General features: G+C 38.1%; 1 protein-coding gene and 2 long non-coding RNA genes across 3 annotated transcripts; 2 read left to right on the top strand and 1 right to left on the bottom strand.

Moving 5' to 3' along the window:
- Positions 1 to 31193: 31193 nt before the first annotated feature.
- Positions 31194 to 33033, top strand: LOC140229836 (uncharacterized). Its single transcript, XR_011901313.1, has 3 exons — positions 31194 to 31370; positions 32451 to 32533; positions 32967 to 33033. It is a non-coding gene; the product is annotated as an uncharacterized lncRNA (long non-coding RNA).
- Positions 33034 to 38073: 5040 nt separating this feature from the next.
- LOC140229837 (uncharacterized) lies at positions 38074 to 39853 on the bottom strand. Its single transcript, XR_011901314.1, has 2 exons — positions 39819 to 39853; positions 38074 to 38596 (listed from the first exon to the last, which is right to left on the bottom strand). It is a non-coding gene; the product is annotated as an uncharacterized lncRNA (long non-coding RNA).
- An 8176-nt stretch (positions 39854 to 48029) lies between these two features.
- On the top strand, positions 48030 to 71488 carry LOC140229835 (kielin/chordin-like protein). The gene is made up of 17 exons (XM_072310062.1): positions 48030 to 48120; positions 48883 to 48974; positions 50161 to 50340; positions 51063 to 51242; positions 51987 to 52080; positions 52851 to 53033; positions 54207 to 54304; positions 55063 to 55251; positions 57069 to 57183; positions 57719 to 57855; positions 58994 to 59045; positions 60206 to 60327; positions 64196 to 64370; positions 64830 to 64977; positions 66268 to 66436; positions 67390 to 67570; positions 68571 to 71488. Exons 1-17 carry the CDS (start codon positions 48063 to 48065, stop codon positions 68759 to 68761), a joined length of 2364 nt encoding a protein of 787 aa, XP_072166163.1. The 5' UTR covers positions 48030 to 48062; the 3' UTR covers positions 68762 to 71488.
- Positions 71489 to 72089: the final 601 nt, after the last annotated feature.

Raw genomic sequence — 72089 nt, 5'->3', positions numbered from 1 at the left:
TGTGACCGCAAACTTCCCGCGGCACTCAGTAGAAACTGAAAATTGTGATCTTAAACTTCTCAATCTTTTGCCAGTCTGACCATGCCTTATATGTCAGTTTTCACTTTCACAAGTTCATGATACATACATACTCTCACATTGCACTTGCTGTGTAAACAAAATAATATTCAGGTGATGACAAAAACCTCAACATTGCATAAATATCTCAACTGTGAATGTGCCTCTCTTTTTTATGTTTATTCAGTATGAATGGGTACTAGAAACCTGAGAATGAAAAAGAATTTGACCTCAAGGATGCATGCTGATATGAATGTTTGGAAAGTAAAGGGGCACTATCTTTATAGATTGTTGTATTATGTTAAGCATCTTTCTGGCATTGAGCTGACCAAATTAGTTCTCTGGGTGTGATTGAGCTCATTTATGCCGTGAAGGATCAAGGTTGGATGGTAATTAGATAACTGAGACCTCCTGCGAGAAGAGATATGTTTCATACCGAAGCCAGTCTGGATGAGGGCAACCAGTTCCCTAGGGTGATTTTCCAATTTTCATTTTGATTAAAGCTGCCGAAATCCTGTCATCGTTCGCATTACAAAATTGGCAACAGTTGATGCTCAAGTGACCTCGCTTAAGGTTATTATCATTTGCAAAAGAAAAGGTAAGATAGATTTTGACATCACTGAGAGAATAGTGTAGACTGCGTCACTCCAATTCACTTTGTTTATTTGTCAGTTTACATGTCATTGTTGCCAATTTGATCATCTTGTAAATTTCTCATGAAAATGAAACCTGAATACAAGGAAGCATCAATAAATATAAAGGTTCTTATGTGTTCACACATGCTCAAAAACACACTAAGCCAAACTGTCTTCTTCCATGTTTACCAAACAGTCATTGCTGTGTAGCACATTCCACAAGAGAAAAAGAGCAACAGGGACAGTGGTTTTCAGTCAAGTATATGATTTACAATAGGAGATTTAGGCTTCTACCAACCTTCAGTGTAGTATGATTTATGATATATTTTTTAAAGATGATGATGAAGTGCTTTGCAATTTGTAGAGTCTGTAAGTAAATTTGGAGAGTGTGTGTCATTGTCCCCATTGACCCCATGCACGCACTTAAACCTGGCATAAACCCGACGGATAATTCAACTTGGGGATAAATGCGAGGGATCACCGAAGTGATGCAGCTTTTTGAGTAATGTAACAAACGTTAGTGCGTGCGTGTGTGTCATACACAAAGCGTACTGCTATAGCTTCTGACCATCCGAGCATTGAGAATTTAGGGTTTCTGGGATGAACACTGAACTAGGGCTTTCTATAGCTCAGTCGGTAGAGCACCGGTCTAGCAATCCGGAGGTCTCAGGTTCGAATCCCGATGGCATCCCATTTTCTTTGATCAATTTTCCAAGAATAAATTATACGTTTGTTACATACTATTAAAATATTTTACAAAAAAAGCTATTATACCATGCATTCACTGTTAAGTGGCAAGTAGCAATTTATCAAAGACATTGTGGACCCACATATAGTCATGTAAATGCCAAATTTAATTGCAAATTATTCAAACATATATGCAATTTAGACGACAATGATTTAACCTGAGCTTTGTAATCAATGATGTCTTTATTCTAAAGTGAATTCAGAGCATTGCCTATATGAAACAAATTTTGATATTCCAAGGCTCTGCTTAAGGTCCTGTTTACTTTTGGGAGCAGTGATTTTAAAAATGTTCGAGATATCACGTTTGATGCATATGTGTAGGTCAGTTGTATCGCAAAACATCCTACCATATAAAATTTGGGCAATATAAGGTCTAAGATATAAGGAGATATCACTATTTTTCTCATTAAACCATAAATGTAGACGGTTTAGTCTAGAAACATTTGTATTATAAGTATTGTTCACGTTTTGGTATATTTAACAATGCTTATCGATTATACTCGTTCAAATTTTCACATTGGTTGTTTCTATCCCTAAGTCACATTTTAGGACTATTTTGAAGCACTAATGTTGATTTCTTTTTTATTCATCTGCAAATGGTAAATTATGCCTTTAATCTATAGAACAATGCAAGAAAACATTCAAAGTATTCTAGTGTATTTTCTCTATAAACATTTTCACTTCACACTGAGTGTGGATCATTGTAGGGGGTCAAGCAAACTCCAGGCAAAGAAGGGGGAGAGTGAGGGATGGAGAAGGGACATCCACTTTTGAAATCTAATCTGAGTGACCTCTATGACTGCTATGAAGCCTCCAGCTGACCATTAAACTCCATCCTTCCTGTATTTGGATAGGGAGGTTCTCTTTTACCATTCTGCCCTTGGAGAGAATTTTGGAAAGTAGAAGTCAGTGACCCTAAAAAAATGCTGCACATTTGGCAGTGATTCACGAAGTGTCTCTGCACTTTCTTTAGTTTTTTTACCCCCTTGTGAGGAAAATTTGCACAGTATCTAAGTTGCTTTTTCAATTATTTTTAATGTTACTCTTCATTCTTACGATCTTGACAGAACAGTTTGTATATTCTACATTATTGGTTCTAGTTTGTGTCATACTTTGCACATAAATGTGATTTCCATGATATTTCATTCACGTAAGTAGTTTGTATAGTAGTTTGGCCAGTGAGGTCTCTATGCAGATTCTCAATAAACAGATCTTTTGTTTCATTTGTCAAAAGCATTATGTGATATTTTCTACACAAGATTCAGAGGGATGGTACAGTATTGGTGGAGATGAGAATTGAACTTTTAACTTTTTTGCAAGATACCAAGAAAACACTGATGATATAGTACAGAGCATACCATTTTAAGAGGAATTCAAAGTTTATTTGATAAAAATGGGGCTTGGAATGACTGACACATCCAAAAACAAAGTAAAACAAAGCAATCGTAATAAAGTGTGGGTCCCACACTTTATTAGAATCGCTCTTTTTTGGGAATATCTCAGCCATTTCAAAACCAATTTCATCAAAATAAACATTGCATTCCTCATAGAATTACATGCTCTTTCATTATTTCATAAGAGGTTTCTCATTGTCTCACCAAAAAATGTTAGAAACCTGAAATTATGTCTCAACCAAAACTATACGATCCCTTTAAGTTTTTCTCTTACATCTGAAAACCATGAGATATTATGAAATGACTGAAAGAGATTTCAGTCTGAATCATTATATGAATAGTATGAGATGATGAAACAGAAATCAGAACAAATCAATTACCAAAAAGAGCAATCCATGGTTTGCGTTGTTGCCTTATAACTGTACATAACAGCAAATCATTCTTTGAAACTGAGGCTGCCTGTTATCTATGAAAAGCAGTATAATGGCTGCTTAACCCATTGAGGACGAGTCCCAAGGGGTCTATAAGAAGTGTATGTTGTAGCAAAATCAGTCTGTCCTCAACGTGTTAATCACTGATTACAAGAAATGACTAACAGACATCCAAAATTTCAAATGGAAAACTATTATGTAATCACACAGGAAGGCAGTAAAATTTTGAGCGCTGAATAATGATTCCTGTAAATCACCAGAAACACAAAATGCAGAATTGGGGTGGGGAGGCAGCATAAATAGCACAGGTGCATGTACAACCTTTTTCTTTTTGTATACCGTGCCAATATCCGCAAAATTTTGCCCGGAAATATCCATTTATACAAAGCTTGGTGTCCAGTTATAGATCAGACTGCCTTCTTTTTGTGATTTAAGGTACTGTTCACCATTGGGAGCAGTGATTCAAAAAGTGTTTGAAATATCACATTCAGTGCATATATGTGTAGGTCAGTTGTATCAGAAAACATCCTACCATGTAAAAATTTTGCAATGAAGCCTAAAAGATAGGGAGATATCACTATTTTTCTCAACCATAACCATAACTGTAGATGGTTTAGTCTAAAAACATTTCTATCATAACTAGTGTTCATATTTTGTGTATTCAACAGTACTTTACATTAATTATGCAATTCAGATTTTTACATTGGTTGTTTCTATCCCAAAGTCAGGTTTAACCCGTTGAGGACGAGTCCCGAGTATACTCGGGCAAGTGTCTATGGGAAATGCGTGTTATGGCAAAATAAGTCCGTCCTAAATGGGTTAAGAATGATTTTGAAGCACTAAAGCTGGGTTTTTGTTTCATCTGGAAATGGTAAGTTATTCCTTTAAAGTTGATAACATCTGGGAGACTGCAGTTGGATTTATGAAATATTCCTAGAGCTATGTTTTTAAATGAATAGTTTAAGTATGAGTATAAAGACCGAATTGTAAGTGGTGTGTCATGAACATGTGCTTTTGTTTGACAAGTTCTCTTTTTTTTTCCATTTATTCCACCCATTTTTTTGAAAGAAGCAATGACTTGCTCATAGACAGTGCAGGTTAAACAAGAGAGTTGTTTGTTCAGGATGTATTGTGTATCATTATCAGTAGTAGTAGAATCATTGGCATGATCATTACGTTCATAGTTATGATCAGTATCACCATTTATCAATATCATTATCATTAACTCTCTGACTGCTAAATATGAGTACTAAGATAATGTCTCAGAGATGCAGTAGGAAGTAAAGGAATTCAGGGGTTTATTTATAAGTCCTTTTACTATTATTCAAACATCAACATGAGAATATGTTTCTCATGCACCAACAGATTGAACCAGCTGCTTGAGTGACTCACATCTAGACACAAAAAGCTATAACTGACCTCCGGTGGGCCCCCTTCGTAATTACCCATCCTCGTTAGTACCTGGTTATTGGCAGGCTTGTTCAATTTTTGTCTATTCAATACACATTCAGCTGGAGGGAAGAAACACAATTCATTCACTTCTCTCTTTTTTCTTTTTTCTTTTTTTTTTGGGGGGGGGGGATGGGTTTGGAGAAAGACAGGATGTGATTTTATTAGTAGACTCTAGCAGCAGGAAGAATGTGTGAAATGATGGACACAAATGTGTTATGGTAGTCCCATGCTTAAAGGTATTGTGTGTGTGTGGGGGGGGGGGGGGGTCATTTCATTCTTAACTTGTACTGTGGTTTTAAAAGTGAAACAAATAACACAGTCATATATGTCTCCCAACTAATTGGTAATGAGTTGAGATTTCCTAATCCCTCTAATCCTTATTGTGTCACATTGGCCTTCCTGTTAGATTGATGCATTGATAAACATAATTTGGCTGCCTAACTTCAAATAAAGTCATAAAGTCAAATTTGGATACCTCAGTTGAAGTTTGGCAAGATATAGTCAAGTGCCCAGGCATACCGATGATTCACACTTTATGTGCTTATAGGTGGTCGTACATGAAAAGCTGAAATTGATATTATATGAATATATATAGTTAACTCAGGAAGAAACAATTCTACATGCTTTTTGTTAATCTCTGATGAGTACAAAAGTATTCTCATATATCAAAGCTTTATCATGTCCATTCATTTTTCTGAATATTAAGGATTCTTTGTTTGTGACTGACATAATGATAGTTAACACTTGATACAACACAGACCTTCCATTCCAGTGAAGATGAAAATGTGTACTTACCAGACAAGGAGACTCCTCAGGTGGTGTTCTTCATGTTCTTCAGCTGATTATTAGTTGATCCTCACTCTGTTAACCCCTGTGTGCTTTGAGTGTTGATTTGCAAAGAAAACCCCATAGCATTGTACACACTGTACAAAGTCCTGGTACTGAAAGGGTTAAACTCTTTTTGTTGGGGTTTTTTTTCGGTACCACTTGCGTTCAAAATCATGGTCAGTATCATCTTCAAGTGTAGAATATCAGGATGCACTTGCGAGAGTTTGTAGCGTAGCATCAGGCTTTAATAGTCTGCTGTTAACTGTTATGGCCATGCCTGGATGTAGATCCCGCTTCAGTCCGTCTGCTGCCACCACCAAAATCACTTTCTCCAGCTAGGATCATGTTAAGAAGATGAGGTTTGGGATTGACTCATCAAACTCACGCCATTTTCCATCATCATGATGAGGGTGATATTTCTCCATCAACATGTCATCTCGTCCAGAACAGAATCCGTGCCAATTGTCACATTTTGTTTTTAATACACTGTATCATCGAACTGAAGCACAAAATGAAGACTGTCCAATGAAGTTGAAACTATTGAAGAATGACCAGCATTTTGTCCTTCTTTCTTGGCACAATAACAACCAGCTAAGACTTGGAAGAGACATTCGCAAGTAAAATCTAGATGAGTTGAGAGAATTGCACACTTGCTGATTCAAAAGATGCAAGCAAAGAAAAGTCCTTTGATGACGAACGAACAACTTCGTCTGCAGTTACCAAAAGTCAGTCGAGGTATTGCAATCCTTTTTGGATGATGTCATACTATATATGAACCACACATAGCATTAAATTGGGTCAATCATTCTAATTATTTGTAATTCTATCTGTCCACTGCTACTCTTCCCCAAGAGAGTTATGACTAGTATGAGATTTTTAGGACTGACCACAAGTCCGATGTGGCGCAGCCGCTAATAACCATCGTCTGCTCCTTTTCCTTTTTCCTGGTTGATGTGAAGCTCCCTCAGATCAGCTTACTCAAAGTGGTTAAGACACAGGATATGGCCACGGCAATTTTTTCATGGCTAACGCATCAAAACGTGCTAATATGATCACTTCGCCTAACCATTTCTTCCTCTACCATGAGGCAAGATCTTAGACACCGCTTTTTGCAGAAGAACCATGTTAATGGGTCCGTATGGACAGCGAGCTGGTTAAGTGATTAGCAGCAGTTGGATTTTGCTATTTCCTCGTCTGGATGTCAAGAGACACTCCCGTGTCATGATAGAGAATTCAGAGTCGCTAATGAGATGACGTCTGTTGCCGCAGTTACATTGTTCAGAAATTAAATATGCCGATTATCCCTCCACCTGATGTATTTTTGAACTCTTATCGAGAAGAGGTTGAGATAAATGTCATTGGCTTGAGATATGTGAAGAAGAAATGAACTCTCACCATGCAGACTTTCCTTGACACAATACACCAGACCATGGTGTGCCTTATTACACAGAAATGCTTCAATCAGAGAAAGTTACATGGTGATGCTTTCTTCAGATTAAAAAGTCAACCACTGTGAAGCCCACTGTGCTTGGCAGACAGAATGTGAACATCTTCATTTTGGCAAGGTTAGGTCGCCTCAGGACTGGCTAAATTTAAAAACCGCCGGCCAAGGATTTCAAATCCAATATTCTCCCCCGAATCCAAACACGACAGAAAGGTCAATTGTCTATGATTACATAATGCGTGGTGATGGTCCAGACTTTTCACAATTACAAAACAATCCTGTCACCTCAAATTCTCCTTCTTGTAGACAAATGCCCTTTCCCACTCTGCTCCTTCAATCGTAACGAGTTGTTGAATGTCTTTACAGTCACTTCGCTAGTCTTCCCAAAAGGGGAGCGTGTCTTGTTTTCATACCCTCCTCCGCACCGTCAGCTAGTAGACTGATCGTCTTGGCTCAATGCAATCAGGATGTGCTCCAGCGAAGGAGTCGGTAACGAGGTTAGATCGACTGATTCAATTTAACACGATCTGATTTGATTCGATTTGACGCTCAGCTCTCTCCCCTCCTCCTCTTTTTCTCCCTGCCATGCAGACATGTGTGAACCAGGCTGTCTGAACGGAGGGACATGTGAGCGGGGTCTGTGTATCTGCCCCGCCAACATCGGGGGCGTCTTCTGCCAGCTCCGGCTAGGTGAGTCAATGAATGATGGATACATGTTTACACACAAACAAACATACACAAACACAAACACACCATGCACACATATCCTCATCACACTTGTACACATACATACACAGATACCCATGAACACACACTAACGGCTTTATTTATGCCATTAAATTCAATATACTTTATTTTTATTATTTTTTTTGCTCTACAAATATTCTACAAGATCTATGGATCATTGTCATTATCTTGCGAGTGGATGATTAATGTTTAACTGTGTCCTTTTAAAAAGTAGCAATTCTTCTTTCTAATTCTTGCGAGCATCTTCAGTGCTGCTGAGCCCAATGATGCTAGAAATAGCAGTTCAATTTAAATATAATTATGTAGATTCAAACATTTATGATGAAAATGTAACAGTTGCCTGGTAATTGAAACCATTGTTTTGATGAGAAATTATCTATATTGTTACACAGTAAGATGTTGAGCAATTATTCTGTTTTCTAGTACAGAGTCCTGTATTTTGGCTTGTTTCAGTTTGGATTGCACGCATGGTCTTCTAATAAATGGTAAAATCCCTATATTTAATTTTATGAAAGATTGTATGGGGAAGTGGCTGCCTCCATGTCTCTTCAGACTAGAATACAGTTGCATGTGGTTCATAGTAGTTGATTGAGGCAGAGATAGGCAGGGAGAAAAAAGAGGGGGTGGGGAGGGAGAAATGGGAGGAGGATCCATTGAATGTCCATGTCTCTGATTGGTCAAGTAAGTTGTCAAAGTTTCCCCTTGCCACCCAGACACACACAAACACCCACACACTGAGGATATTGACACACAGAGCGTCTACAGACAATGCACACACTGTAGTGGGTGTCAGTACCTATCTGTGTGTTGACACACTCTTTGTGTGCATAGGAAATGTGTGTGTGAGGCTGGCCCCTGATTGGCCAGTGCCTGACAAGAAGTTTTGGGACTTAGTGCTCTCTGATTGGCTAACTCTGCAGTGTGTGCAGTGGAGGCTGCTGATTGGTTGATCTGCCACCAGCACTCCTCATGTATTCTGTGTGTGTCACTATATCTCATTAGTGTGTGTAAGAAGTCATGCACAGTGAGAACTGGTCTATGCACAGAACAGAGCATTGTCAGTGTCATATGATTGTCATGAATGGCATGTGTGTGTATTCTGTGTGCATTGTTCTTGTCCATATTAAAACTGGTTAAAGGGACAGGTCAATGAAACCCTAAGGAAGACTAGCATGTGTGTGTGTGTGGGGGGGGGAGGGACGAAAGAGGGTCTGGCTGGACATGAGAGGCAAGTTTTTTTATTTTATTTTGGCACTAGGAAGCAGTAGTTGCTTTCAATTTCCCCTTAATTTTTGAGGTGCAAGGATACTTATCCCATTTTGATACTTAATATGATATTGAGGATATCTGCACCAGGGAGATAGCTAGTCTAAGAAAATGTATCACAGTATTCAGGCTATCATGTATAGGCCTACCTGCAGCTGATAAGATATGACTTTTTTCTATGGTTAAGACAGGAAGACATTGTTATGTGGACATTAAAAAAAAAAAATGGTAAAACAATTGAAGGAAGGCATTAATCTTCCACTGTTAATTTTTCTACAGCTATATCACTGTACCAAAGAATGTGCTTCCTTTTAAGAATATTTGTGGGAAAAAAAAAAAAACAAAAAACAAGTTTGCACTTTTGTCTAGATAGATGCTGGTTACTAATGTTAGTGAGGATAATTTTTGTTAGTGTAAAGTTTTTACTCATATTACTCCCACCTCTTCCTTATAATGATGCTACCCCAACACATTTACCTTTAGTTTCACTCATTAGCGAGGATAGTCTCTCCTTTCCTCCGAGCAATGTTTTCTTCTTGTTATGTGGAATACAATCCTCCTCTAATTAATCACAAAATGGGATGAAAAATCAAAGGCACCACCTCACACCCTCCATCCGGATCACATTGACACAAGATTAACCTAGGGTAGGCCCTACTTGACTCTCTCATAAACTTGCTGCAGATGATAGAAAACTCACTCTGAAGTTGACTTAGTCTTGCTACCAGGCGTTAGTTTGATTTTTTTTTTTTTTTTTTTTTTGTGTGTGTGTGTGTGTTCCCTGTACAAGTAACCGATAGATACCTTTATTCTGCATTCCCTATCTCGTATAAAGTATTCCATCTAGGAATACTAGAAGATTGAACAGATGCCTTGATTGTGCCATGACATGTTTTATCAAAACTTGGCAACTTCCATATTGTATTCAGATTGTTTGCAAATGTCATAGACAGCTGTACTGCTGATAAATTCACAGGTTGTCTGAGGTTTTGACAACTTTACAACAGCTGAGACAGTGTAACAATACAAGTGATCTACATACACCACCTCACTCACATATACAAACATACATCCACGTAAAGAAAAAATAACAAATGTTTAATTAATGTGCAACAGGTAACACTCAACCTGGTGCCTGACAGGATGTTAAAGTATGTACATGTAACCACAAACTTGTATGCACAGCAGTCAGTTTATTTTATTGACGACTAATTTTTGTAAGTGCAGTGTCTGTTGTCGAAACCATAACAAATAGAGTTCACTGTGACTCAGTTCTTTGATTGTGAGTTGAGAAAAAAAAAACTCAAGTTGAGTCTTGAAGGTAGGCTGACATCACTAGAAAATAGTTTTGACGGAGAGAAAAAAAAAATTGATTGCAAATGGCATGAAATTTGTCAGCAGGAAGGAAAAACCATCACAGATTACAAGGGATGGGCTTAGAGGAAAACATAGAGAGGGGCGGAGAAGGGGGAGAGGAATAGTGATGCCACTAGTTAACTCCTTACCTTTGAATGACCCAAATTGATATCACAAAAAAAAACATAGAAAAATAAATGAGTGAGAAAAGTTTTTATTTTTTTTTATTTTTGTGTATATAGGAAATATGGCAACTATTTTGTTTGTGCAATGTACAAAGAGAAGCTGCATTTCCTGAGACATTTGGTGAAGAACACAAAGAAAGAAGAAGAACTTTTAGAAATGGAAATGAAGAGTTTGTTTGCAAAAACCGATAAGTCCATATTTGCCAAATAGAGATATTTGCGATTAAAAGTCAAGAAAAATAAAGAGAATAATAAGAAAATTTGTGCTTCTTTTGACCATAACTTCAAAAATATACCTTTATATGTAGTGATCAATATATCATTTAAAAGGTATTATTTTGTACTTTATGACAGAGACCGTAACTCAAAATCTTTAAAAATGGACTTATCGGTTTTTGCAAACAAACTCTTCAAATAATGATTGCAGGATTAAGGATTGAAGAGCAATGTGAATACATCTAATGCTGGTCATATCCATCACAACCACAGTCACTTAACCCGTTCCTCCTGCCATTCTCCTAACGCCTTCAATGCCCCGAAATGAGATTCTTTTTGTGGGGCGACAAAGAATGGATGGGTTGGTAATCCACCTGTGCGAAAGCAGTCAAACGGTACATGTACCCCCTTTCCATGGTCAACTACATGTGCCATCGAACAGTAGCATTATCAATCGGGCGCAAGGTATGAATAGAGCTGGACTCTCAAGAAAGATTCACCTAAATGGGGTCAACGAAGTCAAATATCTACTGGGCTTATCCTTGACTGCTATGTACATCTTTAGACAAGTTTTACGGCGAAACAAGCACACACTAGACTGGAGAAAATGCAAATAATGCTGTGATGCACACAATTTTCATACAGAAAAAAAAAACAGATATTGATAGAAGAAACTCTAACCTTTCTATTACAACAATTTTTGTGGGCAGCATAACACAAATTAACATGGATTTAGGTCACAAATGCAGTCACACCTGTCTACATTTTGGGAACCTTGTATACCAGGTTCCCGGATATCAGTTGACGCCACAGGAACCTGGTATACCAGGTTCCCGTACAGAATGGGTTAAACTATCACATTTTTTTTTTTAAAGAAGAGAAGTACTTGAAACAAAAACATGTATTTAAGATATAATGTGAAACCATTGTTGTTTATTTTGTTTGGAGAAGTTTCTAGAAGATGATACCACCAGTGCAAGAAGACATGATGGTAAAGAAAAAAAAAAATAGCCTGCAGAAGATTAGAGATATAGATAAAAACAAAAATGAAAATGAAGAGAAGTGGAGGAATATTAAGAGTGGATCCAGGAATTCTGTACAGGGGGTGCCTTCACAAAATTCAAGAGGGGCGCATGCACCCCCCCCCCCATTTTTTTCTTTTGTTTAACAAAAAATAAAGGGGGCGCATGCCCGGTACACCCCCGCCTGGATCTGCCACTGGATGTGGAAGGATCATGGGAGCAGTTCTACAAGATCACATCTTGTCTTCTCATCGTGTGTGTTGTCTACCTTCATTGTTGCCAAGCTCTTGATATCTATCAGACTGCATCCCAAATTCGATTTGTGAGATGGTCGGTCTGATGTGCTGTATCCGAGGGAATAGGAAACATTGACTCAGTAGTTGGAATGTAGATATTCACCCTAAGTGTTCCCTTCCTATGACACCGCTCAGTGTCTCACCCACTCACACACACTGCAGTCTCTTACATGAAAACAGGTGTTATTTTATAGCTCTGTCTTCTCTCTCTATTCAGACCTGTTAAAAGATAGCCACTGACTTCTCATTTTATTTATCGCATGCAATTTCACCATCTCTCTCCCTCTCTCTCTCACCCTCTCTTACAAAAATGTCACATCCTATCCCTCACTACACAGACTCCTCAATTTGAATGTCATCCAGTTTTAAAATGATGCTTTTTTGCTGACTTTCCAGAAATTCAACCTATAACAATCACTCTACTTCTTTCCCCCTTCCTCCCTCTTTTCTGTCTTCTATCTCTCACTTTCTCTGTTTTTTTATAAGTTTTCACACTCTATCTATCCCCTTAAAATTTCCTGAAGTTGAATGTCATCCAGTCTCAAAGTGAGGCCTTTCCAGACTTTACAGCAATTCCACAGTCTAAGAATAACTTTCAAAGGCATGTCTTCATCAGACTAAAGTTCAACTTAGCAGGCTATTTTGCAGTATCGGAAAATAATTCACAAATAAGTTTGCTATTTCACAAACTAGACCGATATTTTGGGAGAAATTTTCCTGATCAAATAGCGCACTCTTTGCGTCTTCATCGCACAAATAGTGGGTTAATTTGACATCAGGCTAATTTCCTAACCACATGATAGCTTGCTATTTTGAAACTTCGGTCTGATGAGGACAGGCCTAATTTCTTCCCCTCTTTCCCCCTCCTCTTCTCTGTCTCTCTCTCTCTGTCTCTCCCTCTCTCTCTTTCTCTCTGCAGTTCTTACCCCCTTTCCTGTGTAAATCTTTATCGAGACATTTTAATCTTTATTCAGTCCTTTCCCCCTGTCTCACTTCCTGAATGTTAACATTGTCTACACACAGGACGATGATGACACTGTTAATGGTTTTTTAATAACTACTCAGCTGGTTAACAAATTGCCCTTCATCGACGTCAATGCAGTGTAATTTGTTAATCAGTTGTAATAATTAAAAGAAAATCAATGGAAGAATGTCATGAGTTGGAATAACCACTCAGCTGTTTTCAAGAATGCACTCTCCTTGAAAGCAAAGGAACACTTAGAATATTGTTCAAGACTGGTCTTCGCTATGCACAGGGACTTATCTCAGCTGGCTAGGACTAGAACATTGAAGAATGGACAGGGACAAGTTCTCAGGGAAAATGGCAATTTAATCTTCTTGGGAGCTGGTGGTTAAGTACAAAGTCTGTGTGAATTTCAGAAAGACATTGGGATGAAGTAAATTATAAAGTGATTTTGCTATATGTTTTCATCTTGCACAACAGCAGATAGGCCTACAGTGTATATTCGAAGAAGGGTAGTGCTGAAGGGTAGTATTTTGAGCTGATCACGTGCCGAAGTTAATAATGTGTTATACATTCAATATTTTTGTTACTGAAGTGAATGGCTAATGCAAGATGATGGTAAATGTCACATTCAAGAGATTGTTGAATATTAACAAATGATTCAAGAAGGAAATTCAGTCATGTTGTTTGTGTATTCTCATGTTTTCTCTCACTCTCGTACAGAGCGACAGTGCCGAGTTCCTTGCCAGAACAATGCTCGCTGCATGAATGGAATCTGTCTGTGTAGACCAGGGTTTGAGGGTTTGGCTTGCCAATTTAGGAGTAAGTATTCTTTTTAATTTGAATGTTTCATCAATCAGGTCTTGCTATTTATCTACTTTCTTACTTCCAAGAATATAAAAACAAGTACAATTTTTTTTTTTTTTTACAAGAGCAATTATTTAAAGCAGCATCCAGTACCTGAGGCTTGCATGAAAGAAATATCAATTTCTATTGTGTTGTCAAAAGTTTTTTCCGATGCCAACACTTCTTCTCCATCCATTTTCATAGCCATTGTGGTCACAAAGAATCACATGAATATCTTGGTCATAGCCCTTATGATACTTTGCATGTGGTAATGCAAATGATATAATTTGCTCCCAGCTTGTTCAGATTGTTCACAATACCGTAATCATCCCATTGACAGAGTTACAATGATAAGAATTATGATTGTGACATTCCATTGTACAGAATTATACTCAAAATTGTTCTGGCCATCAAGTAGAAGTACTCAATCATTTAAAGATCCAGTAGGATGGGGATGCCATGGAGATGGAACACTGGCCCGGCTTAGATTAATTATTCAAGAATCCCCTTAACGAATTATGTGCAGCTTGATCATTGATCTCTGTGTAAATTACACACACAGAGCTGAAGAATTTCATCTGGAGTCGACCGTGAGCATACCCTTTGATGCAAATATTGGTGCTATTCATGGATTTTGAAGGTACCCCTGTGGGCAGTGAATGAATCGGGTCACCCATGAATTCCCACGCTGCCAGGTTTTTAATACTTAAAATGGGTAAAGATTGTCTCAGTATGATGTTACGCTAATATAATATTAATAATATTAAGATAAATCTGTGAGTTTGTCTGTCTGTTAATCAAGAGCGTGACTGTCCAGAGGCTTGCCAGCATGGAGGAACCTGCATCAACGGGAGCTGCATCTGTCTACCAAACTATCTGGGAGAGTTCTGTGAGATCAGACGTGAGTATACCACATCAGGGGTGTGGATGTTTGTTGCCATGGTGATGTGGAGATGCATCCAATAGAGATGTGATGATGATGATGATAATGATGATGATGATGATGATAATGATGATGATATCAAAAATGTTGATCAAAACAATATAGTGATGAGTTTGATAAAGATAATGATGATAATGATAATATGATGATGAAGATTATAATGATGGTGAACATGATGAAGATGATGATAATGGTGATGCAGATGATGATGATGATAGTGATGATGTTGATAATGACTGGTGATGATGCAATCACTAGTTTATATTGGTTTCCCAGTGTAAAAGATCTGCCCCCCCCCCCCCCCCACGGAAAAAAGCAGTAACTGACATTTTTATGAATGTTTACTTTTTTGCAAAAATGAATAGTTTACCCAATGCTCTCCAATGTTAATAGGTCAGTTTTGCAAAAAGAAAAATGAAAGTGACCAAAAATACAATTTTTCACTTTTGCAAAAAGCAGTAACTGCATCCAGTTGATTCAACTTTGCAAGTTTCCCCACGGAAAAAAGCAGTAACTAACAAAGCCCACGGAAGAAAGCAGTAACTAACAATTTAGTCTTTATCATTCAGACTCTGTATAGTCCTTCCTGTATATTTTTTTCCCTAATACCATTTATTTTTTCTACTAATTTTTTTTTAAACAATGTAAACAGCAGTTTCTCCCATAATTTAGGAGAGTAGATATAAAAAGATTGTTTCACCAGTAACTTGACTCTGCCCGCAGGGAATCATATGATAAGTTGTAGAAAAAGCTTCTTTCTGGAGACTAGCAAACCTGGCAGACTCAGCGCGCTCAGAGTGCAGAATACGCGTGCAGCTGCAGCAGCTGCATGCGCATAAATTCTGCAGCATACTAACCGGGGGGCCAAAAGCTGAAAACAGAGGTCGAGTTGCACTCTCTCTACAAACTAAGTAGACCATGCTTATTTTCAAGTTTTTATTGTAACAAACACTATTCCACTGGTCTACCTCAAAAAATTTGTTGCGAAAGCCTCCAAATCCAAGATGGCGTCCAAGATGGCCGCCATATTTACTGAATTTGTTATTTGAATGATAGAATTCGATAGAAACATTAGATTTCAATAAATGAGATGTCATATGAAAGAGAATAAAATTATCTACAAGTTGATACCATTTTTGTGGGTTATTGTTATAACTGGATTGAGATTTTAAGGAAAAAACACTCATTTTTTGACATTTTTCTGAAAAAAGGAAAATCATGAAAATGCTTGATTCAGCATAAATCAAAGAAAGACTGAAGGATTATCTTGAAACGTTTCAAGAATTTTGTTTGACATATAATTAATATTTGGAGAAAATTAGAAGACAGTACCACTTTCGGTTCAGGAGTTATAATGTCTCAAACTTGAAAACTCACTACGTAAAAATGGCCACTTTAGTTGTGACAAAGACCTTGTTGGTCATAAAAAAGTCTGCGCGCGCCAAGACTACTACACGCACCACTGGCACTGGCGCTTGTAGCAGTGCCAGTGGTGCGCGTAGTAGTCTTGGCAAATGCAGACTTTTTCTTTGACAAACAAGGGTTTGTGCCTGCAAACTAACTTTTCATACCAAGTGGTAGCTCAGGTGATACTGATCGCTATTATTTCAAAGTAGATTGTTCTGAAGCAGATGAGATGAAGCAAAAAAAAAAACAACAACATTTCAAATAGAGGTAATAGCTTGAAACTTGGCACCAATCTTGTTGTAGATAGTTTAAGACAGAATTTAGATCAACCGCTGACAAAAAAAAATCAAGATGACAGCCATCAAAGTTGACATAGTGTATTGCGCCAAATTAAATGTATTATTTCGATTTTGATACAATTTTGTCTGTTGCGCTATCTTAAACCGTCTTAAGTTTTTATGGACATATTTTAAAACCAGTGATATTCTACTCTCCGAAAAAAAAAAAACCCAAATCGAGTGGAAGTTTTTAATTTTGATGTGAGGATTGAATAACAGAAAACGGTGAATTCAGAGTGAAATTGGAGTGACTTTTGAGTGAAAATGTTCATTTTCACTCATTTTAGAGTGACCTTAGGCAGGGCCTCACACGAACTTTTATTTTTGGTGGCCCAAAGGCAAATATCCGACCTTTTTCGTTGGCCCGATCAGGCCACCAAATTCTTCATTTCTGACATTTTGTTGGCCCGACGTGCGTTTTGGTGGCCCTGGGCCACCGGACCACCGTTAGTGTCGAGCCCTGCCTTAGGGATCACTCGTCACTCTTCGAGTGATCCACGAGGTCACTCTAAAATGAATGAAAATGAACATTTTCACTGTCGAGAGATCCTTATGTCTAATATGGGAAAGCATCTAGACATACCAATGGCATAAGTTCAGATCAATTGTGACACTATAACCCACATGAAATCAGCCTAAAAACAATGTAAGAAAATCTGATAACAGTAAATACAGTTTCAGCATGCTTATTTGTAAATGTGAATATACAGCACGAATAATAAATTTGGACAATTTTATTCGAACGATATACTGAAAAGTAATTTCGCACAAGACATTTAAGAGCAAAGTTGAGAAATTGCCGCCATGTCGGATTTGTTTTGTTTTGTTTTGTTTTGTTTTGTTTTGTTTTGTTTTTTTGGGGGGGGGTTCGGATCAGAAGGGCTTTCAAAGACATCTGCGGATCAGACATTATTACACATATACCATCATCATTCACGTTTCTACAACAGCAGAGTAACATACAAGTAAAAAAGCATATCTTTGATACAGAAGCATTTCTTTTTTTTTAATCAAAGATTGGGCCTTATCCAAACACTGGAATGAGCTCCATCCCCCCCCCCAAAAAAAAAAAGACCCTCAATATGGTTTACACTACTACAATATCGTTCGGATGTACAGAAACATGTAATAGACAGCAATATAAGAAGATTAAAAAATATATCAAATTATAAGTTACAGTGTATAAGTTGAGATTTAACTTTTACGCAACACACTAAAGGTATTGTTTACCATTGGGAGAAATATCACATTCGATTTATATGTGCAGGTTAGTTGTATCACAAAACATTCTACCATGTAAAAAAAATATATAATAAAGCCTAAACCATACGGAGATAACACCATTTCTTTTCAAGAAACCATAATCATGATAACTGTTAACAATTTAGTATATAAAACAACATTCTTATCAGATCTATTTAGTATATCTAACAATATTTAGCATTAATTATACTTATTTAAGTTTGTACATTAGTTGTTCTATCCCTAAGTCACAGTTTAGAACTAGTTTGAGACATTATAAGTAAAGCTGGGTTTTTGTTTTACGTGCACTAATGGTAAATAATGCCTTCAATGACAACCTTGATTAATTACCGCCATCTTGAATTTTGTGTGGATACTATGTTTATCGCTAAATATTACACATTGCCAAAATTTGTGTCAAATTCCAAGCTCCTATCTCTTTTGGAAAATACTTCCTGTTCAATCTTATCTGCCTCAGAACAATCTACTATGATGAAATGCCACAGTATAGCGACACCTATATACCACTTGGCATGAAAAGTTAGTTTGCAGGTACTTGCAAGTCACTAAATCATAACAATATTGCATGTGACCATGTAAACACATTGTATGCAAAATTTATAATGCATAAATATAATATTTTCAAGTTTTAGATTTTAACTTGTCAACAGTGTATGATATTGCCTATAATTCCACAAATATGTATTATGTCTCAATCTCAGTAAATCTCAAGCTCAATCGCAGGTTTCAAAACAATTCTTCAGTTTGTCTTTGATAAATATCAAATCATGCATTTTTACATTTCTTCCTTTTTTCAAAACAATATAAAAATATGTATTCCCTCCCCCCCCCCAAAAAAAAGAGAAGCAAACAACCCCCCCCCCCCCCAATTTATCACAATACACAGCTAAAGTGGTATCAACTTTTATGAAGTTTTGCTCTCCTTCATATGACATCAAATTTGTCGCAATCCAATGTCTCTATCAAATTTTATGTTTGAAATGTTAAATTCAATAAAAATGGCGGCCCTATTGGACCGCATCTGTACTTTGGAGGTTTTTGCAACAAATCTATTGAGGTGTGCTTACGGAACATTGCTTAGTATACTTAATTATTATATGTATGATCTTGTTTATAGAGAGAGTGGAACTCGAAAAGTAAGCACGATCTTGGATTTGACCCTCTGTGACGTCTTTGGGAACAGATGCGTGCAAATATATATTATGTAAAATTGGATTTCAAGTTTGAGACATTATAACTCCTGATCCAAATACAATACTGACCCCTAATTTTCTCCAAATATTGATTATATCATGGCAAAGATGTCAATTTCTGCATGGTTTTCATAAACATTTTTATCTTATTTGTTTTTTACTTTTTAGAGAAATATTCATGGTGCATTCTGAAAAATGTCTCCATAAAAACCTAAGATGGTTTGAAATACCATTAGAATATTCAGAATATATAAAAACCATATAAATAGACAGCAAAACAGACAAAATTGTATCAAAATCAAAATGATACATTTACTTTGGCGCAATACACTATGTCAGCTCTGATGGCCTGCAATATTGAATTTTTTGAGTGATTGATCCAAATTTTGTTTTAAACTTTCTATAGCAAGGTTAGTGTTTGAAGCTTCTACCTCTATTTGAAAGATATTTTTTGCTTCATCTCATCTGCTTCAGAACAATCTACTTTGAAATAATAGCAATCAGCGTCACCTGAGCTACCACTTGGTATGAAAAGTTAGTTTGCAGGCACAAACCCTTGTTTGTCAAAGAAAAAGTCTGCGTTTGCCAAGACTACTACATGCGCCACTGGCACTGCTACAAGCGCCAGTGCCAGTGGTGCGTGTAGTAGTCTTTGCGCGCGCAGGCTTTTTTCACGACCAACAAGGTCTTGTCACAACTAAAGTGGCCATTTTTGCGTAGTGAGTTTTCAAGTTTGAGACATTATTACTCCTGAACCAAAGATGGTACTGACCCCTAATTTTCTCCAAATATTAATTATATGTCAAACAAAATTTTTGAAACGTTTCAAGATAATCCTTCCGTCTTTCTTTGATTTAAGCTGAATCAAGCATTTTTATGATTTTCCTTTTTTCAGAAAAATATCAAAAAATGAGTGTTTTTTCCTTAAAATCTCAATCCAGTTATAACAATAACCCACAAAAATGGTATCAACTTGTAGATAATTTTATTCTCTTTCATATGACATCAAATTTGTTGAAGTTTGATGTTTCAATCAAATTCTATCATGCAAATAACAAATTCAGTAAATATGGCGGCCATCTTGGACGCCATCTTGGATTTGGAGGCTTTCGCAACAAATTTTTTGAGGTAGACCAGTGGAATGTAGTTTGTTACAATAAAAACTTGAAAATAAGCATGGTCTACTTAGTTTGTAGAGAGAGTGCAACTCACTCCTTAAGTAAGCGACTTTTTGGGGTTTGGCCCTCCGGTTATACAGTAACTAGCTAAACATTGCATCACATCACAGTCATCACTTGCATGCACAGTATTGCAGGTCTGGTACAGTCTGAGTGATCATGCCAGTGCTAACCATGCTGTCACACAGTTTCTGCGGTCCAGGCATGCCTGTAAATCTATCATGAATTGCAGAGGAAAAGTCATGGTAGCCATGGCTTTGGCCAGAACCAGAAAATCTAGGTGAGCTGAAAATATATTGAAGGGAGATGAGCACTATAGTATTAATGCACTAACGTTAGTCTAATGTTAGATGTAGGCCCTAAAGTTTAAAATAGGTCTACCAGATCTAAAGTTACAGAGTAGATCTAGATTCTAATCTATTGTTAACTGTTTAGTGATAGACAAAATGTCAGTAGGCCTAATCTAACGTAATAGATCTAGGTCTAGCACTAACATTGGGCATAGATCTGTAGTCTAGCTTAAGTGTAACGTCAGAGTTCTAAGACGAAGAGACTTGACTTTATTGTCTAGTCCAGGGTCATGTGTCAGGGGCCAGGCCGGGCACTCCAAAGTTCAATTAGGGTACATAGGTGTCTACCTTATTTTTACACAGAATGCCATTTAATCTACAAGACATAGTCTAGGTCTAGCGATAGGTCCTAGATCTTATAGATCTAGACTAACCAGAAAGTAGAAGAACTTTATAACCTGGTGGTGGTAACAATTCTCCTCCTATGGTCATGTGACATGTGCAGTTACTGCTTTTTTCCATGGGGAAAACAGCAGACTCCTGGCCGTCTGCAGTTACTGCTTTTTTCCGTGGGGAAACTACCCAGAATCAAGGGTGAGCCACCGCAGTAACTGCATTTTCCTAAATAACATTTAGAAAATAACGGAAACATCATTTTTTCCTAGGTATTGTTAGACAACTAGGTATGGTGCATAATCATACCACAAAATTATTTTTGAATGTTTCTGTGTTTTTAAAGAATCTGCAAAAAACACAAAATCGCATTTATCTCAGCTCAGCAGTTATGCAGTTACTGCTTTCTTCCGTGGGGGGGCAGAGATGATCACATGGCGAGAAAAGATTTCTTCAATGTAAATGATTATTATAATGCTGAATGATAAAGACAGAGATTATGAAATGTATTACTTGGTGAAAATGCAAGTGATGGTTTCAAGTACAAGAAGATATTGTTTACAATTGGAGGATCATCATACCTCTCCAAAAGGACAGGTCGTAGATCTGTTAAGATGTTTAAGTAGGGCTCGTCATGATTTTAGATGAGTCATATATGTTATTCAGAACTTTCCAAAACTTTCCTGTCTGTGCTCAGATGAGCCATTTAACTTTCTTTTTTCTTAATCAACTCTCTTCTTATCAAATTCCCCCTTAGCTGTGGAATGCATCCCAAGCTGTATCAATGGTGGATTCTGTAATCGAGGCATCTGTGTTTGCCCCGACGGATACACCGGAGAATCCTGTGAAATGTCAGGTGAGTGGACTTATTTTTGGTTTTCCTGGCACACACCTTAGAGACTTGTAATATCAAAGGTTAATTGTATCCCATCTGCTTTGAAACTTTTGCTTTGGTTCTGTTTTGATTTTTTTTTTTTTTGTAGGGGGGGGGGGGGGCTATGTTGAAGCAAAGTTCATTTGTGACTTTCTGTATTGAAATTTCTGATATGCTGATTAAACGAAAATTATTGTGATAATGATGATAATTTATAGTAATAATGACATAAGAAATGTGTTGCACACCACTGGCTAGGGATGAAATGTGGTTAAAGTCAAAATGACCTTTGACCTATGAGTTATGACCTACAAGCTATGAGTGCATGAAGTGCCTGTATGAGATTCTTGTAAATATTTTTTTGATGTAACATGGACTGGCCTTGAGAGGGATACAACATTTATTGCCTGAGCTAGAATCGTATTGCCCAAGTTAAAGACGAGGGCAGTACAATTTTAGTGAGGGCAATTAATGTTGTATCCCCCGAAAGTAAGCAGTCCATAGTATTATCATTTTTTTTAAAGACATCCAGAACAAACTTGATACCTAGAGAAGCACTCTGAGAGCGTAGACCTCCACCAAACAGCTCATTCCCACCACTGATCTTGTTCTTCTGTAGAGATCAGTGATTTCTACTCATATGTATGCATGCTGACAATCGCCCAATTTCCCAATTATAGAAACCTTTTGTTACGTCATCAATACCAGCTGGCGCGGCGCACCTCATCCTGGACCAGAAATTAGGGCATGCACTCTAATGCTCGTATGAAAACCTCAAAAATATGCAGCTTGAACTCCCAAGTTTATTGACCCTTCCTGCCAAAATATCGAAAATCCTTCATAAAATCCATAAAAGTTAATGGATCACTACCAAAATTTAATCATCTGTCCCTTCTGTCATTCTCAACCTTTCCCGCAAGTTTCATCCAAATCTGTGCACATCTTTTTGAGTTATTTTGCACACGGACAAACCAATGGTAGCAAAAACATAACCTCCTCCCTTGGCAGAGGTAATAATGACAGGTGATACAATTACATGTTAAATTGTATTTCAAAGGGAGAAAAACAAATAGACTGTACTAGGCAACTTTTTCTTAGATGCAAGGCTAGCCATCTCTTACTAAGTGTACAATATCTTTTGTTACATTAGTGTGGAATAGCATTTTTACAGCATCTATCAAACTCGTAGCTTGCTTTTTTACATGCGGAATCCCACTTACTTTCATCAGAGGGCAATCAACAATTTTTTGGCACGCAACTTTGTCTGCTTGTCAAGAGGGGCAAAAAGATGTAAAAATTAGGTTGCTCAAATATCTGATGTGGTTAATAATAACTTTGAACATGACATCCAACAAACAAGATTATATTGTCAAAGTGCGTGCCAAACTCCCATTTTGTTCGTGTTAGGAAAAGTTCACTGAAAGTTTTGAACTTTAGAAGGAAATGATAGAGCTAAGACTCTAGTTCGTGGGCCAGTGAGTTGTTGAGGGAATATTTGATCAAATTTCCCACACGAAAGAAGAGGTGTATGCACAACTGGTGGCGCTATGGTGTGAATGAAGTCTATTGTTGTGACAGCTTGTCGGGGCTGGCGTGGTCGAGCAGGAAATTGAATTATAGGAATGATCCTTCCATGAACACAGCAGAACCATGTCTCAACAAAAAAGGCAACTTCAAATGCTTCAAACATGCACTAGAGGCAAGGAAGGAAATGTCTCTCAGTGTCCAATACATGGCAATCATTAACTGTACTTTTTTAAATCTTTTTTTTTTTTCAGGGGGGGGGGGGTTGTGTCGAAAGAGAGTTTCAGTTGTTGACTTGTGATTGATGTTAATCTTATAAACACATGCTACTTCTCATGATTTGGGGTTAGGATGTTCATGTTGTTTGAAGTCATTCTCTTCCCTGCTTCTCATACTGGTGTCTGAAAATTAGATATAAAGTTCTTTCTTCCTTCCCTCTCTCTCTCTTTCTTTCTTTGTCTTATTTTCTTTCTCCTTACCTCTCTTTCTCTTTCTCTTTCTCTCCTTTTCTTTCTCTTCTCTTCTCTTTCTTTCCTCTCTCTCTCTCTCTCTCTCTCGGTCTATTTCTATTTCCTCTTGGAGGGGGGGGGGGAGGAGAGGGGAGATGGCTAGACAGCCAAGCTACGCTTAGACTTGTCTTGAGAACATTTTAATTCTTCATGCTTTGTTATCACTCCTATCCCTTCTTGATCTCTCTCTCTCTTAACTCTAGGCTTGAAAGTTTCAGTGTTTGCATAAGAATATCACTTTAAGCTTGTCAAGCACTTGGAACTGAAAGTTCCAAGTTCAAACTGGAAAGAGACATTTCAGGCATTACTTCTCTTGAGAGACATGTAGGTAAAGGTACACTCTAATGAGTTGTTTATGCCTGATGTCATGGCTGCTCAGATGCTACGGACAATCTCTCAATTCTATTTTCTCATCTCAGTGGGAGCCCAGCCCCAGATCATCGTGAGTCCATTCCAGGGCCAGGTCCTTGCTCTCGGCGAGGACACAGCCATTCTCTGTGAGGTCAAGAGTCGTGACGTGGACGAGTCCCCGCGATGGTACAGCCAGAACAACACCCTCATCAACACTATGGAAGATGGTAAGAGATGATACACAAAGTCTGTCACAGTGTCTGCATTTTGATTAACCCAATGGCCCGAATTCACGAAGGTGGTACAAATGAAACCATGATTTAAACCATGGACAAAAACCATGGAGCGCCAAGTGTCGCATGGAATATTTCGTCACGAGATCAGTCATTTCGTCGATGAAATTATTATTTTGTAACAAAATGACAACATTTTGTAACTAAATGAACATTTCGTCCACGGAATGATAATTTCATTAACGAAACCTGTCATTTTATCGATGAAATGACCAATTTCGTAACGAAATAATCCGTGCGACACTTGGCGCTCCATGGTTTTTGTCCATGGTTTAAACCATGGTTTTGTTTGTACTACCTTCGTGAATTCGGGCCATTGAGGACGGACTGATTTTGCTATAACACACATTTCCCATAAACACCTGCTCAAGTATTTTCGGGACTCGTCTTCAACACGTTAATGCAAGGAGATAATACATTTTTTCCAAGACCGGCCACAATTTTTGGTGACTGCTGCTCAGAAAATTTTAAAATAAAGCGAAAGTGCTGCCCCAATTCTTCACTGCGTTCAATACTGATGATACTAAGTCTGCAAGCCCAGCCTTTCCTCGTAATCTGGGCTTCAAAGATGCTACTCTATGGACAGCAGGTTTGTGAAAATTTAAAGGGTATACTCAATGAGGTCAGAACAAAATATTGATTAATGCAAGAGAATATTAAGTAGAGGGGTGAAGGTTGAGATTTGCATATTCTTCAATTTGTCTCCCTCCAACCAGTTCCTTTTTACCGACATGTTTGTTAAATTACAGATCAGCAGTTGCGATCTCACAAAGTTCATTTCTTAGTGGCCGGGAGACAAATTGAAGAATATTCAAACCTCAAAATACAGCTATTTGATACAGAAGGGACTGATGCAAATAGTTTTTTGTTCTGGTCCTGCTAAAAATCTCACAAATAATGTACTTTTACTAGTACATGAAAAAAAAAAAGATTGCTCATGGCATACAATATACGATTATGTCAGTTTTGACTACAAGAAGAAGATTCTGTATTCCTTTGCCAGGTGGTACGTCCCACAGGCATGTCGAGGTCATCGACACGCAAACCATCGAGTTGGTGATCAACGACTTCCAGGTTCAAGACATTGGCAACTACACCTGCGTGGCCGGACCTCTCTCCAAGACGGTGGCGCTCTTCATTCTGCGTAAGTCTGCGACAGATGCACAAAAATTTGACAACATTTTCCTGGCTCTCGGACAATGTCTTTAGAATTTATAAGATGAGAATGTGATGTAATTATTTTATTCTCAAGTGAGCTTGACAAGACAGCAGAGACACCAACAATGCAGCTTTGGTTACCTCTACAGATAACAATAATGATTGCACCTGTAGTGGATAATATGTCTGTTTTACTTAACCATTTGACTGCTGTTGGCTAAACACGCGCATTCATACTCCTGTGCTACAGCATTTTGGGGGAAATAGGATATCCATGTAAACCTTGCATAGATATCGGGTTTTTTACCTTTATTCTTCTTTTTTCATTTTTTTTTTGACGGAAGTCATAATTGAATGGAGCCATAAATAGACATAATTATAAAATTTTCCACCTACCCAGCTATGTCCTTGCTGATATCTTGGGTCTGTGTCTGGTGTATGTGTCAGGTGAATGTCTGCTTGGACTTTCGCCAACATCCATTAGTGGGACTAAGAATATCACTATCATATGATATCATCAGATCTTCCACTTTCACCATCAAAATGTAGATATTCTCTTCCAAGATTCATGAAGTCTTCCTCTTCCCCTTCATGAATATCCGAACAGTCACTCAAATCACTTTCACTTCTATCATTGAGAGTATAATCCACATTATGAGATCGCCAACACGAACAGTAACACATTGTCCACACACTGATTGAAAATAGCCGGATTTTTTTTTTTTTGAGAGCGCCATCTGCTGTTCAAGACCTGAATAGTATCACTGCATTGCTAATTACACAGTAGGGGTAAGCATGACGCGGTGCTATAGTCTTGAAAGTGCAAATACCTTAAGCACATCTATAGACGTGCTCTGCACCAGCAGGCGAAATGGAAAGCATGTCTATAGACGTGGTTAGCAGTCAAGTGGTTAAGAGAGAGAGATGCAAGGATTTTCATGTTTTGCGTGAATTCTTTTCCCTGTCAGTGCGTCAACACTCTACTGATTTATCGTCTGCTTAGCATCTCATGTCATTCATAACTTCTGTGCTATTTACTTGATTTGAAGCATGGATCAATGTTTGGTACTCAGTCCTAAGTTTGGATTTGAGGAAATACGTTATAGAATGCATTCTCTTTCTTACTTACCCTTTTTACCCCTTTAGCTATTGCCTGTTTGCACCCCTGTCTGAATGGAGGACATTGTCAGAATGGAGTCTGTGTCTGTGCTGAGGACTTTTTTGGAGAGTTCTGTGAATATTCCAGTAAGATTTGCTGCAATTTGATCATTTTTTTTTTACACAATGAGTGAAAGAGAGAGGAGGTACTGATGACAATGTGGGAGTGAACAAATTCAGTTTTATTTTCTGAAGTGAGATTGTTCTCTTCTGAGTATTTATGTTGTTTGGGGGAGTTGAAGGGTGCAAACTAGACATGTAATGGTTAGAACCTACATTCAGTTTTTGGTGTCACTTAAATAAAAACTTGCAGGAGTTAATGTTACACATGATGTTGCTCAGTTAGCCTCAGGAATGGAGCCAAGGTCCTTTGGATCCGGAGGTAGATACTCTACTGATGAATCTGCTTCCAAATGTTGATGATAAAGATTAAGATGCAGCTGAAGTGATGATGATGATGATGATGATGATGATGATGATGATGATGATGATGATGATGATGATGATGATGATAAAAATAAAGATGCAGTTGCAATGATGATGATGTTCTAATGCTGTGGATATGTTCTCATGCTTTGTTTTCTTTCTGATGAGCATGATCATGACCATCATAAGATCTTTTACGCTTGTGTTCTTATACAATCTTCCGTCTGCTGTCAGATTTCACCCTCCAGTTTGACTCCTGTGACCCAGAATGTCAGAATGGAGCCACCTGTATCTCAGGGATCTGTCTCTGTCCTCTGGGCTACAGGGGGCCAACCTGTGCTGAAGGTAATGGGGAGGGGACATGCTCTTATCTTTATTAAATTATTCTGGTTCCATTGACATCCTGTTTCCATAGAAACATGGATGGCATCATGATATGCTGGTCCATAGAGGGAGAAATGCACACAACATTTAAGACACCCTCTGTTGCTATAGCAACATGATTTTGACTTTCACAACATTTTACTGTGTCCACAGATACATATTTAAATACATTCGCTTTTCTACAGTTTTGAACAATTTATGACTTCTACCATCTGTGTAATGACTTTTTGTGACACAGTTGACTGGACTCGCAGAGAATTATGACAAAAGAGATCATTTCATATCATCTGATGATACAGTCATGATTTAAAGTGTTGTAGATCAGAAATAACTTTTATTCAGAAGTACACTGTATGTCATCATGTTGTTATCATGGGGAAGGAAGTTTTAGTTTATTACATACAGTAGAAACATTAAAGACCTCCAGAGAAACATTTCTAAAGCTTTGTTGATTTTCAAAAGTAAGATCGTCATTTTAAATACATTGTGCTACGTTAAGGGCTTTCTGCCTCTCAAGTGGTGAGTTCCTAAATCCTTTGAATATGCACTTTGATTTGATATGACCTCTTGACCCTGTCCAGAAATGACCTGTGACCCAGTGTGTGAGAACAATGCTGTTTGTGTCCTTGGCTACTGCCGCTGCCCCGTCGGCTATACTGGCAAAGCCTGCAACGAGGGTTCGTAGAATCATGCATCTTTCTCACATCTTAGAAGTAAATATTTTAAGCAAACAGTTCATAGGGCTGTGATACCTTTCATTTTCCAGTGTTGTATAACCATTTCATACACCATCGAAATCTTTTGAGCAAATACAATAGTTGTGATGGTAGGACATTTCTATATAATACATACAGGTTAGTGAAGGGCATGACTACAATGTTTATCTACCAGCGTGACCTGTTCTGTTTTACTTTCATGGGACACTATAATAGATTACTGCTAGAGTGAACACGTGATTGTATTTCAACTGGAGTTAAGGGAGAATGATGATCACATAACGAAATCCCTGGTTTCATGTTCAATTTTCTTCTACAACTCTTAAAAGAAACTGAATATGTGGCTTATACATTGTCATTTGGGAATTGCTAGACATTGATATTGCATTTGTCCAAGTGGCAGATGCTGGCCAGTTGTGGTTTGTCCCAGGTGACTAGCAATATATCAGCAAACAATATCAACCAGGCACATTGTGCCATATCCTTGTATAAAAGTGGAAGCTGTGTTCACACTACAAACATTTTGCAATTCACTTCCTTTTGCAGATATCAATGAGTGTGAAGTGAATGAAAACATCTGCAAACATGAGTGCTTCAACACAGAAGGCAGCTTCTACTGCTCCTGCGCTCCTGGCTATGTGCTTAGTCCAGAGAGGAAGTGTATTGGTAAGACATCTTGATAGTATCTTGTGGTAGCCTCTGCAACTGGCAGTCCTTCTCTTTCTTTCTTCTTCTTCTTCTTCTTCTTCTTCTTCTTCTTCTTTTTCTTTTTTTTTTCTTCTTCTTCTTTCTTCTTCTTTTTCTTCTTCTTTCTTTCTTCTTCTTTCTTCTTCTCCTTCTTCTTCTTCTTTTCCCTCTTTTTCCTCCAAGCTCTTCCTCCATCTCCTCCATTTTCTCTTTTTTTTCTCCATTCCCTTCTCTTCCTCCCCTCCCTTCCTCATCCTCTTCCTTCTCCTCTTCCTCTTGCTCCTTCTCTTTTCCCCTTCTCGTTTTGAAGCACCGTTGCTTTTTCTTTGTTCATTCTTTTGAATTTATCATTTCCCCAGGTATATTCTTGTTTGTTCTTTTATTATCTTCTGTGTTTTTCGTTTCGTTTCTTTTCTTTTTTCAGTTGTATCACTATTGTTAGTATTAGAGCCATGTTTCTTCAATAACTGTTATTATTATGATCCTGATTCTCATGCTCAAATCACAGATGACAATGAGTGTAACGGTGAACACAACTGTGAGCAGAGATGTCTGAACACCATTGGTTCCTATCTCTGTGCCTGCTTCGAGGGATTCATCTTGGAAGCCGATGGTAACACCTGCGTTGGACCATCTGGTGAGTAACGACAGTAAAAGCAGACATTTTTTTCTGGTCTACATGACAGCAAATTCACTAAAGCTACAGGAGTAGTGAATGTGAAGAAAACTACAAATGACAACAAAGGAAAACAATTAGCCAAAAATTAGTGCTCATCTATTTTTGTACGAGTTTCATGTTGCAAAAATACGCAAAAATGTTCACTCTATGAAGTATTTGCTTTCATAGTATAAGGTTGTAACTTGTTAGCATGAAATTCTTGCTATTCCATGGTGTAATTATGCACATAGTCTATTGCTGCATAAATGTTTTTTTTTTTTTTTATAATTGATAGCTCAAGCTTAACCTCGAGGTACACTTTACAGGGATAGAGGAGTGTTTTCTTGTCTTAACAATGAAAGGTAGTCAAAAAGAAGATAGAGAAAAATGGGTAAAAATTAAGTTTAGAAAACAGGCAGAAGATGAAAAGGTCTCATTCGAACTCTTGTACCTACATGACAGATCACCTGACTCGTAAGGCTCTGTGTCACATGATTCTAAAGATGTACATTCCACTGATTTGTGAACTATGTCTTTTTCACCTATTTCAGGATGTGTGTATGAAAACCACCTGTACCCATCAGGCACCACCTGGACAGTGGACGGCTGCACTGAATGCTCCTGTGACCTGGGTGTCACAACCTGTACCGACTGCCCTCAGCCAGGTGAGTTCAGAGCCAACATTAGACCATTCCCTCTCAGATATTGAATATGGCAAGACCCAATATATGGCACACTTAGGTTCAGTAGTCTGAGGGTTTATAATTTTATCTGAACTCATCTTGACACAAAATAATATTTCACCTGAAAACTATTTGATTTCTAATCACGTCTTGACCCTACTCAAGAAGAAGAAAAACAAGAAAGAAAATAAGTGTTAGTACCTTCAAATTCGTCTGCAAGTTTTCTTGATTAACTTAGTGTACAGTTACCCTTTGCTCTCTCTAGTTAGCAGCAACTTGTACCCTTCGATACATAAGGATCTTCTGGTCAAATCACTGGCAGCTCCTAAGAGTGCAAGCAGTACAACCATTTTAACCCGTTGAGGACTGACTGATTTTGCTACAACATGCATTTCCCATAGACACCTGCCGGAGTATACTCGGGACTCATCCTCAACAGGTTAAGAAAGACTTGGTACACTAATCTTTCTAGTAACCAACTGATGCTCTGACCAACCAAAGGTAGCCTCTTTCAGCTTAATGCCTATTTTCTTAAAGGACCCCGTCAGTATTAGTACCCCTGTATCGTAGAGTCCTTATTTGTACGCCTGGGTAAAGAGTGACAAAGTGGTTGTCCAATGATGTATATGCCAGGCAGGATTTGAACCCCACACCTCCTGTGTAAGAGTCAAGAGCCTTGACCATTGTACCACAGTTGGCCCAACATTTGAGAGATGAATCAAGTGGATATCTCATTATCTTGCAGGCTAGGTAGTGACATGTGGGTGTCATTAGTCACAAAGGCATCTCCTCCAGTGGATGGACCCTTCATATTCACAGTTTGTTTGTTATGTAGACTGACCATATCATTGGTATGTGTTTTTTTTTCTTTCCAGAGTTCCAGCAGTGTACCTACCAAGGCATCGAGTTTGACCACGCCACCAACTGGACATCACCCTTTGACCCGTGCGACCACTGCAACTGTACTGACGGAGTGGTCAAGTGCATGACAGAGATCTGTAATGTGGAATGTGACCATCCTGTCCCTCATCAGACTGAATGCTGTCATGAATGCACAGGTGAGTGTTTAATGGGATTTATGGGGAAATATTTCAATTTGCCTCTACTTCTGTAGTTGGTGCTTCCTTGTACTGGAAGTGCAACTGTATGGCATCCAGATGTGGCATAATGCTTTAATTATCATGACAGCTGGGCAGCTGGGAGATGGTGAAAGAATATATTTAACATATTGAACATAAATGGGTTTTATTACCTCTGCCAAGGGAGGAGGTTATGTTTTCGTTACTGTTGGTTTGTTTGTTCATTCGTTCGTTCGTTCGTTCGTTTGTCTGTGTGCAAAATAACTCAAAAAGTAGTTAACGGATTGGGATGAAACTTGGAGGAAAGGTTGGGAATGATACAAGTAACAAACGATTAACTTTTGGTAGTGATGTGAGAATTTTTTGGGAACTTATGAAGGATTTTGATATTTTGGCAGGTAGGGTCAATGAACTTGGGAGTTCAGGCTGCGTGTATTTGAGGTTTGCATGCGCGCACTCAAGTGCGTGCTATAGTTTCTGCTGGGGAGAGGCGCGCCGCGCATCTGAGGGTTTATGACGTAACAAAGGCTTCTATATTGGGAAATCGGGCGATTTTTCAGTGGATGAAAATCACTTATCTCTGTGGAAGAGCAAGATCATTAGTGGAAAGTAACTGCTTGGCGGAGGTCTGCGCTCTTGGAGTGCTTTTCTTGTTTGATTGTGTTATGTTTGCAGAAACGTGAGCTCAGCATCAAGTTAGATACAATGGCTGGCATAAATCGTTGTTCTTAGCTTTCATTTTTAATCCAGCAATGAAATCTCGAAGAGGACAGACAAATGCTGAAAAGTGACGACTATTTTGCTGAAAGTTATGCAGTAAAATTATCATTACTAGTTTCTACATGTTCTAGAGTAACGTAGTTTGCATTCTCATTAATCATGAAAACCATTCTACAGATAAAACAGAATTGTTCTTTACTGCATATTTAGAAACATTTGTCTTCATTTCAACAAAAATTATTTTTCTGAGCCTGTCAGTTAATTTTCAGTGATGAAATGTGTAAAAATTTGATTTTCATGCAGCATTTAATTGATACAAGTTTTTGAATCTTTCTGCAGACTGTCTGTATGATGGCAATGTGATTAGGAATCACCTGTTCTTTTCGCCTAGTGACATGAACTGTACCACCTGTATGTGTGAGGTGAGTTATTCCTTACAGATCCATAGAACATTGAAACAATGATTTAATTGCGTCATATACAAATTTACAGCTATGTAAATTGTATCAGATCCCCGTCTGTAAGTTCTTGCTTTTCAGAGCCCCTAGATTGAGAGTGTCATCCTTCATACTTTTGCACATTCATTTTGTATGCTGTGGTTTTCTGATTAGAAATTTACAGAGATGGGCAGTCATATGCTAAAGTATAAAGTTTCTAACTATTCTTAGATGGAACTGATGGAGAATTCATAGTACATTTCATCCATTTTTTGTGTTTTACATGAAAAGAAAAGTCAAGGATACACATACATGTACTTGGTCCTGTTTCATTTTGAATATATGGTGCATTTTATGATTCATCAACTTTTATGGTGCCATGTTTTTTAGGAGAATTTTTGGGATGATTTTTCTGCAGGATGGCAACGTGAAATGTAGCAACATCAGCTGTCCCAACATCACCTGTTCAAGACCGGTACAGAGGGAGTGTTGTTTGACTTGTGAAGGTGAGACCAAGGTGGATTGGTATCTGGAAGATGTAGACTGGTGCTGATTAGATAAGGAATTGGTGGAACTGAGATGATGATGGTGATGCTGCTGATGGTGATGATGAAGATGATGATGATGATGATGATGATGATAATGATGATGATGATGATGATGATGATGATGATGATGATGATGATATGATGATGATATGATGATGATGATGATGATGATGATTGATGATGATGATGGTGTTTAAGGTTATATTGGTGGTGGTGATTAGGGTGGTAGTGATGGTGATGGTGGTGGTGATAATGATGATGGTGATGGTGATGAGGATGGTGATGGTGGTGATGGTGATCGTGATGGTGGTATTGGTAATGATGATGATTGTGATGATGATGATGATGATGATGGAGATGATGATTATGTTAGTGGTTATGATCATGGCTATTGATAGCTTTTATTCCATCAACTCTGGTCCAATTTTGTCTCATTTTTTCACAGATAACTGTGAGTTCCAGGGAGAGGAGTACCAAGATGGCGAAACATTCACTGCTGAGACTCTGGACTGCAGCGTCTGCTCCTGCACTGTGAGTTAATCTTTGTTGGCAGGGTCTGTATGGATGATCAATGCTATATTCAAGCCTTCATGAGTCCAATCCATGCATGTATGTCTGGATGATGGACTCTGGCTCAATCCAGGAAATAATGTGATATGATGCATTTAATATGTACTCCCTTTTTATGATATATCCAATAGTTCATAATGTGAGGATTGTTGTCGGATTTTCCCAACGTACAATGATAAGTGTAGATACAGTCACGTACTGTGCTGGTATCATATGTCATCAAGTGTCTTTGCTGCGAATGTAAGTTAAGTTCATCAAGCCATAGGTTTGTTCAAATTGGCATTCACTGTAAGAATTACAACTGAAATGCGTATTCTATCCTTTGTGTTATTTTCATTGGAAGAATGAATATATTTAAGTGAGATGAAAAAAAAAAAATTTCTCTTTTTTTGTGACCCTGGCTTGCACAGAGGGGGGTAGTGGAGTGCCGCCCCTTCGATTGCCCTGCCCTTCCCTGCTCTCGCAATGAGCGGGTTCAGTTGCCAGGTGACTGCTGCCCCAAGTGCATCAGTACCGTTCCAGGCTGTGTGGACAAGTATGGCCTGCTGCACCAGTATGAGACGACATGGAGAGATAACAGGGATAACTGTCTGACCTGTACCTGTCTGGTGAGTGGTCAAACCATTGCTCCAGGGATTATTGTCTGCTATGTTACCTGTCATTTGCTCTTCCAATCTTTGTCAGCCATTCTGTATTTTGCTCTTAGGATGGTTATGATGATAACCAACCAATCCAATTTTAAGTAAAGTGTGTGACAATTGTTGGTGAATGTGTATGCCTTTGTAATCCTCAAATGAAGACATGTTAAAACTTTACAATTGCATGAGATCTGCTTTTTGGGAAATGTTAAAAGGATGGTATAGTGTTCGTTGAGGTGAGGATTCAGCTTTTAACTTTTTTGTGAGATACTTAGAAACCACTTTATGAAACATTAAAAAGCATACAGTACTAAGAGGAATTCAAAGTATGCTAGATGAAAGTTGGTTTTGTAATGGCTGAGATATCCAAAAACGACGTAAAACAAATTGTAGTAAAAATTGGGTCCCACCATTTCAACAACAACAAATATTTATCAAATAAATTTTTAATTCCTCTCAGAGTGACATGCTCTTTCATAAGAGGTTTCTCATTATCTAAAAAATCATCATCAAAAAATGCTGGAAACCTGAAGCCCATCTCAACCGAACTGTACTATCCCTTTAAATCAGATCTGGATGCATTGGTATTCTTCTTGCCACACATAGAATGTTAACACTCCTTTGTCTCCCCTTCATTCTTTTTGTGTCTCAGACAACAGGTCAGGTCCAGTGTTCTAGGGAGCAGTGTGAGTTCAACTGTAACAATCCGGTCCATGTCAAAGGTCAATGTTGTCCAGACTGCAGGGGTAAGTCTTTGAACCTTGACCTCTTTTTGTCTCATGTCATATGTGTGAGTGAAAAAATAATGCAATGCATATTTGTAGTGCAGAGCTATGACCTTGTGTTCACCAATGAAGTAACAGAAATATGCAGCCAATATGATGTAGAGCCAACTAGTGCACCATTAACACTGTTTTGCATTATGAAGAAATGTGAAATGGTTCTTACTATGTTTCCTTCTTTTCAAGAACTGCCACAGTTTGGGGTCATAATTTAGCTGAATGCAAGACTTAAATTGGAACCTAAAAGTGAACGTAGCTCATATGTACAGATTCCCCTGATCACATGACAGTAAGAGTTGGTAACCTGGGGGGTGTTTCATAAAACTGATCTTAAAGTTATGAATGACCTAATAACGACTGGTGATCAGTTCTTGTGCTGAATTATTGAAATTCTGCTAAGTATAGCACATCACCCTTGTAAAAAAATACCATGGTTTGACTGTGAGGCATAACCATGGTTTTACATTGGATCCATCCATGGTTTAACCATAGTGCAATATGGTTTGATTATGGTCAAACCATGGTGCACTAATGTTTAACCATAGTTTAACAATAGTTAAACAATAGTGCACTATGGTTAAACCATGGTATCTACGGTTAAACCATAGGTTTAGCATGGGTTAACCATGGTAACCATGGTTTAAAGGTGGTAAATTGGAACGCACTTACCATGACATTACTGTGGTATTACCATGGTCACTACTGTGGTTCTACAGTACCAAAACCATGGTTAAGAAAAAGTAAAACCATGGTTAAGGAAGTGCGAAACCATGGTTAGGAAATGGTAAAACTATGGTTAGGAAAAGATGAAACCATGGCAAACTTATGGTTTAACCATAGTGCAATATGGTTTAATTATGGTCAAACCATGGTGCACTAGTGTTTAACCATAGTTTAACCATAGTTAAACAATGGCGCACTATGGTTAAACCATGGTAGCCATGGTTAAACCATAGGTTTAGCATAAGTTAACCATGGTAACCATGGTTTAAAGGTGGTAAATTGGAACGCACTTACCATGACATTACTGTGGTATTACCATGGTCACTACTGTGTTTCTACCAAGCCAAAACCATGGTTAAGAAAAAGTGAAACCATGGTAAAGGAAGTGTTAAACCATGGTTAGGAAATGGTGAAACCACGGTTAGGAAATGGTGAAACTACGGTTAGGAAAAGATGAAACCATGATAAACTCATGGTTTAACCATAGGGCAATATGGTTTAATTATGGTCAAACCATGGTGCACTAGTGTTAAACCATAGTTTAACCATAGTTAAACAATGGTGCACTATTGTCAAACCATGGTAACCACGGTTAAACCATAGGTTTAGCATGGGTTAACCATGGTAACCACGGTTTAAAGGTGGTAAATAGGAACGCACTTACCATGACATTACTGTGGTTTTACCATGGTCACTAACTTGTGTTTCTACCGTGCCCAAACCATGGTTACGAAGAAGTGAAACCATGGTTAAGGAAGTGTAAAACCATGGTTAGGTAAAGGTGAAAGTTTGGTTAGGAAAAGATGAAACAATGGTTTTACAGCTGCCAAACCACAGAATTACAACCCAAATCACGATACAACCATGATCCATTGTACATAGTAAACCCACTATTTAACCACAGTGCAATATCGTAGAAAAATGTATTTTAAACTACAGTTGTATTTCACAAGTACTTTGAGAAACCATGGGGAAAATTGGTTGGAGAAATATATTTTTCCCAATTGCTTTGCTATTTGATGAATAATGATCAATAAATAGCACAGTAGAGTCTTCACATAAAGTGATGAAATAAAAATATTTTCAGTAAATTACCTGGAGCAGAATAATAATTCTTACAATTCCTATACATATGTATTGTGATACAGTACATTTGTAAACATGTATATGAACCTGGACTCTGAAACAGGAGAAAACCAATTCTCTATTACATGTATTTTCCTTCTAGCTATAGTCTAAAAAATATGTACAGCTGTATTTAAAAACTGACTTCCATGTGTGTGTTGGTGGATGGGTGCAGATTGTAAGTGTTAATTGATTCACTGTTTAATAAAAGAAGCTATATGTAGCAACGAGTACATGTAGGTCGATGCTCTTACCAGCATTGACTTTCACACAGCCAAAGCTCTCCCCAAAACATACATGTATATCGAATACACTATGGCCAAATTGAGGAAACCAATAAGTCCCAATTTTTATGGCCTAGTCATGTGCATTCCTCTGAACATGCAGAAGTCAAACATTGCCCAATTTGATGCGCTTTTTCAGTCAAAACTGACTGACAGGAGTTGACTGTACTGTCATTAGCATTTAAAGGCACATAGACCCGGTGGTTTGCTTGCGTACACGGCGCACGGCACAAGCTTCCTTGAGAGACCTATGCTATCGACTCCTCCTTATCGTTAGCGTACACGGCGCACAGCACAAGCTTCCTTGAGAGACCTATGCTATCGACTCCTCTTTATCGTTAGCGCTTACGCTTTGACCCATTTCCATGAGTCCGAAGAAGTCCAATCCACTGCTGATGATGACAGCTTTAATATTTTTTTCTCTGAAGTCAAACAAAGAAGCATGCACCCTGGCATTCAAATTCTACGGACTGTCTGACACGCAGAGAAGACAATGAAGGCAACATTGCCTAGCAACACCTACGCTCTTTACCGTTGACGACAGCGCAATTTCGGCAGTCTTTGTATCAATGCTAATGGTGATCGGCACTCTCATCCAAAAGCGCTGCAGCAACTACCGGGTCTAGGCACCTTTAGAATAAGAAAGTACACAAGGGTAGAAACAGTCAATTATGATTATACATTCAAAAGTTATTTTTCAGCAGCTGGGTGTGAGAAGTCAAAGTATCATACAAATATATTATTTCCAGTTGCAAAACTGTAGGTTTATGTAAACAAATCAATGAAGAAAATGTACTCTTACTGAACCTCAGTCAACAAATAAGACATAAGAATGCACATTTGCTCACTTTGCTGTTACGATTGAAAAGTAGCTTTTTATTGCTTCATGAGCAGCATCTTGACTGTACATAGGTATGGCTTATTGCCAGTCACATGATTTAAAACTATAAGAATATCACCTGCAAAGAATTAGTTGGATAATTAAATACAGTGTACATATATTAGTGCATGTTTGATGTACATGATCATTAGTAGCTTTGTATAGATAATGCAAATTTGGACTTAAGTGACACCAGGAGCACTGGACAACAGAACAAAACAGCATCAAAAAAAAAAAAAAAATATCTAGCAACCAACAGTCCTGACATGAGAGCATACATGCACACTTCACATGCTTTGAAAACTGTCCTTGTACTTCTACTGTCCAAGACTATCCAGCAGTAAGCTTTGGTGATACTTCTGGATGAGGCTTCGCAGGAACTAGGTCTTGATATAGCTTGGTTAGTGTGCCCTTTGTCGTTGTGGAGCCTTGAGATGTCCTTCTTTTGCAACCGTGAGCCGTGAGAATTTTCTTGGGGAAGATCACTCCTGCAACGAACTGAGAATTTATTCATTACGCTATTATTTTTTTAAAATAATAATAACATGTAGTACGTGTTAAACTCTACTTCAAATACTCAACACACAAAATTCTTGCACAGAATAGTTACCTTGCAAAAAAAAATAAGAATGGGATTAGATTGATGTGGTACACCTAGCCATCATTTCATCACTCTAATCAGGGAGGTGCTAAAGAAGGAGAGGCAACTAAAGCTCTCCTTTGAAGTCATGCGCGGCACCGCCGAGAAGTTATGCGTTCAACTACAGGTGTTACCCATGTGCTTTGACAAAAGAGAGCATCAATAATCGGGACTAGCGCTCTCACATCTAGAAATATTTGCTCCTACTGCAATTCGCTCTCTCTTTCAATGTGATGGCAACAATGAATTAATGTACCTTGAATTGGAGCAGCGAATGTAAAACTCACAATTTTAACAGCAAATAGTTTAAAAACTATTTGAAACTATTTGAAAGATCAAAATATCCCCTTATTAACAGATAGAAAATTAACATGCGGAAATGTGCGCATTATAGAAAAAAATTAAGTTTTTATGAGGGCCTAATTTTCATTTCCTTTCGATTTGCGAATACGAAGAAATTAGAAATACATATTAATAATATTGAATTCTTTCCTAAACTATTCTAAATCAATTCGAGTATTTCATTTAAAATTTTGCGGTGAAATAAAGCTTGTAATTCAACGAAAGGTGAAATGCGTTCTTCGTCTCCGAACTTCGTCTTGCAACTAGAGCGGTGCCGAGCATGACTTCACAGCGTAATGGAATGCTAGACATCCCATTGTAACGCCTTGAACCCAAGCATGTGTTTGCATGAATTACGAAGAGTTGCCACTCCATCTCTGTAACACCTCCCTGCTCTAATGTGCTGGAGAGATACTGTTTAGAATACAGTGTACTTTTACAATCATTTTAACCCCTAAGTGCCACATACAGGTGAAGCCATTACATTCAACATTCCATATCATGTATTGTGCACAAATTGCCTAGAGTAATTTGATGTTTTTCAAAAATTGATCACATTCTATTTTAAGCAGGTTGCCAATATTTTAGGATGCTGCATAGCATGCTGCTGGTATTTGAGGATGTTGCACAAGAATTTGGGTATGCTGCAGTGTAATGCTCAAATTCCTCATGAACTACACTAATAATGGGTTGAAAAAAAGAAAGAAACAAAGAAAGAAAGAAAGAGGAGTATCTTACCCTTGATGACATGGAAAAGCGGGAAAAAGTATGACATCAGTAGATGGCCTTCTCTGCACCAGAATTTAGCCAGGAGGATGCCATACACGTATCAGCACTGCATGTACTTGTACCCATGAAAGGAGCTAGCTAGGGGACTGCCTAATCGATGGTCATGGGTGGACTTCAAGTCTTCTATGGAGAAACCTTCTCGTGTCAGCCACTGGCACAATCAGTCATTGATTCTGATGAGGAAAAAAAAAAAGATAACACAACATAACGATAATAGTGATGATTGAGAGAAGTGAAATAAGGTTAGGCAGAAAAATCACACAGGAAAATGATGTAACATACAAAATACAGCATTGGATGATTTAAAGTTTGGTGCTTGTGCTAGCTCCCAAATGACTGCTGGAATAAAAGACTCCCAAATATTCTACAATGTCGCATAGCATGCTGCTGGTTTTTGAGGATGTTGCACAAGAATTTGGGTATGTTACAGCGATATGCTCAAATTCCTAATGAACCATACTGGGTTGAAATAAAGAAACAAAGAAAAAGGAATACCTTCTCCTTGATGACATGGTCAAACGGGAAAAAACATGACATCAGATGATCCACTTCTTTGCACCAGAATTCAGCCAGGAGGATGCCATGTACACATATTGATGTAAATCAGCGCTGCATGTGTATCATGTACTTGTACCCATGAAAGGAGCAAGCTAGTGGACAGCACGATCAATGGTCATGGATGGACCTCAAGTCTTCTATGGACTGCAAGTCTTCTATGGAAACACCTTCTCACATCAGCCACTTGCACAGTCAATCTTTGATTCTGATGAGGAAAAAAAAAAACACACGACATAACAATAATACACCTATTAATGATTGAGAGAAGAAAAATAAGGTTTGCCAGAAAAATCACACAACAATCCGTTAGGTGAATGATATACTGGTATAACATACAAATTACAAAATACAGCATCCTTTGCCATTGGGGGATTTCAAGATCAGGGCTAGTGCTAGCTCCCAAATGACTGACTTAAACTGAGCTCCAACACCGACAGTCGGATTAACTAAGCGGTACTTATCAAAGTTATTGATACCCAGCAATAGGTGTTGGAATCTCAGCATCGCAAGATCCGTGAGAATCGCACGACGAAAAGTGATGGCGCATGATTACACTCGAATATTAAAAGATGCAGGACTGCTTAGTTTTTAGACACAAAGTGAGGAAGACAGACTAAAATGCCCCAAATTTCAACCATTCTTCAAAACACAACTTAATATTTAATTTTATGCTTCCAGGCTCAGATTTATGAAGCCACATGCTCGTGTAGGGCCTACGTTTCGTGGCGTGGGTGACCATTGCATTAGCATAAAATGTACATGCTACAGGCCTAACTCTTACACTACGAAATGGCGGAGCTAGGTTCAGCAGACGACATTCTTTGATTTCAACACCAAGCCCAGCACTTGACCGAAAGATTGGTCTGTATCTCGTCGACGGGGATATGTTCCACAGAGCAGAGACTGCATCTGGCTTTACGGATCCCCTCCTATAGACATAGTCCGGAGGTAGAGAGCCATAAGTAACGTCAAAAAAAAAAAAAAAAAAAGACTCCTCCTTCGGACAGACGAATCTTTCACAAGTTTGCCCAGCACCAGCAACCAGAAATTTATGACATATTTTTGAGGTCATCCTACCAGTGCTTAAGTTAGTGCTGAGACACAATCAAAGAGTATAGAAGCTAAGAGGGCGTACTCTCGCGACTTCGCACGCAAACGGGTGTAGTACGGCATGGAGCGGGAGCCCAACATGGAGCCCAATGGCAGCCAATTTAGTAATAATACCACAAGCTTCTTAAACACGTGAGCCTATGGAGCAAACCCTACCTTCCTTTCATTTTCTTCATTTTAAAAGGAAGCACACAGCGGTAGAATTGCATTTCAGACCTCAAAATATCACAAAAAGTATATTTTCTGTCGATATGTAAAAAAAAAATTTGAAGTAATGTAATTACTTTTTTATCAGGTGTCCCTCAGCAAGTTTGTGTTTGAGCTGACAAACGCCACCTATCTCTTTCTCTCTCCCCCCCGAAACATAGTTTGGTCTACCTACTTCAGCTCAAACTTTGTGGGCCTGCAGATTGCGATTGGAAAGTAAATGACATCTTTTTCAAATACATTTCACGGTTAGACAGGAATGATATTTCTTTACGACAAAACAAGAGTCTAAGTACATACATCGGTACATATCTTCCCCTGTATGCCCCCTAAAAAGGGGAAAAATGAAAGGGAGACAGAAATACGAGGACCCAGTGATACGGCACTGATATCATGATCGCGTAATATACAGTACGCCCTCTAATCAATCTATCGGTCTATTGCTTTCAATGGCGGAATGGCGTCCGTATTTCGCCCATGAGCGTACTAGTTCGCAGGAGTAAGCCCTTGTGTCTTAGCGTAGCTTCTACTGATACTCTTGATTCACTGGAGCAGTTACCACTAGAAGTCCTAACAGAGTTAGCAGAAAATAGTGTTGTTGATGTAGCTTGCACCGAACCTGATATCACCACCCAATATGAAGTAGGCCTATGCCTACTAACATTGTTAGGGATTACGCCTAACTGTTAGAACTACCGACTACCGTCTAATTAGCCCGACCAGACGCTTTTAGAGTACGCTGTGCGAATAAATTATAGCCTGTCGCTACTAGTAGGGTTGGGGGTACCACGTATCGTCACCCTAAGGATCTGTAGCTTGTTTATTCTAAAAATATAACACAAATCCGCCTAATTCTTACCTCAAATATGCCATAAATACTGCAATTTTGAATGTCGTGACCGTCTCGTTGATTATGAATCTCCGTTTTAAAATAGCGCAATTTTAGCGCGTGCGTTTCGTTTTCTTCGCGCAGCTATAAAGGGAACCTTGCGATCGGCACCCCCTAACCTCCATAGGTATACACGTGAATTTCACAGCATAGGTAGGCTAATACACGTGAATTTCACAGCCATGCGTCGTTACTGAGCGGATGTGTAATTTTTAGCTTGGTTTGTTTGAGTTTGATTTTCGTTTCTATTGTTTTTATAGCTCATGACACTTAATCCCGCGCGTACCTTTTCGTTCTATACGCAAACAGCCATGATACGCAGGGTGCCGATGGGAAGGTGCCCTGCCGATAGCTGGTGCCCCAACCATACTAGATCTACACTGTCTACAGTGACTGGGTTGTGTATAGAATCTAGTTACCGTAGATAACTTGTAGAATTTACGTGACACAGTAACACTAACAGTTCAGTACATATACACTACTACAGTAGCTGAGTTAGAACAACTCATTCCAAACTCTTGAGATCTCATGTCATACTGTCACACTCACTGACTCAGTCACACTTTCAGATACAGAACAGTCTACTGGACTGGTTATCCCTACTTGATACGATCATGCGAAATTTGCACAGCAGGGGCAGGGCCGCTGCCGGCCCCGGGTCGGTCGGGACAATTCAATGCAAATCTCGCTGGTATCAGTGGTAATTATTTTAGCTAAGATTAGGTCTACTAATAATGTATTAAAAGTTACGTTGACCAACCTTCCTCGAAGAATCCCAAAGGAGCAGTTCCTCTTTTTCTTAGGGGCCGTTTGCTAGCCATTTCTGAAAATATCAGATGGTTCGTACGTCGAGATGTTTGACTCCGGTCAGAGATCATCACGAAAGAGCGTTTGAAATGATGAACAGCATGTCGTAGCCGTGTGTGTGGTTTTTGAGCGCGATCGCGGACTAACGGTTCAGCAGTACATACACGTAAGGTTCAATCAGCGACAACAACAACACGCACATGACCTCTTACGTTACATTGTTATCAAGTAAACTTGTAATCATTAATTTTTTGGTTTTGAATAAAAAATATATGTTTAAAACTTTTTTTATTGCAAATTAATTTTTTTTTAATGTTTCAATATTTTTTGTGCTCCATATATTTTAAAATATATTTTTGTTGTGATCTTTGGTACGAACGAGCCTCATATCAACAACCCGGATCTCCCATTCATCGTACACAATTACTACACGCCGATTGCATTCATATAGTTTTCTATTGTTGTGTGTACAAGTCAAAGCTACGGGGAACGAACGGGCGGCAATGGGTTACTACCTTTTTTTATTTTTTCACGAGTATGTAATCTCATTTAAGGTTTTTTACGTGCTTTATTCCGTAGTGAATAGATGTTGCATTTTAGGAATGCTGTAAATCAAGCAAGTGAAGCAGCTTTTTGTTTGCAATGGTAAGACTACTGTTTGTTTACATAATCCTGTTGAAGCCAAAACGGATGCGGGTGGTTGCGTTAGATGAATGTCCGTCATGACTTGCATTGGCATTGCGGCCATCAAATTATGAGTTTTCATATTGATTTTTGTGATCGACATCATTCAATAATCATAGTGCACGTGGTTTAAACTTTGGTAAAACAAAAAGTTAACCATGGTTTAATAACCACTGTTCTTATGCTATCATACAAGGTTCCATGGTTAGAAATTCTAGAATATGGTTTTTCTGCACTCTATATCTGATCAGCATGAAACCACGGTTGAAACCATTGTTAAAAAATAACCACTTTTTCAACCGTGGGTAAACAAAAGTTAAACCACGGTTTTATAACCATCTGTTCTTATGAGCTATCATACAACCATGGTGAAAATCATGGCTTTTTAACCGCCTCTTCACTATCATGAAACCACGGTTCGTAGAACCAATCAATGTTTCATAACCATCCTTTGCACATCACACTATGATAAAACCATGGTTCAAATCCTGGTGTAGCTATGACCATCGTTTTCCTTGCTAAAATGGAATTTGAACGATTGTTTAAAACCGTTGTTTTCACACTTTTGTTAAACCACTGTTAAAGTCATGGTTATATAGCCTAACCATCATTTTTTAACTATGATAAAACCATGGTTAATATAATCATGGTTAATAGCCATCGTTTTCAACATTTGTAAAACGAAGTTTAACCATGGTATTATAACTAGTGTTTTTGTGCTATCATAAAACCACGGTTAAAATCATGGTTTTGTAACTATTGTTTTTACACTATCATAAAACCATAATGAAATCATGGTTTTATAACGATGGTTTTCAACCTTAGTAGAACGAGAGTTACACCATGGTTTCCTAACCATTGTTTTTATACTATTGTGAAACCATGGTTACAACCATTGTTATATTATTATGTTATTTTTACCAAAGTAGAACGATAGTCTTCTTGTGGTTTCCTCACCATTGTTTTTTTAATTTCTTAAAACTGTGGTATAACGATAATTTTTTAACCATGGTTTTAAAACACTTTCATTAAACCACTGTTATATAGAGCCATGGTTATATAACCATCATTTTTAACTATGATAAAACCATGGTTAATCTCATGGTTATAATACCCATCATTTTTAACCTTCGTAAAACGAAAGTTTAACCATGGTATTATAACTAGTGTTTTTGTGCTATCATAATACCATGGTTAAAATCATGGTTTTATTACTATCTTTTTTACACTATCATAAAACCATGATGAAATCATGGTTTAATAACGATGGTTTTCAACCTTAGTAGAACGAGAGCTACACCATGGTTTCCTAACCATTGTTTTTATACTATTGTGAAACCATGGTTACAACCATTGTTATATTATTATGTTATTTTTACCAAAGTAGAACGATAGTCTTGTTGTGGTTTTCTCGCCATTGTTTTTTTAATTTCTTAAAACTGTGGTATAACGATTATTTTTTAACCATGGTTTTAAAACACTTTCATTAAACCACTGTTAGAGCCATGGTTATATAACCATCATTTTTTAACTATGATAAAACCATGGTTAATATCATGGTTAATACCCATCATTTTTAACCTTTGTAAAACGAAAGTTTAACCATGGTATTATAACTAGTGTTTTTGTGCTATCATAATACCATGGTCAAAATCATGGTTTTATTACTATCTTTTTTACACTATCATAAAACCATGATGAAATCATGGTTTAATAACGATGGTTTTCAACCTTGGTAGAACGAGAGTTACACCATGGTTTCCTAACCATTGTTTTTATACTATTGTGAAACCATGGTTACAACCATTGTTATATTATTATGTTATTTTTACCAAAGTAGAACGATGGTTTTGTCGTGGTTTTATCACCATTGTTTTTTTAATTTCTTAAAACTGTGGTGTAACAATGATTTTTTCACCATGGTTTTAAAACCGTCGTAAAATGAAAGTTTTATCATGTTATCATAACTATGGTATTTTAACAATGGTATTACCACACTTTCGCCACACATTTACCATGGATATGAATTAAAAATCATGGACTACCATCGATCCATTGTAAAACCGTCCATAACCATGGTTTTACCATAGTTACGGTTGTAAAACCATGGTTTTTTTTTATAAGGGCAGAACTGATCACCAGTCCTTCGTGAGTCATTCGTAACTTTAAGAACAGCTTTATGAAACATCCCCCAGGTCAGATTTTCTTGGAGACTTGTAAGAAACAGTAGATATCTTGAGAGTCAAATAAGTAAAGCTGGGATACTTGGAGATCACTTGAACCACAGAAGTGATCATACATGTAGGTGTAATACAGTTTGCCATTATCACATCAAATAATCAGACTACTATATTGTACACTGAGTGCTAGTATACATGGATGTGTTGCATTAACCTCTTGAGGATGGACTGATTTTGCCACAACACACATTTCCATAGACACCTGCCCGAGTATACTCGGGACTCATTCTCAATGGGGTTAAGATATAGTGTTGGTCCTTATTAAAACATTCCTCCAGGTTGCTACTACAATGGCATTGGCTACTCCTACGCCGCCACTTTCCCCTCGGCGTTTGACAAGTGCGACTCTTGCATCTGTCTCAACGGCGATGTCATCTGTGAGCCGACCAGCTGCGACGTTCAGTGCAGCGCCCCCTATCATCCACCTGGAGAGTGCTGCCCGCTGTGCGAAGGTACAGTGAGAAATGTCCAGTAGTTTTTCAGAATATTCAAATTTGCCAAAGTTTCTCATTGCTTACTCTTGTGATACCCCCATTCATTTAGTTCATGTATCAATATTACTATAAATAAATTATGTAAATGTGTTAGTACCATTGAGCTGATACATGCATCCAATTTTGCTTTGGTAATATATGACCAACTTGTAAAGTACATATTCCTGAATATGATTTTTACAATTTTGATTCAGATTTATCATTATAATGACTTACTGTTAATTGATGCAGTGATTTTCATCATCATGGATACATGAATAATCATACGTGAACTGAATTTAAATGAGCCAAAGATTATGACATAACCAAAGTGCTAAGCGCTGTAACACAAAGATTGCACATATATACAATTTACGCCACAGTTTTTCACAGATTTTGTGTATTTCTGTTATCATCTTAACCCTTCTACTCCCACAGACTGCTACTTCCTTGGGCAGATCATCCCAGACGGAGAATACTTTAACCCTGCCCTGGACTCCTGCAAGACCTGCTTCTGTGACGTGAGTTGCTGACAGTTGACCCCACTTCAAAATGTTGCTGAGGTCACTTACTTTTTATTAGAAGAGAATCACACGCAACATTTATAGAAACATCTCTAATTGTCTTTGCAAGCTCATATGAGTCAGATGATGAATAAGTGTGATACGGAATGTATTTCTGTTGTCATTGTTCCCGTTATTGTGATAATGATGATGATGATGGTAATGGAAAGGATATTACCATGTCAAGTTCTTATTGACGAATGAAATAATATATCTCATACAAGTGAATTGTGGTGATATGCCTGTTCAGTTCAACTTTTAGTGACTTGTTCCAGTCTCCAAGGTTGTTCTCTAAATATTGAACCACCTAAAATGTTTAAGCACAAAGATAATCCATTTATATTAGGGTTTGTTTGATTACTTGCTTGTTTGTTTGTTTGTTTTCAGCACCATGCCTGACTCCAAATGATCACCTATTAATAGGGAGATACATGTATAAAGATTGGCCAGAACAATGTTCCTGTAATATCTTACAAAATTTTTCGCATGTTTCTATATACCCATATATATTTGCATATATTTGCATATGTTTGCATTTATTTGTATACATTTGCGTATGTGTAACTGTGTTTGCCTATGTTTGGTTGTTTTTTTCATCACATAATTTTGTGTAACCTTTGCAGAAAGGGTCAGTGACGTGTGCTGAGAGGGAACAGTGTCCGATGCTGAACTGCCCAGTGACCACCACAGTGGCTGGAGAGTGCTGCCCATCATGTGCAGGTGAGTCTATAAACTTACAATGGTCACTATCACCTCTCTAAATTGGCAACAATCAAAATAGGATGAAACTTACCAATAATTGTCATGTGAAGAGTTTTATCGCAATACAAGTTCCCCCATCCTGTTAAGTTGAGATATTTTGTGATTAGAGCTGTTAAAAAAAAACAAAGAAAATAATAAAGAATTATGGGATATTTTTAATCATAACTTCTAGAATATTCCTTGTTATGTTACAAGTTAGGTATTACTGGAAAGGTTTAATTTTTTGCTATCTGGTGATGGACTTACTTTGAAATGTTTGAATATGGCACTTAGCTCATTTTGCAACAAAACTCTTCATATAATGATGACATTTTGGACACAGTTGCAATAAGATGATGAAGATAGTGATGCTGCTGCTGATAGTGGTAATTAGGATTAATTTGAAGGTATATAATAGATGATAATTAATGATGATGATGATGGTGATGATGATGACAAGAAATTATTTACATGTAGATACAAATGTACAATGATAATGATGATGAGGAAACATGGTTTTAATGATGATGATGATGGTGGTGATGATGAAGATGATGGTGGTGATGATGAAGATGATGGTGGTGATGATGACGATGATGATGATGATGATGATGATGACGATGATGATGATGATGTTGTTGTTGATGTTGATGTTTATAAGGGTTTTTGATATCTGGCATTACTCACTGGCTTGACAAACATGTTTATGGCAACTTTTGTAAAACTTTCTTTTCCTTTCAGATGCATTCTGCCGAGCTCCAGACGGAACGGAGTACAGGAGTGGAGAGTCTTGGATTTCATCCAGGGATCGATGCCAGGAGTGCACCTGTCTGGTAAGTTCAATTCAGTTCTATTCAATTCAAACTTTATTTCATTTTTCGAAAAGAACATAAACATTTCACTTTCATTGGTAACAGAGAATAAGGTTACATAATCAAAACAAAGTAAAATTCAAAAGAGAACATAATTGTGGAACCTTGGGGTAACAAATAATGTTGTAATGAAAATTGACTGAAGTGATATAGACGATATAACATTACACAAAATATCGAAAAATGGAGGGACCCACTAAAAAGGCAATGCTTGTAGAATGTGGGCCCCTCAGGTACAGAATGTCAATAGAAAATGAACTGATGCAAAAAGGGGAAAAAAGATCGGGAATAAAGTCAGATTAAAAAAAAGGTCTGGAAGCCCAATAAGAAGACAGAGGAGCTGACAGACACACATACACAGGCGAATGAACATTAAACGAGACTGAGACGACAAAACTTATGAAAGGGGACTTCAATACAAGAAGTTGTACTCACGGCTTCATTGTCTCATGCATTGATGTGAAAAAATATGATTCAATGCCATGGATGTATAGATGATAAAACTTCCTATATATGTCTCATGGAGTCTGCTGATGTTCTTTTTGGTCTATTACACTGACACAGAAAGTGTGCATCTTTCTTAACTCATTGAAGATGGGCTGATTTTGTTACAACAGGCATTTCCCAGAGACACTTGCTCGAGTATACTTGGGACTTGTCCTCAACAGGTTTAATAATTGACAAATATGAGTGTTAGTAATGAGATAGATATTATTGGCATGAGAAATTTTGCAAGTACAGGGCTGGCGGAGCGTTTTCAAAATCGGGGGGGGGGGGGGGCCCACTTCTGGGTTTCATGAGCTAACAAGCAAAAAAAAAAAAAAAAAAAAAAGGTCCTCAGCTCATCTCTCCCCTTCCTTCCAGGTTAGCCCCCACAGCCCCCACGGTTCCGCCTGCGATGAAGTAATGATAATGATGATAGAAGTGTCTTTAGTGTAGAAATCTGAAAATTTTAATTGAATGCATGCATTGAAATTTCACAAGTACCAGAATGAGAAAAAGAAAAGGATTACAAACTGGAGAGATGTATGAAATATTATGAAGTGCATTAGTGATTACTACTCAGGATGCATGAACATGTACGATGCTGTGTAGAGTTGGTATAAATGGTGGTTAAGGCATATGAAATGTTATCCTCTGTTGCTAGGATACCATCATCAACTGCGTTCGGCTGCCCTGCCTGGATGGCTCAAACTGCACCCACGGCCTCCAGGCAGAGGGCGCGTGCTGTCCAGACTGCAGTGTTTGTGAGTACAACGGAAACCTCTACCGCAACGGCACCAAGTTTAATCCAGGCAACGATGTCTGCTACACCTGTGAATGTCGGGTAAGTCGTTTCCCACTTTCTTCATATCATCAGCTGAGAATGAGAAGGACGTTAATTTGCCTCATACATTATGGGTTTAGTGGCAACTTAAGGCTCTTATCATTCTCACCCGATTATATATTTTCCTCTCCTTTGGACTGTGGAGATGTTATGCCAAAATGTGATAATATGACGGAAGCTCAAGTCTTGGGATGTATAGAAAGCCTATGGCAAACCTTAGCAAGTGAATGCTGGAAGTCCCCGTACTCAAAAGGTTAAATATGAATACAGTTGAACCACTCGTATCCGGACAAGTCGGAACCGGGGCTCACCCGGATAAGGGATTTGTCCGGATACGGGAGACTCAATGCTTTATACATGTACATATACATACACATGTACTGATGTAGACCATTGTAGTACCACATGTAGTAATGTGTATACTGCAAACTTTTCATTGTTACACTCAGTAACAGACCCCAAAATAGAGGTGTATGTTAATATTGGAAGTAATATGTAATTCATGTGTGTTTGTGTAGGAGTTCTCAAGAAGTTGGGAATCCCCCTTTCCTCCCGTAATTATTAAAAAAAAAAAAAAAAAAAATCACGGCGAGATTGCGTCCGTATAATAGAGAGATCCGGATAAAGGGAGGCCGGATAAGAGAGGTTCAACTGTAAAATGTTTAAATGATATGATAATGATTAAATGTAAATTTAGATTGATTGTGGATCTTGTTTCCCAGGATGGTAATGTGGTGTGTGAAGATGAGGTCTGTCCACCAATCTACTGCAGCGAGACTGTCCAACCATTCAACAAGTGCTGCCCACAGTGCGCCGTCTGCACCGCACCGGACGGCTCCATCTACAGCCATGGTCAGACGTGGCAGGACGGAGATGACCCCTGCACTACCTGCCGCTGTGTGGTGAGTCCAACCTAGGGTCAGGGGTCAAGGGTCATGCAAATGGCACCTAATGTTTCATTCAACTTTTGTGGTTTATATGAGTTGTAACTGATGTTAAGGTTGGTTGTTTTGTATTAAATTTTTTGGTTTCCTGTCTCAAGCAGACTTGTTACACTGCTGGTCAGACAAGATAAACCAGATGAGAGATTATGTGATCAGAAAGAATAGAAAGAATAGATATACTGTACATATCTTTAAATTTTCTCTGTTTATGCTACTTTCAATATTTTGTAAATGCTGCACCATAAGGAACAATTTTCCATGCAATCCTGAAATTAAAAATTTATTCTAATTCAATGATGCCAGTGTACAATTTTCACACAGATGGCTTGCATTACAGTTTAAAGTTTTGCCTGATCTTTGTAATCCACTACTGTGTAGTAAATTAAGATATCAAATGACTTTTTGAGTTGTACAAGTTCCCCACATTGTCACTAGTTTGTTGTCTGACTTCTGTGGCAGATCCAGGCTGGAGTACACTGGGTGCCCCCCCCCCTTATTTTTTTTTTGTCAAAACAAAGGAAATAAAAAGAAAAAAGTGGGGGGGCATGTGTCCCCCTTTAATTTTGTAAAAACGCCCCCTCTTTATGGAATTGCTGGATTCACCCCTGGATTTTTTTCACACTGCTTCAAACCAGCTTTGGGCTTTGTTTGGATTTTATGGTGAAATTTCTTGCTCAACTTTTCCCCTTCTTTTCCCCATAGAACACAAGGATAGAGTGCACTACACCAGTCTGTCCAATCACCGACTGTGAGGACCCACAGTTTGAGCCTGATGAATGCTGTGCATCCTGTCTAGGTACACACCCATTATGGGATGATTCATTCATTCAGATCTAATTGAATTTAGTTCAATATTGCTGAATTATAATCATTTAAACTCCACTTCGATGGACTCATTATCATTTTATTCATTGTTACTTGTATCACGTCAGTTCAGTTCAACCTCTTTAAAGTTTACTCACTTCATAAACCCAGTTTGACTCACTAAATCCATTTACTCACTTCATTCAGTGAAGTTCCATTTGAAATATTTAAGTCAGATTAGCTCAAGTTTATTCCATTATGCATTAATTCAATTTGACTTTATTTGATTTTAATTCAAATCAGTTTTGTTCATTGTGTATCACATGGATTGTAAGATCAGCAGTTACAGGCATAGACTATTTTTGATATATTGCTCTATATTTAATAAACATGCTATAGTATTCATTTATGTATTTCCATGGAGTATATTTTGTCTTTACTATGCTCTTTGTTGTTTATTCTACACACAAGAAAAATAGGAAATTATATCGTAGTACATGTAACTTCCAAACTATTTTGAACAATCTTAAGGATAAGATATAGCATGTATTTCTGAGTTTCAGTGTTATTTTCTTAATTCAGAGTAAAAATTCATGACCAAGTACTTTGTCCATTCAATGTCTATCATGCATCCAGCCTTGATTTGTTTAATGTTTTTAAAAATGATTTGTTATTGACATGATATACAGGAGCCCCTTCCTAAAAAAGGAAACACACAAGATCATTAAAAAGTTTATGACATTATGGTATTCTGCCTAACAGGCTGCATGTTCAACAACGTAAACTATGCCAACGGTCAGGTGTTCAGCCCACCAACCCATGACTGCATGGAGTGTGTGTGCCAGGGCAACCGGCTGAACTGCCAACCAATCACTTGCCCCATACCGGATTGCCCCGCTGAGTCCGTCGTCTATAGCGACGGGGCTTGTTGCCCAGTGTGTGTAGGTGGGTACTCTGCTCAACTTTATTTCATGGAATCTATGTACAAATCTTTGTACAATGGTGGGCATGTTTAGAATGATTGGTGTAATGGCTTATACAATTGTATGGTGGTGCTCTTTTTTTTTCTCATGTGTATATAGAGTGTGCATGTGTGTGTGTGTGTGTGTCTTGAGATGTAAATGTCTTTAAAATCAACCTCCATATGAATTTAACACCTATTGTTCCCTTTAAGTTTGAAGATACAATTCTTCTCTTGTTTTGTAGAGCAACTTGCATTTCAAGCTTTGTCAAAGGTTTCGTCTTTTTCTTTGTCTGGCTTATTACTATGCAAATACAGTAGTATACTTACATTACCGTATCTTCTCTTTTCATAAAAGCAAAAAAAAAAACATAAATTTCTACTTTAAGCGATATAGAATATGATGCTCATACACAAACCAGTTGAATTGAATCCAAGTAATTTTTTGTTGTTGTGTATTTTTATTTTCCAGGTTTTTTTTTAATATGTTGTAGTTTGTGTGACTCTGTTTTTTCTCTTCAGACTTCGTTTTTATACCCCCGCCAAACAAAGTTTGAAGGGGGTATATAGGAATCAGCGGACGGTCGGGCGGACGGTCGGGCGGACGGTCGGGCGGGCGGTCGGGCGGTCGGGCGGTCGGTCCGTTGCAAATCTTGCGTCGCGAACTACTTCCTCAGTTTTCAACCGATTCCCATAAAACTTGGCACAGATGTGTGCCTTGGGTTGTAGATGTGCAAGACGTATTTTTTGACAGTACCCAAAAGTACGTTGCCATGGTAACGGCATATTAATGGCAGAAGATCAAGGAAAGATCTTGCGGATTTAACTACTTCCTCAGTTTTTTGACCAAAGCTTATGAAATGTTGTTTTGACCAAAGCTTATGAAATGTTGTTTGGCGGGGGTATAACCAGTCGCTGTAGCGACATTTCTAGTTATGGTCTGTTTTGTGCCGGTATGTTTTGCTCGGTTCCATTCCAGTCCATTTGGATCATCTGGAGGGTTCTGGGGGACAATTTAAATTGTAGTTTGTTTGGTTTGTTTGTTTTTTTAACAACCTCATAAATACCTTGACAAAAAACATCCATGTTGCTTATGTTCACAAACAGTATTTTCATATTCCCATCAGTGATGCTCTTTTTTTCTTGCCATCTCACAGACTATAAAGATGAGCGTACAATGTGTCAGATAAACGATGTGGTCATACAGAGCGGTTCTCAGTACTCGCCTGACGAATGTTCATCTTGTCTGTGTATGGTAAGCCATCTGTGAACATGTTGTGTCGAGTAACAATGGAGAATCCCTTTGTGCATTACAATATCTGCACAGTTTAATCAAAATGCCACAAATATCCTTTTTTTACTTTACACTTCTTTTCCATGTTTGCTTTGTGCTGGGATTTGTTCAGTTTTATTTTCAGTCAGCTGTTATTGATTTTGTGCTTCAGTCATCCAATGTTTTCCTTTTAATTTCTGCATCTGAACTTTTGTCTTTGTATTTTCTTGTCTTTACTTCCATTTACTGCCTTGAATGTCAATAGTCTGATGTTATTATTCTACATGTTGCAACTGATTGACAAATTGCCCTTCATCAATGTAAATAACAGTTGTGTACATTGTATCCATGTTGATGGAGGGCAGTTTAATTGTCAATCAAATTCAACAAAAACAACTTATATGCAAGAATTCATTAAATATGCTTGCCTTAAATCATATAAGCATATTCCTAGAGTCCATTACATATGAATTCTAGGAATATGTTTACATGATTTAAGGCGATCTAATGAATCATGTGGTATGAAACCACTGTTGTTGTTGTTTTAAAGTAAAGAAGATAGAACAAAATGGGACGATATTAAACAATTTGCCCCAGACAATACTAGCATAAAATTAGCATATAGGCCTAATAGAGCTCAAGGAAATCAAACATTATTATTAGATATACAAACTACTGATATATGTGTGTGATTGTTGATATTTCAATGTCTAAACAAATCTTCTTTGTTTGTTTCCCAGGCTGGTGAGCTGCTTTGCTCCGCCCAGGAGTGTCTGGACGTAGGCTGTCCCCAGATCCGCCAAGTGAGGGAGCCAGGATCCTGCTGCCCCGTCTGTAAGCTGGACGCCTGCGTCTTCGACGGCAGACTGGTCCTCAACGGGGAAAATTTTGTGCCCCTCGGTGACGTTTGCACCAACTGTTCCTGTACGGTGAGTGCGGGGCTGAAACTCAGAAGCACAGTACCGGTACTGTATAAGTTGTTATTTTTGTGAGGGTTGGATTTTTGTGAATTTTGTGAATCACATGTCGGACCGCGAATTTAATAACACCAGAAAATATTGCTATGCGGTAGGTTAATAGTGCACTTACGATAGCCTCGGTGTCAATTCACGAAAACAACATCTCGCAAGAATGTCAGCGACCCCCCCATTCGCGAAAATATCTGTGCGTGGAAATAACAGATTATACCGTACACAGTATGGAGAACAGGCCATTACAATATAAAACATTCTCGTTTGTCAAGAGGGCTTTGGGATAAGGATCTCATACTCATTAATAAGTGCTCACTTATATTATGGTACTCGTCCATCTCTTGAGTTTTAGTTGTCCAGGGCTACCAGGCAAGAAGGGCTGGAAGCAATTTGTTGGGCAAGAAAACAATAAAGAAAGCTGATGTATTGGATGGCAAGGCACAGGCCAGAATTTTAAAAAAAAAAAGAGGAGAATCTAATCTATGGCTTATGTCAATATTATTTGGATAGTGCTCTGCGTGTGCAAATTCAAAATCCAATGATAAACACACACTCACACACACACATACACACACACACACACATGTGTGCCTTTTTGTGGCATCTTGTGAATTTTGGCCAGAAATTGTGGATACTTGCTCAAAGATTCCTAAAATAACCTACTCAGTTTAGTTTGCATTAGTTTGATGATAGACAATACAACACACATCTCAGGTAGATATGAAACTACACCAGGACTCATCATTCATGAATTACGTGGGATTCAAACATGTTTCGTTTTTTTCTCTCACCATCACAATGCACTTTTATCAAGAGTTTATCAAATTTGAGTACTCTTTGCTCTTTCTATTATGACTGCAAACATTCTGATTGTTGTTTATATGATGATGATGAGGATGATGAAGAGGAGGATGAGGATGATGAGGATGATGAGGATGACGATGATGAAGGTGGTGGTGGTGATGGTGATGATGAAGATGATGACGATAATGATTCACAGTATTTGTATGGCCCATATCTGTTTGAAAAAAAAAAAAAACAATTCAAGGACACAGACTCGTCTAAGAGAGTGAGTACATAGTAATTGAATATCCAACCAAAATGTGACTTTTGAGTGAAACTTTAAAGTGCTCTCAAGATTATCAACTTCATGGAGAAATGATGGAAATGAGTTCCATATGAGAGGAGCAATTGAAAAAAATACCTGGTCTCCGTATCCTTTGAGATGTGTAATGGGCAACTGGAGAGTAATGCCAGATGAACAAAGGCCAGGGAGATATGAACTCAATCTCCCCTGTCATATTAAATCATTGATGCAGGACAGACATAAATGTTGTTTTTCTTTCACTAGTCTTAAATATTTGTTGGCATGAGGAATGGGTTTTTAGAACTCGTGTCACTGAAATTGATACTCCCGGGTCGAGCACCGCCATCATGTAAATATCTTCCCTTCTCTTTTCTCCACTCTCAGAATGCCAACGTGGTGATGATGATGCTGATGATGATAATGATGGTGATGATGATGAAGGTGTTGATGGCTATAGTGGTGGTGATGATGGTGAAAGCTGTGATGATGGTGGTGGTAGTGATGATGATGATGATGGTGATGGTGGGGATGATGATGGTGGTGGTGGGGATGATGATGGTAGTGGTGGTGATGAGATTGTGGGCATGAGGCATGGGTTTTCAGAAGTCTTGTTGCTGAAATTGATACTCCCCGATCCAGCACCACCATAAAGTGGATATTTTCCCTTCTATCTTCTCTGCTCTCTCAGAATGCCAATGTGGTGTGCTACTCAGTGGACTGCCCCAGTCTACCTTGTCCAGAGGACCAGCAGGTCAGACGGGAAGGGGAGTGTTGTAGCACCTGTCTGGGACTCCAGGAAGGAAGTGAGAAGAATATCAAGTTTGATTTCAGTCCAGATTTAGATGCTATAGTAGTTTGTTGCTTCATATGTTTCTATGTTAACCCTTTCTGTTCCAGGGACTTTGAAAAGTATGTACATCAGTACAGGATTTTTTGTGCAAATCACCTTTTAAAGCACACAAAGAGTTAAGCCACAAAGAGCTTACCATGTTTTGTCCTTCTTTTCCTGTTTCTCCAGGATTTGAAAAAATTATCTGCCGTTTGACATTAACACTTTATCTGCCCAGGCATAGGGAAAAATCACTGTCGGACCAGTAACTTTTTCAGGAATGGACCAGTAAAAAATAGAAAAACTAGGTACCTACTCTTCCAAAAGACAGGTTGGACCGGTAGAAGAAATGGGTTAGTGTGCGGTCCTGATTTAGGTTCTCATGCTTATCTATTTACGTACAGTGTAGTCTCATTAATGTGAAGTATTTTATTTTCTTTGTTTTTTCTCTTACTAGTACTTTGTTTATGCCTTCTCTCTCCCTCATTTTGTGGTCTCTTCTGATGCAGATGAAGTTTCTTGCACTTTCCGAGGTGAGGTGATCCCAGAGGGAGGCTCCTTCCTCCTTGGATGCCAGGAGTGTGTTTGTAGGAACGGTGTCTCTCGCTGCTCAGACATTGAGTGCCCGGCGCTCAACTGCATAGGGGTAAGACACGCCCACCTCCACGCCCCTCCCTCTTGGCTCCATTCTCCCTATTCTCTCTAATCTTGTGTTAACTGTGTATTTAAACACATGTTATTCTATTCAAATTCAAAACATTCTTCTGTCAAGATGTTTTCATTGCAACTGACTGACAAATTTCCCTACATTGACATACATATTAAAAGCACTGAATTGATCAGTGTTTCAGTAGTAGCCATGATAAAAGAAATCATGGGCATACATACTCGAGCAGGATTCCAATCTACGACCTCCTGATCTCCGGCCAGGCGTCATCTCCACCAGACCACCGCGCTTCTTCTCATGGCTACTACTAAAACACTGATCAATTTAGTGCTTATTTACGTTGATGTAGGGCAGTTTGTCAGTCAGTTGTACTGTTATTCTATATTGGCAGATATTCATACAAATAGAGATTTATGAGGAAGCATTTGAGTGCAGATCATTTTCTGTCCTGTGAGTCAGGATTTTGAAGACACAAATATCATCTAGCTCAGAGAAGCAAATCTCAAATTTTATACAATTGGAAATTCTGTGGGTGTACGTCAGCAATACTCTCTAAACAGGGCCGGCGCAGCCGTGGGGGCCGTGGGGGCTCAGGCCCCCACACTTTTTGTGCACCATACAAAGGAATACATAAGGTGTCATCACTTTGGGCCCCCACACTTTTTTCAACCTGGAAGTACGTAAGTGGCAGTAAAATAGAAATAGATAGAGATCTATTGATCTATTGAAAACACTGCGCCGGCCCTGATCTAAAACCTACCTGAAAAGTTCAAATCATGGTATACTGTTAACTCCGCATTGTATGTGAATAGCGGGATACCCGGTAATAATCCTAACAAAGTACATTACTTGTGTCTTTTGGGATTTTTTTCACATTGAATAACGTTTTGTAAAATATCTGATGACTTAGAACGTTCTAAGACTCACTGAGGGTACCGGTATATTTATGTACCAAAATTTATTAACATCACTTTTATTCAAAAGGTTTTTATGTGAGGTGACTTCTTTGACTGACAGAGTATACCAACAGCCTTTCTGTTTTACCAGAACCATTGTTCAAACTCACATTGTCAATGATGGTGCCTGAAAGAGAGACTATTTTTCCTTTTCTGTACAGGGGGAAATCCCCCAGCTGTCCCCCGATGGATGCTGTGAGGAATGTGTGCCCAGTAAGTATGACAGCGATGTATATTCTCTTTCTAGACTTGATAGCCTATACCATGATTAGGTATTGAATGAATTCAATACTTGTTACCTTGAACTGAATTGAATTTACTAAGTCTCTTCCCGAAAAAGTCCAATAATCAAGATATCCTTATACATGCATAAAGAAACATAAAAGAACACATGACCATTATTGCACACAATTATAATATGCCATGTTTAATCTTTTTTGTTTGTTTGCATTTAATCTACTTCTCAAGTCAAAGTCACTTCAATAAAATTACATTGTTGTAAAAATTTGAACAAAACAAATATATTACAAAGGATCAAAAGAAAAGTGCAATCTCATGTAGTAACACATGAGAGTGAGTGAGTTTATTTTTATAAAAGATTCTTGTTAATACTGTCAACGTCTAGAATATTGGAATCTTTTGAGTTTTATATGATTGCATGTTTCCAGATTTCAATCTGGTACACTGTCCATAGAGTTAGTGCACATAACAGATGCAGCATGTTATGAAGGTATTGAAAGGGGCTTGAATGGTCCAGTAAACAGCAACAGATAGGCAGAGAGTGAGCAGGTTTATATTTTGCATTGAATGTGTACATTATTGATACTTTATTTGCCAACACTGCATGTATATCTCTCCGCCTGTAGACCTCAACTGTAATTGATAATAATAATAATAATAATAATAATAATATATTATGATGTATATTTTTTTTCATTATCATTATTGTGTCATTCATTTTCATGTGCATGTTTGTGTAAGGATTTTTGTATTTCATAACCTACAATGTACTTCTTCTACTGCGCCTTGAGCACGTTAACTATGTGGAACTGGCTCATTATTAAGTACCCTGTATTATTATCATTATTATTATAATACAATACATTTATAAGGCACTTGATACAGATGTTTCTAAGCGCACAGTTTACCGGAAAATTAATATTTAGTCTAAAATAATATAAAAATACAAATACAAAAATACAAAAAGAAATAGACATTGTATCTATGTGCTCCTGAAAAGCAATGCGACATATGATCAGGGCATGTTGTCCTTTGTGGGTTAAGCATGTAGTGTCAACCTGATTTTCAGAAAGAGAAGATTGATTTTCCTTTGAGCTTGCACTGATGCCTCAATCTTTTTGTATCGTTTCCAGGGATGGGATCTTGCATCGTGTTTGGAGACCCACACTACCGGACGTTTGATAACCGATTCCATGACTTCCAGGGCACCTGTACGTACACTCTGTCCAAGGACTGCACCACCAACCAGTTTGAGGTGAGCTAACAAACTCAACGTAAATAATGGTGCATTAACCACACTTTTTTCCCGCTGAAACGGGTTAAAATTCAGGGTGCAGTTCATACATTATAACGGCCAATACCTGCTGAATGTCTGCATACAGTATGCAGACAATGTTCACTCATGTGCACAATCTACCATTCTCAGCTTACTTGTAGTTGGTTAGAATAGTTCAATGTTCAACTCAAGAGACATCGGAAACATTTTAGTCATTCAAAATTCAATGGCGCATCGCGGAATTGACGTTAGCAATACCGCTTGGAACATCCATGGTTATCATGCAATATCTGTCTATGTAGAGCCTAACGGAGAAACATCGCAGGGCCTACTGGTGGCATTGATGGTCTTTTGTTCTCCCTGCCATAACTAGAGCCTGGATATAATCTCTTATATCAACTGTATATTGCTTATGCATCACCACCAGGTACTCATCTCTTTGCTAAAACGTTTTTGGGTTCCGCGCTCTTCGGTGGGCTGTAAAACGTCATTCTCAATAGCAGGAAGCATTGTGCTCGAGCCTTTAACAGCAGTTGTGTGATTCTGTCTTGGTAATTTCCCATGTCACACACTTCAGTATGAATTGCAGAAACATTAACCGACAATGCGTCCATTTTAGCCATGGTTCTTTCTGTGACTTTTGTGAATGCTTAAGGGCTTGTTGTATATACCTTCAGTCCCAGGCACTGTGATGCTGCATGACGAACAATGGTCAGCTTGCCACGTATCTGCAGTTTAGAGGGAATTCTTTACCCGGTTCAGTCCATTGGTCGTGCATGCATGTATGAGGCTTCAAGGTATCAGAGGTGCCGGATACAGGGGCCTTTTGACTGTGTTCTGCAGCGGTTGTTAAGAGATTGGAACTCAAAAGCTGGTTCCTGGACTTGTTACGACAAAGATATGGTTGTCTCAATGGCTGTAGACATGTTTGCTCATAGTAGGTAACGGGAAGGAGCAAAATAGACGGGTCAAATCCAGAAAGAGAGGAAAATTTAGCCAGTCCCAACATAGTACCTTCCAGACAGCTCCATGTATGCAAACTTGGGCCCCATGATGAGTTTGTTTTGTGAAGAAACTGGTTCTGTTTTTGTCCTCACTTAGGTCTGTAGTGGAAATAATCAAAAGTGTGATTTAGCGATACTTGTTTGAAGCAATTTTTGGAATGGATGCACAAATTGTAAGATACGGATATAATTTCCAATGTTAATAATAGGCAAATAAGAAGGAGAATAGGCGTGGTGATATAAATACGAGTAGCCATGGATGAGAGGTGATATTTTATGTTCTTCTTATTCACTTCAAGAGGATTATAAAACAGTTTTGTCCCCCATTAAATTGGAAAGATGGGCCACAGCATGGCCCAAAAGAAGTTTGTTGTCAGTGGTTTTCCAGGTTTCGATTTAGCATTAAAATGAGTGGTGGCGCAGTCCCAAGACCTGACACCCAGGCCGCGCTGCGACTTGGCTGCATGCAAGCCATGAAGGAAGCTAAGAACTTGCATTTAATTCGTTTGAAACAAAAAAGCTAAATCAATGATGTATTGTTGTTGTTTTGCTTTTGAGGGGAAGGCCAGATATACAATGAATTTTATGAACGATACCTTGAAGAAAAATAAAACATGTGAACAGCTATAATGAAACAAGGCTTTACAGTATCGGATTTTTGATGATTTTCTAGTGGAGGTACTGTAATTCTCTATGGCACATTTCCTTTCAGAAGTATACCATTTTTATTTTCCAAGATTTATAGATTTAAGCGTAAGCATTTGTTGAAATAAAAACACATGTTTCATGAAAGTAATTTGGGTCAACACTGCACTTACAATATATAATATATATTAAAGAGAGTTACCTTTTGTTATTTTTTTGATATGGAGTTATCCAGTCACACAAAAACATACACATTGAGACAAATAGGCCCAAATAATTGTATAGACATACAGTTCCCTCCCTCCCAACATATATGCACAGATGCTTTGCTAAGAGGCTTTATAAAGAGCTGATACAAACCTTGATGGGCATTTCCAGGTTTTCACGCTCATCTTCTGGCGTGATTGTCAGGAATTCCAAGGGCCGTTCCTCTGCAGTGTCAGGCCCGTGTCCCATCACTATTATATAATCTCCTGCATTACTACACCAGCAGCATAGAGCACAAATCACCATAGCAACCACAGCCACCACCCAGTCAAAAACAGTCTCTCCCGTCATTGCCTTGTCCCTTTGCGACGCAGGTGATGACGATGAAAGAGGTTGAAAATGAAGAGTTTGAAGGTGTGAAAAATGCTGCTAACTGACTGCACAGAGACCCAAATTGCTATCTGAGGAGAGAACTGCCCCTGTCCAACAGATCAGAGTGAAATGACTTTTCTGTTCTTTATCAGGCTTTAATAGTGACCTATATAAGTGGCTCATGAATTTAAATATTTCAGGAACCAGTTGACAACAGTCGATGAACTCTTGAAAACAATGTAAAATGCAAAACATGTAATTGACTATCTGTTGTCTGATTCTCTGTAGTTTCCTGGGGGGATTTTCACATCACACATGTTGTCATATTGTAACAATTTTATATGTTATAATTTGCTATTACCACATGGTCATTTTAAGATGTGTATAACAGTTTAATATTCAATGTTCTGTCTGTGTAAGGTAAACAGCTCACTGAGCATCTCCTAAAGATCTTTGTTTTTCTCCCAGTCTGAATTTTCTTATATGGTCTCTTGTATGTTGCAGGGGCGGATCCAGAAATTCCGTAAAGGGGAGGCGCCTTTACAAAATTAAAAGAGGGCACAGTCCCCCCATTTTTTCTTTTTATTTCTTTTGTTTTAACAAAAATAAAGAGGGGTGCGCGCCCAGTGCACCCCCCTCTGGATCAGCCACTGTATTGTTCTTTGCTTCTCGTCTAGTCTCTCTAATGTCTCTCTATGTTTGTTTTTATTTCCTGTCTAGCCACTCTCTCTCCTCCTCTCCTATGCTGTTTCTTGCCGAGTCTGCTGCATTTAATTTAGGCCTACCGTTCAGATTTTTCAAACAATGCCACCATTGTTCATTCCCTTTCACAACCCTGTTAAGACCATAGATTTCAAGTCAGCAGTTCCAAAATAGTGATGAATTTCACAGCTTTGGAGGGTTGTCAGGCAACATTTGCACTGAATAATGAGAGTTACATTGAACCACCTTTTTTTTGCTCTTTTTTTAACCCTGTAGCCCGTGAGAATGAGTCCCGAGTATACTACAATTTGTATGAGCAGGTGTCTATGGGAAATTAGTGTTGTAGCAAAATCAGTCCCTGTTCAATGGGTCAATAGGCAAATGTGTCATAGTTCATTTATTCTCACAATGAATATAGTTGTTTTGTTCAATTTCTTTGCATTCTATGAAGAATTGAGTTGAAACTGATTCACAATTTGTCCTTCATTGACAAATAAAATTTACACTCATGTTTCAGTGTTTTGAGTAATAGCCATGATGAAAAAAAAAATCATGGGATTTAAACCCAAGACCTTGATTGCTAATATTGTCAGTCAGTTGCAGTGAAATCAACTTGACAGAAGAGTCATTATTTCAAAGAATTGAATAAGTGATATGTTAGGGTGCAGTGTATTTCATAAAAGAAGACTGAGTGAGCCATCAGCATCCCTTTCTTTTCTTGTAAGGCAAATCTATCATATTGACATTTTGTTTAAAAAAAAACTATAAGACAAGTAGTCAGTACATACACTTTGCTCCAATGCAATACGAGATTATAATTCATTATTACAGTGGTCTAACTTGTATTCGATCAAGAACTAGTACCACTTGTGGTACCTGCATGTCCACCTAAAATCTGTATTGCCCTTGTTCCACAGATCATCGTCCAAAACAACGGTAAGGAGACATACGCTGTGTCCTGGACTGAACTGGTGTCTTTCCGGGTCCATAACGTCACCATCGACCTCTTGCCAAACTTCGCTGTGCGGCTGAACCGCGAGGAGGTCGTTCTCCCGTACCTCAACGAACCAGAATTCAGCATCCAGAAATTGGGTGAGTGGAATGGCTGAAACTATATACCGGTGCCAACTTTTCTCTCTTTTTTTTCTAAGTTTAGCAAAAAAGGCTGCTGAAAAGTGCTTTCAATCCAATAGTTGCTCTACTTTAAACAAGACACTTGACACTTGATTTTTGGCTTTATTGGTCAATATCAAGTCTGTAATTGATAGCAAAAGAATTACTTTGTATAAGGCCATTGTACACTCATGGTGTGTTTGAGTAGAGATTACTGCTCTAAGCTTTATATTGATGCCCATTTGATGACATATATATAAACATTTTTAGTGGTGTACATATTTCTATTTGTCTCTCATTGTTTCGTACTTGCACTATTTTTGAGAAAGGATTCAATATCAAGAACAAAATAATACAACAAGAAATATATATGACTATTCTGAGGTTAGTCATGTGGTGTCTGTGATGAGGACATGTGCTGTTTGCTGTGCTATACAGGTCTGATGGTAGTGGTCCACACCAACATTGGAATCTCGCTGTCTTGGGATGGACAGCACTTTGCCGAAGTGAGAGCAGACGGGATCTGGGAGGGTCACCTCTGTGGACTCTGTGGAGATTACAACGGCAACCCAGATGATGACTTCAGGTATGCTGAGATACCACCGTTTCCCTGGCAACAGGAGGGGTATCATCCATATGCTATCAATTTTTGCTGGTAGATTTGCTACCTCAGTTGAGGAGGACTGAGATGAGCTTACCCAAAGTCTTCTGAGAAACAAAGAAGTTGGTTTTATAGATACAACCTCACACTCAGACAAAAATAATCTGTATTTTCACCCATTTGTTTGTTTGTTTGCTTTTTATCCTGGAACAGCGTCATCTTTACCTTCAGAAGTTGTCATAAAAAATTCTCTACTAATCAACAGTTTGCTATTTACAGTACATGTATTATCATTTCATGTCATGTTGAACTTAATTCTCATTTTCATTGCCATAATAACCACCATCATTATCATCATCACCATCATTACCGTCATCATCATTACCATCATCATCTTTATCATCATCATTATCTTCATCATCATCATTGTTGTCATTAATATTGCTGTGAGCAAACATATTCTCATTTTGCCCAACTTTGACAATCCCTCACTGCCTCCAACACCCACTTGTTGGAAGTGATTTCTTCTTTAATAATGGTCTGCCTCTAACAATTAGCTGAAGACTTGCAGACTGAATTAGTTTTCAGTGGAGAGGAAATAGTGCTAACAAGCTTTCTCAGCATGTAATGGACTGCTTGCCCCATCAACTTTTCTGGATTGTTGGAGCTGCAGAGTCCAGATGCATAATTCTGTCTGCCTTTTTAACCTGAGGCTCTCATATTCCTTCCCCCATCTGTGAGCCAGTCTTGTCATGATCAACATGTCTGTTGTTCAGGTGCGAGTTTCTTCAATTTGTCTCCCTCTGCAAATGAAATTTGTTGGGATCGCAACTGCTGATCTGTAAATTAACAAACATGTCGGAAAAAAGGAACCAGTGGGACTCGAACCTGTCATCTACTGCTTTCCGGGCAGCGACACTACCACCAGGCTGTCCCTGGTTGCCGGCAGTGACACGATGAACATGGAACAAATACCCAAGCTCCGAGATTCTGACATTGTTATGTTAAGTAGTCCAAGGCGAACAAGGCATATATGAAAGAAAAATATTATTCAGAGGGTTGAAGGCTCAGGTTTGAGTTTCTTCAATTTGTCTCCCTCTGCAAATGAACTTTGTTAAGATTGCAACTGCTGATCTATAAATTAACAAACATGTCATTATGATCTTTCAAAATTTCATTTGTACAGGGAGACATGTTGAAGAAACTCACACCTTAACCTTCACCCCTTTGAATAATATCTTGTTTTCATGTCTGTTGTTTCTACCATTCTTTTAGAGCCTCCAATGGCACCCTGTGTGGGACGGCCTCTGAGTTTGGAAACACCTTCCTCGTCGGCGACTACGCCGAGTGTTCATGCCAGGAGAGCGTGGAGCAAACTCCGTGTATGAGGGAGGAGAATGCTGATCTAGAATTTATCGCTAGAGAAGAATGCAGCATCTTAAAGGTATGATGTGCATGAACATACAATATATGCCATATATCAAGTGTGTTTAATTTTTCTGTAAATCGGGGCTTCCCAACAATTTTGGAGTGGTTAAATTCGGGATTGTGGAGTACAGAAATAAATTGTGAAATACTGTATACTTGCATGTCACATTCATGTTAGGATAAGAGTTGATATTTTCACGTTGATAACTTCAGGAATAGCACTCAACTTGCAAAATTCGTGGAAATAAAATCCTCACAAAATACATGCTGTATACAGTAGTGGGATCACTACATGGTATAGTGAAGAGGGCTCTGTGCAAATTCTTAAACAGAAGGTCTCAGCTTGGATTCAAAGTGTGCCAATGCATTATCAGATTTTAGATATTTGTGGACAAGATGTTTATACACAATGTGCTTCTTGACCCAGATGTATAGATGGGAACCTGACAGTGCTGGGGTAATACACTTGTAATAATGGCAGGGTCCTCTAGCTGCAGAACGGTGTTATTAAACACTGCTACCCTGGACAAATAAGACCATGGTGTTATTACTGCATTGTGTTTCAATCCTTTGCATGTATTCATGCACATGACCATACTTATCACCTGCACTGTCTGCAATTTGTAGGTTTCAAAACTGGGAATTCAGAGTGAGGAAATGACATGCAAAAATGATTTATCTGTAGGGCCCTATAGGAATAAGAACATGGTAAATATTTGCTTGGTCTTTGGATAATGTGAGTCAAAATGATACCAGACAGCCTACAAGTTGTAGCATGAGCATCTACAATGTAATTTGATATTAGCTAGTTGTACACATATGAAAGTGACAGTTTTGCTTGTGAATGAACTGCTTATAGTACAGTTGAGGTTAATCTATCTTTTTGTCTTTTGAGCTCCATTATCACTCTTCTTCAGAGATTGGAGATGATGAAATCTGAGCTTTCATTTTTTTTTTGTTTCTTTGCAGCAAGAGCCATTCGTAGCTGCCCATACTGTAGTCCCAGTAATGCCCTTCTTTGATGCCTGTATGTACGACCTGTGCGCGTGTCCGTCCCAAGAGCGATGCTTGTGCGACGTCCTGACGGCATACTCACACGAGGCGCGCAAGAAAGGCGTGATCATTGACTGGCAAAGAGATAACTATTGCTGTAAGTAGAACATCTTCTCTGCTCTTAGTTTTACCAGACACAACCCTGAGAGTATACTTCATACTTCATACTGTCTCTCAGTTGTATTCAACTCAGTATGCCTTCTTACCGGTATATTGAATGAAGTCTTTGCCCAAACAGAGAAATAATTTTTGTTTACTTCAGTAGATTCTTGTAGGCTGAGTTTGGTTTATGTGCTCATCCAATGCCAGAGAACTAATGAGTTTTCTTTCTTCATGAAACGTCCCCAGTTACCTTTCTGGCAATAGACATTGGTATAGTAATACCATTTTGGAAAAACAATTTTAGATACTGCAAACTAAAAAATTAAGAGTTTGTTCGCAAAAACCGATAAGTCCATTTTTGAAGATTCTGAAGTATGGTCTCTGTCATAAAGTACAAAATGATACCTTTCAAATGATATATTGGACACTACATATAAAGGTACATTTTTGAAGTTACGGTCAAAAGAAGCAAAAATTTTCTTATTATTCTCTTTATTTTTCTTGACCTTTAATCACAAATATCTCCATTCGGCAAATATGGACTTATCAGTTTTTGTGAACAAACTCTTCAAATGATAAGTGACAGTTGGTGTGTGTATATAAGTGTGTGGTGTATATAAACATTGCCAAGAAAAACAAAGCATAGATGGATTTCTTTTTCTGCAATCTCCACTACTTTTTGGAGTTAAATGGGTTTGGTTGTACTATAAAATGAAAGTGTGAGTGACTTATGCAATGTACAGAAAATTACTCTATTCTTCATTTTTATGATTTGCTGCTTCGTAAAATGTAGGCCAATTAAGGAAATGAGGTGATCATGCATTTTCAAAATGAAGTTTATTGTTTTTGTGGGGTTTTTTTTCATTGTGTGTCATATAGATTTTGAGGGCAAGGAAAGTATGTAATATTAGCTAAGAAGTATGTTTGTCTGTGTATAATGTAGGACCAGCATGCCATAATGTATTTGTTGTTCATTTCCTTCTTTGTACCTGCAGCCATTTCGTGCCCAGAGGGCGCTGTTTACAGCGAATGCTCCCCAGCCTGTATTCAGACCTGCTCCTCGCTAAACACGATAGACGGCGCGGAATGCTCGCTAAGCGACGACTGTTTGCCGGGCTGCAAGTGCCCCGCTGGAATGGTACTACATGAATTCAGATGTATAGCCCTTGAAGACTGCCCCCTATAGGCCACAATGGGACATCTTTCTTTCCTCTCACAGAGATATTCCACCAGGACATTGCAATGACATGAAAAGGTCGAAGTGGTGGAATTATGGCACTCACTAGAGATGCAGTCTTGTGGTGTGTAGTGTGCCCACAGAGTTACAAGAAGTCCCTTGGAATAAGGTGAATGTCTTACGCACATGTACAAGGCTGACGACTTAATTTATGAATTATTATGTAAACCTCCTTGAATTGTATGCCAGGATGATCACTATGCAGTGAAAACTTGTTGAATTACTTTTTTTTCTGGAATAACGAGGATTCCAGGGAAAAACTTTCTAGTTTATTTACAAATTCTGATTTTATTGAGATTTATTCTGTTGTTATCAGACTAGTGTAAAGGTACATCATGGCCTTAGAACCAGCCGTTGCTCAGGGCAATAAAAGAATGAGAATTTTGATATCAATTAGTGGCCAAGAATGCAATACCTACTTTGCCCAGACATAAGAATTTATGTCATATTCCATAGGCACTATTCTTTATAAGTTTGCATGCATTTTAGAACTAACAAATCTGAATGATGTGGGATGTACCTTTCCTATTAAGTCAGATGTGATATTAGTAGGTTTTCTCTTATCCACAGAGAACATTCTCCTTTGTACACAAGTGTACTTTTTAAGATGTGCGTATGATGTACTCAAAAAGTTGACAAATTCCAGATTGCGTTATGGTTTGTTTGGGTTTGTTTTTTTTCAATCTTTCTGCTACCAACTTTTATAGCCAATGGAAAAAAAGTGAAGAAGCTGATTAAGCTAATTTTTAGGGAACAAATTGATCATTATTTTGTGTTGTTCAACAAGTCTGTTTCATTCTCGAATGTACACCTGCACAATCCTTCTTTGATGCTTCCCCCTTTCTGTACCAGGGACTTTGGACATCGTGTATAATGCTATGGGGTTTTCTGTATCTTTCAGCACTCACAGCACACATAGGGTTGAGCCAGGCCAGTCTGTATGGGTGTGTCTGGTTTGATATTTGCATATTGTAGTAAATCTGGTGGCAGAGAATTTAAAATTGTCATTTTTGCATCATATTTGATTCACTTTGGTAAATGATGCTAGAAATGTAGGGTTCACACACCTCAGTGTTAAATACGAAGCTGTATGTCCAAGGAATATATTCATGATTAAAGAAATGGTGCTACCTCTTATAATATCTACAAACCTCTTTGGTAGATTTTCTTCTTTGAAGCGGCAGACAGGCGTAGGCAGAGAGGCCGTCATGAGCAGAATAACTTTGTGACATATTAGCACGAGAGTGTAGTGATGTTGATCAAACTTAGCTAATAAGATATGAAAAGCAATGTTGCACAACACATAATGTCTTTACTTTGCATACTGACTTTGATATATGACATAGTTTTAAGTGGAGGAATAGTGGATTGTCGCTATGTGACTGCACAAAAAAAGAAAGAATACAAGCTTTAGATAGACAAACATATGTAATCAGTCTTGCCATTGTAATTATAATTCACTGCCTTGCCCAATTCAGCAACAAAAAAGTTTTGTCAATTTTGCAACACAAGCAATTCTACTTACATGTATAACTGAACAGTGTTTGCGACAGTATAGCCCGTTGCTTGCCATTATATGAAATTAAGTCACCAAATCTCTTTATAGAGATTGAAATGTACCGAGACCCAGGGCCAAGACATTTTGCAAGTTTTATCTGTTCAATGTCCTCTTCATGTATTTATTAAGAGCAAGTGTATATGACTAAATTTTTGTTATCATTCTTACAAATATTTCTGTGCATTCATGTCTTGGTGCTAAAGTGGAGGATAGAGATACAGGTGATTCTGTAGTTATGTTTTGTTTTTTCTTCATACAGTAGTCTTACATGGAATAGAAAGTAGTCTTGGGATATTTTATTATGAACAAGAATGAGTGGGTAGAAAATATATATATTAAGATAATTTCAGTAGAAGTGTTGATGTGCAACAATGAATTAAGTTAACATAAACTTCAACACTGCCTACTTTTAAAATGTTCCAGAAAATGTTTCCTGCCAGTTTTTGTTTGGTCAATGAAATTTTTAAACCTTTGGTTGTCAAGTTTGTTGGGCTTTGATTATTTTCTTTTAACTTTACCCCAAAATCATGTTATGTTTGTTATGTATCTGCTCCTTAAAATCTTTGTTCAATAACTGAAATCCCTTCTTGTCAATATTTTTATTTATTTTTGTAGCATTTGATTTCCACTGAAATTTTCCCTCCGTTCCTTTCAATGTCTGTCAAAGTGAACTTGCTGTTTGCTGAAATTGGAGGGTTTATATATATTTTATGAGCATATTTATATCAAAGTGTCTGGCAATTTCGGTATAATGCTGCAATGGTGGCAACTCGTACCTTCATTGTAGCGTGGAACGACATTGGTGCTACACAAAAGGTGCTCCACTCATGTTTCTGTGCTTTTAATTGGATATGCCAAATGGTGCTGAACCATCTTTTGAGGCATAAAACAGTATTTGAGGAATATATGTGTAATGTGACTGGCAAGAAAGATGATTATGATGTTATGTACAGACCTGTGTATTGTATTATATATATAGTATTTTTTGTTGTTTCTTTCTCACTCTTCGTTTTAATATGTCTGTGTCTCAACGAAGACACATTTTATGATGTAATGTCTACAAGAATTATGTAATGAAATCATGTGAAAATAAAGTGATTATTTTGTCATTTTGAGAGAAGAAAGATTTTACGTGACTCTTGTGATGTGAATACTGTATTTCCACCTGAGTAGTTGAATATGTGGTCAGAGTATGGGAATATTTCTCAAAGGATGAAATCATCTGAGTATTTTCATGCCATGTCTAACTTTCTGTATTTTTGTTTTGAGCTACATTGAGATGGATGTGCCAATGAATCTTATGAGGTGAGGTGAGGTGAGGTTAGACTGGCAAAAGACCGAGAAGTTTATGATCGCAGAGTCTTCGCGATCTTTTGTTGTGCGGTCACACTGGCGAAAGATCAGGAGGTTTGGTGAGGGGAGGTTTGGTGAGGGTGGGGGAAATATCCCTCGTTTGAATGCAGAGTTTTACACAAAGTTTTGCCGGAAGTTTGTGGTCACACTGGCAAATCTTAAAGATCGCAATCTTAAACTTCTTGATCTGACCGCACCTATGGAGCAGCTCTCTGAATGGACTTCACACAGACACAATACCACACTTCACATGTCATTTTTTATCCTTTTATTTTTCTTCAAAAATAGATTAGTCCACCACAGTACCTGTTTTCGTTAATACACTACCCATAGTGACTTGATTGATATTTGAACCTCAGCTTCACA

The sequence above is a fragment of the Diadema setosum genome, chromosome 6 (genome assembly GCF_964275005.1).
Source record: "Diadema setosum chromosome 6, eeDiaSeto1, whole genome shotgun sequence".
NCBI lineage: Eukaryota > Metazoa > Echinodermata > Echinoidea > Diadematoida > Diadematidae > Diadema > Diadema setosum.
This window is presented reverse-complemented; position numbering and strand designations above follow the sequence as displayed.

Coding starts and splice junctions, on each gene's coding strand:
- LOC140229835 (XM_072310062.1), top strand. CDS start 48,063: ATGCTGAACTGCCCAGTGACCACCACAGTGGCTGGAGAGTGCTGCCCA. Junction 51,243..51,986: donor GCACTACCTGCCGCTGTGTG/GTGAGTCCAACC, acceptor TTTTCCCCATAG/AACACAAGGATAGAGTGCAC. Junction 55,252..57,068: donor GCACCAACTGTTCCTGTACG/GTGAGTGCGGGG, acceptor CTGCTCTCTCAG/AATGCCAATGTGGTGTGCTA.